We start from the raw sequence: 71,474 nt of genomic DNA, 5'->3' as shown, positions 1-71,474 counted from the left end.
CCTGAGCCCCCTCCTGCACCCTAACTCCCTCCCAGACCCCCACCTCAACCTCCTGCCCTGAGCCCCCTCCTGCACCCTAACTCCCTCCCAGACCCCCACCCCCACCCCAACCTCCTGCCCTGAGCCCCCTCCCACATTCCAAACCTCTCATGCCCAGCCCTGCCCCAGAGCCCGCACCCCCAGTCGGCCCCCTCACCACCTTCCGCACCCACCCCCCTGTCTCAACCTGCAGCCCCTCCTGCGCTCTGAACGCTGCATTTTTCACCACAGCCTGGAGCCTGGGGCCCACAATATCGAATAGCCCTGGGCCCAAAGAGGCTGCGCGGGGGCTTGGGCCAGAGGACTCCCCCAAGCCCTCTCCCCACCAGCAGCACGGTGCTCTGGGGGGAAGGGGCCTCTCTCCCCTGCTGGGCGCTGGCAAGAGGGAGCTCTGGGGCCAGGAGAGAGGCCTGTGGCAGCCCTTCATCCCCAGCTGGCTCCCCTCCCATCTACCCCTCTCCTCTCCAGGCCCCTGCTGCGTGGCCCTTCATCGCTGGTGTGCGAGCGCGCGGCTGAGAGGGAACTTAGACTCCAACCCCCTGCTCGAAGCAGGGCCAAGCCCAACTAAATCATCCCAGCCAGGGCTTGGTCAAGCCGGGCCTGAAACACCTCGAAGGAGGGAGATTCCACCACCTCCCGAGGGAACCCATCCCAGTGCTTCACCACCCTCCTAGTGAAATAGTGTTTCCTAACATCCAACCTCGACCTCCCCCGCTGCAACTGGAGACCATTGCTCCTTGTTCTGTCATCTGCCACCACTGAGAACAGGCGAGCTCCATCCTCTTCAGGTCGTTGAAGGCTGCTCTCAAATCCCCCCTCACTCTTCTCTTCTGCAAACTAAATAAGCCCAGTTCCCTCAGCATCTCCTCATAAGTCATGTGCTCCAGCCCCCTAATCATTTTCATTGCCCTCTGTTGGACTCTCTCCAATTTGTCCACATCCTTTCTGTAGTGGGGGGCCCAAAACTGGACACAGTACTCCAGGTGTGGCCTCACCAGGGCCGAAGAGAGGGGACGAATCATTTCCCTCGATCTGCTGGCAATGCTCCTACTAATGCAGCCCAATAGGCCGTTAGCCTTCTTGCTGTCAGCCTTCATGTCCAGCTTCTCGTCCACTGTAATCCCCAGGTCCCTTTCAGCAGAACTGCTGCTTAGCCAGTCGGTCCCCAGCCCGCAGCGATGCATGGGATTCTTCTGTCCTAAGTGCAGGACTCTGCACTTCTCCTTGCTGAACCTCATCAGATTTCTTTTGGCCCAGTCCTCCAGTTTGTCTATCCAGCATAGGGTTAGGGTCCCACTTTTCATTTCTACTTGATAGCACGTTATTTAATAAAATGGATACATTCAGGCGCAGTAATGGTCTCGATGAGGTTTGAAATGCAATGTCCTGAGCTTGGCCTTGGGGTGACGGTTTATTTGTGACTTTCCTGCTGTGAAGGAGGAGGAATAACATGGGTCTGGATTTCTCAGATTCATTCATCTGCAGAGGGGAAGAATGTGAGAATGGGCCTTCATGGGGTGAGATGGGACCTTCAGGGAAGTCTTTTGACGTGTTTCTTTTAAATTACAGAGTCTAGCAGGGCTCTGCTGTTTATTCCCTGCAGGTATCATGCATTCCTAGATCTGGAAGGTTTAGCTCAGTGGTTCTGAACCCGTGGCCTGTGGGCCACTTGCAGCCCAATCAGCACACAGCTGTGGCTCATGTGACATCCTGAGGGGCATTCAGGTAGTATCTGTGTTGTGTGGATGCAGCCCACATAAGGAGGGGGCTCAGGACTGGGGCAGAGGGTTGGAGTCCTGGGGGAGAGGACTCCAGCTGGGGGGTGGGCTCTGGGGTGGGGTTGGGGTTGAGGGGTTTCGGGTGCAGGAGGGGTCTCAGGACTGGGGTAGAGGGTTGGGGTATGGGGAGTGAGGGCTCCTGGTGGGGGTGCAGGCTCTGGGGTGGATCCAGGGGTGAGGGGTACAGGCTGCAGCAGGGTGTGAGGAGTCCCCCCATACCTCTCTCTGTGCAGCAGCCCAGGGCCAAGGGAAAGGCACCTCTCCCCGCCTGCACGGCCTTGATAGCCTGCTGCACAGCCGGGCGGCTTAGAGGGAACTTAGGTAGCTGCCAGGCAGCATGAAGGAAACACTACTGAGTGGTGCGATCCCCACAATCATTGATACAAACAGGCTGCGCCAGGTGTCATGGCAGTCACACAGCCAGACAGCTTTGGACGGGTTGGGAGACACCCCCAGTGATGCCCTGGATGTATGGCTGGAGGAGGAGGAGGAAATTGGGCAGTTACCTCTGCATGACATTTTCCTGGAGTGGCTTCCCTGGGTGGAGTGCCACGTCTGGGCTTGGCCGACTAGCATGGGCTGGTGGGGCAGGATCGTGCTGCAGAGCTGGGAGGAATGGCTGTGGGAACCGGCCGTGGGGAGGTTGAAGTGTAGGTTCCTGGAGACCTGTGCAGCGCTCAGCCCAGAGCTGCAGGGGTGGAGTCCTGACACGAGAGCTCCCCTCGGCCCCAAGAAGCATGTGGCCAGGGCCAGTCTTAGGGCAGGGCAGTGTGGGCCCCTGCCTAGAGTGCTGTAGCCAGGGGGCACCGTGGTGCAGAGGCTGCCTGCAGGGTGCAGTCTGGCGTGGCAAGAGTATCTGCTTCCCTGCCCCTGTGCAGAGCCCCCCTGCTCCCCACTCCCAGGGTGTCCCTCCCAGCCTGGCTCCAAGTTCTGCCCCTGCCCTCTGCCCCTGCGAGCCGGGTCTCCCTGTGACGCTGCACTCCGTATTCTTTACGGAAATGTGCTCACGAGTATGAATATGACGTAACTGGAATATGCTTTATGCAAACTGCCTCTTGTGACAGATCATTGAAAAAGTTCTCATCAACTGAATGAGTTCATCCTATTTGTATGCACGTGTCATTTCCATGTCTGAAGTTAGAAATATGAGGTATAAACATGGATTACTAATGTAGTCAGGCGAAGGGAGGGCCATTAATGGTATTTCAGGAACTGGATGGCTCCAGTTAACTAGAACTAGTTGTGAATGGTTTTGTTTTCCTGTAAGTCTTCCTGAGGATGTGTGGGCTAGCCCATAAGGTGTGGAGACTGGGGTCTCACAGGGACATGTGACCATGTCACCTGATACTGGAATCCACCTTAAACCAGGTACTTTTCCATAAGGAACTGGGAGGGTCAAGCTGAAATAAGGACTCCCGCCTTTTGCCAAATCTATATAAGGGGGTGAAACAGGAGGGAAGCTGCGGCCAGTCAGCAGAAAGCCCCTGCTCACCATCCAGGATGTCTGCTGGAACTAACATAAACTAAACGGGGAAGGATTGCGACCGGACTAGAAATGCGTCCAGTCTGTGAAAAAAAGCTTATTGGAACATCTTTGAGGGTGAGATATTGCATGGAGCCAGTTTCTTAGTGTATTAGGTTTAGCCTTGTGTTTGTTTTATTTTACTTAGTAACTTACTTTGTTCTGTCTGTTATCTCGTAGAAACACTGAAATCCTACCTTTTATACTTAATAAAATCACTTTTGTTCATTAATAATCCCAGTGTAAGTCATTGGTCCCTGGGGGGAGAGCAGTGTGTGCAGATCTCTCTTTACAAGGAGAAAGAGGGCGAATAATATGAACTCACACTGCGTACAACTTGTACAGGGTGAGAGGAGTTTATCTGGGGTTCAGGCTCCCAGGAAGGCGTTGCACTGGGTGCTGGGGCAAGACCCTGTTAACTGAGCCGCCCCAGGGCTGAGGGATTCTCCGTGTGTGTATTTGGCAGAGGGTGTGGCCCTATCTCTGGGTCTGTGCTGGAGGGGGCCTGCAGGGTCTGGCTCAGCAAGGCAGAGTCAAGGGGTACCCAGGCTGGCAGAAGGGTTAGGCTCCGTGGTAGCTCAGGACATCAAGTGACAGTCCCAAGGGGGGCTCTACAAGTGAACCCGCCACACTCCCCTTCCCCTCCCCCCACCACCCCAGATGGTCCCAGCCCTGCCGTTCCTCTTTCCATGGGCCCAAAGGAAGGTGAATGGGGCCAGCCAACGGGAGCGGGAAGTTGCCAGACTCTTCCAGGTTGGGAAGCGAGGGGAGGGGAAGGGAAGGGACTGGGAACTAAAACTGCAGGGCAGAGAGACAGTAAGTCTTAGGGGGTCCCGATCCAGTCCCCCAGCTTCTAGCCCACCCCCGCTCCCAGGGGACCTCTCCCTGTGCCCCAGCTCACACCCACCCAGCTTCCAGGGGCCCCCCCGTGCCTCTAGGTCCCAGCCCACCCAACTACCAGGAGGCCTCTCTCTGTGCCCCCGGAGCCAGGGGGACTCCTCCCTATACCCAGAGCTCCCAGCCCCCGGCCATGTCCACACAGCTCCCAGGAGGCCCCTTCCCTCTGCTCCACAGGTCCAAGCCTCCCAGTTCTCAGCCTCCTGCTGCAATTCTCCCCAGTTTTCAGGGTCCCCTGCTGCAGGCCACACTCTGACCCAACAGGTCCCCATGCTCCCCAGCTCTCAGGGGCTCCCCCTTTTTCTTACTCAGCCCAAAGGGACAGGCTAGTGCAGGGGGTTGGGGAGATTTCGGGAGTCAACCTTCCACCATCACCACCCACCCTAGCTCCCTCCATTGCGCTGGAGCATGTTAACCGCCCCCTCCCCCAATCACCCCCTGCTCTGGGCTGGGGGAGGGGCACTTGAACATTGGTGATGCTCAGCATTGGGGTGGGAGAAATCTGCCCTTCTGGAGCCCGCATGTCACTGCCCCCTCCCGGTATCCCCACACCAGTGTGAGTCTATCCAGCCACGTCCGGTTCCTTCCCCCCCTTTCTGGGGCTCTCAGGTCACCGTGCGCCCCGGCCACCACAGCCCTCCGGTGCCCTCCTGTCACAGCGCCCCCCCTTGGGCTGCGACCCTCTGGGCTCTGGCAGAGGAGCTGGATGCGGGGCTGAGTGGGAGAGGTTGGGAGGTGCAGGAGAGGGACGCCTGCCCCAGAGCCCGCTCGCCCTGTCGGAGCGCGGCCAAATGCCTGCTCCATCGTCTTGGCTGTCCTGCTCAGCGACCAGACGAGGGGTCCCTGTGGCACTGGCTGGGGGAGTCAACGTGACCGCTGTGGGGTTTCCCATGGGGCCCGTCACCGTGGCATCCAGACGTGAGTCACTGCGGGGCAAGACCGGCCCTCCGGGTGGGTGCCGTGGTCAGGGAGGTGCTGTGGTTAAGAGGCAAGAAGCAGGGTGGGCCTGGAGTGCGAGGTCACGGAAGGGAGTTGGGGGCAATGGGGGGGTAGAGGCAGGGTGGGCTGGGGGGAGAAGGGGAGCCTTGGAAGGCATCTATGGATGGGGTGCCAAAATACAAGTTTACCCAGGGTGCTGTTTTCCCTAAGGATGGCCCTGCACGTGGCCAGCGCCAGGCGGGAGCTCCCCACATGCGAGAGGCTCAGGCGTGTAGCTAACCAGTGCAGTGCAGCTGGATCGACGGCTGGGGACGCGTGTGCTGCTCCAGAGGGGTGCTGCTCGGCGGGGGCGTGAAGCTTGGCCATGCACAGGAAGTTCCTGATGGCTTTGCCTGTCTGAGGTTCCTGAGTGGCATTGTGGGACTCATGTGCCTAATCCTTGCCCCCCACACCAGCTCTTACAGCTTATCAAAGGCCTGGGCTATTTCTTCATGGTGCTGCAAGGCCTGGTTGGTCGCCCTGGCAAGGTCACCGGTATTCACGTGGGGTGGCCTGGACAGGTCGGTGGTGACAGGAGCTTCTGCTTTGTTTTCTGCCATGAAGGTGGGAACCTTTGCTCCCCAGGCGAGTGTGGACACTCAGGTGTTTGTGGTTCCCCCTGTGGTTCTGAGAGACCCACCTCAGCCTCTGCTTCCCTGGCGCAGGAACCTTTCCCCGGAGAGGAGCCAGCAGCTCTGGACGATACGCTGGGGAGCTGCAGATGGACAGCTCTGTGCCAGGTGCTTCGGGGAGATCCACGCTGGTGGGGGGGTGGCGGACGGGGAGAGATTTTCTGGAACAGGCAGAGAAGATGCCACTGTGTAACACCCGAAACAGGAAAGGAAATAGGGGCGTGAAGGTGCCGTGAATCCACCAAGGTGGAAGGGTGGGAAATGAATGTGCTGTAAGCAAAGAAAGGACTGAAATATGTTGCAGTTTCGATTTTATTAGGAATTGATGCTCTGGGGAATGTTACATATTGATGGAAATATTCCAGACTGACTTTTTTTAGTAGAGTTGGACACTTAAAAAATAAATAACACCAATTGATTAAAAAAGTTAACAAATAACATAGTGCAGAAAGAGCCAGATTAACTCTCCCGTGGGCTATTAGATGTTGTGGGGCTCCTGGAGGCTTGGAGTAGAAGAGTGGGCTCAGGGCCAGGGCAGGGGATTGGAGTGTGGGAGGGGGGCAGCTCCAGCGGGTGGGGTGGGCTCCGGGGTGGGGCCAGGGACGGGACGGGGGTTGAGGTGCAGCAGGAGGTATCTGGGAGGGAGTTTGAGTGTTCTCGTATTGGAGGATTTTACCTTGAGGCGTGTTCCAGAGAGGCAGGGAAGGGTCTTGTTCAGAAAGGCAATGGGTAAACCAGGAAGATTGGTAGCGTTGCTATTTAGGAAGATGGTGCCCCCAGAGCTGGTGCAGGAGTGGAGGGGAAACACCCCCTGTCCTGCCAGCTGTTGCTGTGTGTGTCATGCCAAAATACAGCGCTGTCCACCCCTTAGAGAAGAGAATTGAACACCCGAAGCACAAACAACACTGCAAAATTAATGGACTTTTGCAATATTTGGTCTGAACCCAAGAGGTTAAGGATGTCGCCACAAATGCCTTGTCTCTATGCATCATGAAATGTCTCTGTAGCCTCCTCTGGGCTAGTTGCCTCCCATGAGAGTGATTGCTTGAAGCTGTAAAGGGAGCTAAAGGCTCAGGGCACAGATCACCCTGTGAGCCAAAGGACTTTCTCTGTTGCTTTTCCTCTTTCCCTTGCTGCTGTTACGATAAACATGCCGGCTCTGCCCTGTGTTGGAGGTTTAACCCGCAAGGTGCTGCCCCCTTGCCCAGCGGAAGGAGGTCTGTTGTTCATGGGAGATGGCAGATCCGTTTCCAACTCCCTTCTTTGCCAAGCTGATCCAGCTCATTCCTCCATTCAGTCCAGCGACACTGAACACAGTTAATGGCAGCTGGGGGCCCTGCAGGTGCATGTGGACTTGAAATCTCCGGCACCCACCACACGAACAACGGCCCTGTCCCTTAGTCCCGCCGTGTGTCTGCGTATTATGGCACCCAGCGGCTATTGCCAGCCCCCGGCACCACATCATGAGTGCCAGGAGATGGACACAGGTGACGGGCAGCAACTTGGGAGAGGCAGACCCCGCTCTGTGAGGATTTGCTGTCTGAAGTCCAGGAGACGGGGACGGGTGGGTGGGATGTAGCAAATGCTGACAGCAGAGCAAAAGGGAGGATCTCGTGCCAGTATCTGCTACTGGTAGCAAATGGTGCCAGGGAGCAGTCTTGGGACGAGCCTCGTAGGAGCCCATCCCTCGTGCTGCTCAGCAGATCAGAGATTGAACTTCCTGGGACAGAGGCCACCCCTGCTGCCTTTATTGCCCTGGTTTTCAACCCATTTCCCATTGTGGGCTGTATACAGTATTACCTGTATGGCCCGGGGATGTCACATGGGTCGCCGTCGCGTGTAGACTGGGCCACAAGCAGCCCGTTGGCTGCGGGTTGAGAACTTCTGCTTTAATGGGATCCAGGAACCGGGCTGAGCCGCTGCTGCTCCCCCGTGGGGTGTGAGCAGGGAGCGCCCTTCCCTAGCGCCCCTCTGTGCCCTGCCGGAGGGAGGTTCTCCGGGCGGGGGCTGGAACCAGCCCCCTGGGCAGCCCCAGGCTCTGCCAACACCAGCTCCTGAGCTGCAGACTCCAGGTGAGGGGAGAGACGTTTGGGAAAGAGCTGGGGCTGGGCAGGAAAGTGACTCTGCACCAATGGCCCCTCCTCACCTCAGCTCTGCTCCCCGGCAGGGGTCTGCGAGTCCCAAAGCTGCTGCCCTCCCTGACACCCCCAGGCTCTTACCCAACCCCTCCTTCCTGGACAGGAGAGTCTGCTGCGCCAGATTTTTAATCAGGGATGTGGGGAACCCAGGATATCTGCAGCGTGACAAGGTGAAGGAGAGAGGATGTGGGAGGGATGGCCCTGAGTTGGGGAGCTGTGGGGTTATGGGAGAGCCAGGAAGTAACAAAGGAGGTGATGTCGTCATCATGAACAGATTGGATTATGAACAGGAGGCCACTAGACAACAAACACATTTTACAGGCCACTATCCTCTGATCCCACTGAGGAGTACCAAAAGAGACTACACCATCTGCTCAAGAAACTCCCTAAAGATACACAGGAACAAATCCACACAGACACACCCCTAGAGCCCCGACCAGGGGTATTCTATCTGCTTCCCAAGATCCATAAACCTGGAAATCCTGGACGCCCCCATCATCTCAGGCATTGGCACCCTGACAGCAGGATTGTCTGGCTATGTTGACTCCCTCCTCAGGCCCTACGCTACCAGCACTCCCAGCTACCTTCGAGACACCACTGACTTCCTGAGGAAACTACAGTCCTTCGGTGATCTTCCTGAAAACACCATCCTGGCCACTATGGATGTAGAAGACTCCACACCATCATTCCACACAAAGATGGACGAGAAGCCGTCAGGAACAGTATCTCCGATAATGTCACGGCAAGCCTGGTGGCTGAACTTTGTGACTTTGTCGTCACCCATAATTATTTCACATTTGGGGACGATTTGTCCCTTCAAATCAGCGGCACTGCTATGGGTACCCGCATGGCCCCACAGGATGCTAACATTTTTATGGTTGACTTAGAACAATGCTTCCTCAGCTCTCGTCCCCTAACGCCCCTAATCTACTTGTGCTACGTTGATGATGTCATCATATGGACCCACAGGAAGGAGGCCCTTGAAAAATTCCCCTGGGACTTCAAAAATTTCCATCCCACCATCAACCTCAGCCTGGACCAGTCCACACAAGAGATCCACTTCCTGGACACTACCATGCAAATAAGTGATGGACACATAAACACCACCCTTGTTACTAGAAACTTACTGACCGCTATGCTTACCTACATGCCTCCGGCTTTCATCCAGAACACAGAGCACGATCCATCATCTACAACCAAACCCTAAGATACAACCACATTTGCTCCAATCCCTCAGACAGGGACAGACACCTTCAGGATCTCTTTCAAGCATACTTAAAACTACAATACCTACCTGGGGAAGTGAGGAACCAGATTGACAGAGCCAGACAGGTACCCAGAAATCACCTACTACAGGACAGGCCCAACAAGGAAAATAACAGAGCCACCAGCCATCACCTTCAGCCTCCAGCTAAAACCTCTCCCAGTGCGTCATCAAGGATCTACAACCTATCCTGGAACACGATCCTTCACTCTCAAAAACCTTGGCCAGTCCTCGCTTACAGACAGCCCCACAACTTGAGGCAAATACTCACCAGCAACTAAACACCACACCACAGAAACAGTAATCCAAGAACCATCCCCTGAAACAAACCCCGTTGCCAACTCTGTCCTTATATCTACTCAAGTGACATCATCACAGGACCTAACCACATCAGCCACACCATCAGGGGCTCATTCACCTGATGTCATATATGCCATCATGTGCCAGCAATGCCCCTCTGCCACGTACATTGGCCAAACCGGACAGTCTCCATGCAAAAGAATAAATGGAGACAAATCTGACATCAAGAATGGGAAAAAGAAAAGGAGTACTTGTGGCACCTTAGAGACTAACCAATTTATTTAAGCATGAGCTTTCGTGAGCTACAGCTCACTTCATCGGATGCATACCGTGGAAACTGCAGCAGACTTTATATACACACAGAGAATATGAAACAATACCTCCTCCCACCCCACTGTCCTGCTGGTAATAGCTTATCTAAAGTGATCATCAAGTTGGGCCATTTCCAGCACAAATCCAGGTTTTCTCACCCTCCACCCCCCCACACAAATTCACTCTCCTGCTGGTGATAGCCCATCCAAAGTGACAACTCTCTACACAATGTAGCTCACGAAAGCTCATGCTCAAAGAAATTGGTCAGTCTCTAAGGTGCCACAAGTACTCCTTTTCTTTTTGCGAATACAGACTAACACGGCTGTTACTCTGAAACCTGTCAAGAATGGGAACTTTCACAAATTTCAGTCTCCCTGGAGAGCATTTCAATCTCCCTGGACACTCAGTGACAAACTTGAAAGTTGCCATTCTTAAAAAAACCCTTCAAAACCAGACTTCTGTGTGAAACTGCTGAGCTGGAATACATTGGAAGTTTGATTGTATCGCACTCAGCCTGAATAAAGACTGGGAATGGCTGGCTCAACCTAAACCTCCCTTGCTGCAATTTAAGCCCATTCCTTCTTGTCTTATCATCAGAGGTTAAGGAGAATAATTTTTTCCCTCCTCCTTGTAACAACCTTTTAGGTACTTGAAAACTGTTCTCATGTCCCCTCTCAGGCTTCTCTTTTTCAGACTAAACAAACCCAATTCTTTCAATCTTCCCTCACAGCTCATGTTTTCTAGACCTTTAATCATTTTTGTCACTGTTCTCTGGACCATTTCCAATTTGTCCACATCTTTCCTGCAATGTGGTGCCCAGAACTGGACACGATGCTCCAGTTGAGGCCTAAGCCACACAGAGTAGAGTGGAAGAATTACTTCTCGGGTCTTGCTTACGACACTCCTACTAATACAGCCCAGAATGACGTTCCCTTTTTTGTAACAGTGTCACGCTGCTGACTCATATTTAGCTTGTGGTCCACTATGACCCCTAGATCCCTTTCCGCAGCATTCCTTCCTAGGCAGTCATTTCCCATTCTGTATGTGTATGGCTGATTGTTCCTTCCTAAGAGGAGTCCTTTGCATTTGTCCGAATTGGATTTCATCCTGTTTACTGCTGACCATTTCTCCAATTTGTCCAGATCATTTTAAATTTTCATCCTACCCTCGAAATCATAGAAATGATTAATATCACGGAATAAATGCCAACAGCCAGTGTTCCATATTGGGGATATGTGCAAATGTAAACCAGATTGATTGTGTAATGTTACACTCCATATTCTTTATGGAAATATGCTTATGATATGGATATGGCATAACTGAGATGTAGTTTATGCAGAATGGCTCATGGAAGATATCATTGAAAAGGTTACGATTTGTTGAATGTGATTATCCAGTTTGTGTGACTGTATCATTTCTGTATCTGAAGTTAGAAATATTGACCACGTATCTGTATTTCCAATGGGTTACTTTGGGTGTCACCCACAACTAGACCTGCAGGTACAACAGTGACAAGCCAGACAGGCTGATGGCCCATTAGCAAAGACAATGGACTGTGAAAGGCTTAGTCTTCCTGTGGATGCTCCAGACAGCTTGAGAGTAATGGCTGCCACAGCCCTGCAGAGACCTGGGTCCGAGTCACCTGGTACTGGACCCTCCCCCCGCTTTTGAATGCCAGTGTTTTTCCACTGGAAGACAAAAGGTTCCCACCATACACAAGAGCTATATAAGGCAGGGGAGTGACCTCGTGGTTTTCCTCTGCCTCCCCACCCAAAGAGACACTGAAAAGCACCTGGAAGCAAGAACTGAACTGGGGGGAGAAGGGTTGAGCCCAGGCTGGAAGGGCATCTAGCTTGTGAGCAATAATGCCTGAAATCTCAGGCTGCACACAGATGCTGCTGGCTTTCAAGACTTTCTGTAATCTGCCTGTGACAATATTTAGGTTGATCAGGTATTTTGAGATACTAGGGAATTAGATTCAATATCTTTTCTCTGTCATGATTCTGAAGTGAACATTTTGATATTTTTTTCTGATCAGTGCCTGTATGAAAAAAGGAAGTAGAAAGCTAATCAGAAAAGAAATATATTGTAGTTAATGCATCTGGATTCTGAATGTCTGCGGATTAATCCCCCAACCCTTTGGAGTAGGTACAAGAAATGGGGTCATGGATTTCACATTCTTAGTCCAGGGCTTTGTAGAGGAGACATGTATCATAATGGAGACTACAGACCCATGATAGTGGCAGTGTGTAACTCTACGGGGAACAGTCAGCACTTCAGTCATCTAGATAACCCGTCTAGATCTAGGAATGCATGGTACCTGTAGGGAATAAACAGCAGAGCCCCCTTAGACTCTGTAATTTAAAAGAAACACATCAAGAGACTTTCCTGAAGGTCCCGTCTCACCCCAGGAAGGCCCATTTTTGCATTCTTCTCCTCTGCAGATGAATGATTCTGAGAAACTCAGACCCATGTTATTCCTCCTCGTGCAAAGCAAGAAAGTCACAAGTAAACCATCATCCCCATTCAGCCTAGGTCAGGACATTGTATTTCAAACCTAGTGGAGACCATTTTTGCTCCTGAATGTATCCATTTTATTAAATAATTTATTGTCAAGTCTAAATGAAAAGTCACAGAGAATAAGATAATAAGGTTGTAGCTGCATGGCAGCAGAAATCTCTTTTCTTCTCTATCGGTGCTCATACCATGTTCCTCCCTACAGTATCTGATCACCTTTCAGTAGTGTGATAAGCAACCTTCTGTCCCATGTTTTTTGTTCTTTCATCCTTTCTGGGGGAGAAGTGTGTGCAGGGGAAGAGTTCTGCTATGTTTGTTGCGATAAGTGAACGTGTTGATAGGTATTTATACTAGAGAAAGCAAAGTCCAAGCACTAGGAGTAAATGATGGTCAGGTTGGTGACGATCCTTAGTTCCTTGGGGAGTTCATTGCACCACCTGAGCCCGGCCACAAAGACAGTTCTCTCTCCTGCACAAATAAACATTACAGTCATTGTGGCCTGTTTCATGGTGCTTGAGTTGCAATGCAAGTTGCTGTCTGTGGTCTTCATCACAGAGCTTTAGGGAGTTTTTATATAACCTCGGCTGAGGCCATGGAGCACCCAGGAGACAAGGACCAAGATCTTGAACATAATCTGACATTCGGTGGGCAGGCCATGCAGGGAGTGAAGGACAGGCGTGATATGCTCACAGGAGCTTGTGTTGCAGAGGAGATGCACTGCAGCGTTCTGTACTAGCTGAAGGTCCCACGGCATTGATGGTTTCATGGCCAGGCAGATCACATTGCTGTAGCCCTGCTGAGGGGTGACAAAGCTGTAAGTAACTGAGGCCAGATGTTTGTCTGCCAGGAAGGAACAGCATCTCCAAGCCAAGGGGAGATGATAGAGACCATTACTTGTGGATGCTGCTATGTCGGAGCTTAGTGTTAGCAAGTGCTCCTCGACTATGGCCTGAACTGACAAATTGTGTTGATGGAGGAGTTGATCAGAGGACAGTCAGAGGTTCTTGCAAAATAATAAACAAATCCCATCACAATGTGGGAATCTTATCTCAGCCTCTTGCCCTACACGACTCTGTTCCAGGAATGTGATTTATTCTCTACTTTATAACCATTGCATATCCTCATTAAACAGCCACTCCAGCCTGGCCTGATGCTCTGAGGTTCATGGTAAATGGCAAAGATGATATTCACTTGGCAAATCGCTAGTCAGGGCACTTTTAGGATTTCTTGCCTGTGTGCAGAAAGAATAGCAAATATGTCAGGCGACCAGATTGACTTAACAGGAAGGCCAAAGCACAATTGGAGTTGCAACTAGCGAGGGATGTGAAGGGTAACAAGAAGGGCTTCTACAGGTATGTTAGCAAGCAGAAGAAGGTCAGGGAAAGCGTGGGACCCTTACTGAATGGGGAGGCAACCTAGTGAGAAATGATGTGGAAAAAGCTGAAGTACTCAATGCTTTTTTTGCCTCGGTCTTCACAGACAAGATCAGTTCCCTTGGGGAGGAGGTGAGCAGCCCACAGTGGTGAAAGAACAGGTTAAGGACTATTTAGAAAAGCTGGACATGTACAAGTCCATGGGGCCGGATGCATTGCATCCGAGAGTGCTAAAGGAGTTGGCGGATGTGATTGCAGAGCCATTGGCCATTATCTTTGAAAACTCCTGGCGATCGGGGAAAGTACCGGATGACTGGAAAAAGGCAAATATAGTGCCCATCTTTTCAAAGGGAAGAAGGAGAATACGGGGAACTACAGACTGGTCAGCCTCACCTCAGTCCCTGGAAAAATCATGGATTCACCAAGAGCAAATCATGCCTGACCAACCTGATTGCTTTCTAGGATGAGATAACTGGCTCTGTGGATATGGGGAAAGCAGTGAACGTGATATACCTTGACTTTCGCAAAGCTTTTGATACGGTCTCCCACTGTATTCTTGCCAACAATATAAGAAGTATGGGTAGGATGAATGGACTATAAGGTGGACAGAAAGCTGGCTAGATTATCAGGCTCAATTGGTAGTGATCAATGGCTCGATGTCTAGTTGGCAGCCGGTATCAAGCGGAGTGCCCCAAGGGTTGGTCCTGGGGCTGGTTTTGTTCAACATTTTCATTAATGATCTGTCTGGATGCTGGGTTGCATTGCACCCTCAGCAAGTTTGTGGATGACACTGAACTGGGGGGAGAGGTAGATATGCTGGAGGGTAGGGATAGGGTCCACAGTGACCTAGGCACATTGGAGGTTTGGGCTGAAAGAAATCTGATGAGCTTCAACAAGGAAAAGTGCAGAGTCCTGCACTTAGGATGGAAGAATCCCATGCACTGCTACAGGCTGGGGACCAACTGGCTAGGCAGCAGTTCTGCAGAAAAGGACCTGGGGATTACAGTGGACGAGAAGCTGGAGATGAGTCCGCAGTGTGCCCTTGTTGCCAAGAAGGCCAACAGCATATTGGGCTGAATTAGTAGGAGCATTGCCAGCAGATGGAGGGAAATTATTATTCTCCTCTATTCAGCACTGGTGAGGCCACATCTGAAGTATTGTGCCCAGTTTTTGGGGACCCCACTACAGAAAGGATGTGGGTAAATTGGAGAGAGTCCAGCGGATGCCAACGAAAATGACTAGGGGGCTGGGGCACATGACTTATGAAGAGAGGCTGAGGGAACTGGGGTTATTTAGTCTGCAGAAGAGAAGAGTGAAGGTGGATTTGAGAGCAGCCTTCAACTACCTGAAGGGGGGATCCAAAGAGGATGGAGCTCGGCTCTTCTCAGTGGTGGCAGAAGATAGAACAAGGAGCAATGGTCTCAAGTTGCAGTGCGGGAGATCTAGGTTCACTAGGAGGGTGGTGAAGCACTGGAATGGGTTACCTAGGGAGGTGGTGGAATCTCCCTTCTTAGAGGTTTTTAAGGCGCGGCTTGACAAAACCCTATTTGGGATGATTTAGTTGGTGTTGGTCCTGCTTTGAGCAGGGGGTCGGACTAGATGACCTCCAGAGGTCTCTTCCAACCCTGATATTCTATGATTCTAATGTTTAATCAGGTCTGAGCTATAATGAAATTTTTTACCACAGTTCAGGGAGGCATTTATAGGGTTTCTCTCCGGTGTGTATTCTCTGATGTGCAATAAGGTCTGAGCTCTTCCTGAAGCTTTTCCAAATATCACATTTGAAGGGCTTCTCTCCAGTGTCACCCTCCAATGCCTATTAAAGCTGTCACTGTAGCTTTCCCCACACTCAGGGCATTTATAAGGTTTCTCTCCCGTGTGTTTTCTCTTATGTGTGAGAAGGTTTGAACTGTCCTGGAAGCTTTCTCCACAGGGTTGTTCTCCCGTGTGGATTCTCTGATGTACAACAAGCTGTGAGTGCCGAGCAAAGCTCGTCCCATACTGGGGGCATTTGTTGGGCTTCAATTCTATGTGGATTCTCTGATGATTAATGAGGGCAGTGCTGCGAGAGAAGCGTTTCCCACAGGCAGGGCATCCACAGGGTCTCCCTCTGGTGTGCTGTCTCTGATGTGAAAGAAGCTGGGAGCTCTGACTGAAGCTTTCCCTGTGCTCGGCACATCAATAGCGTTTTTCTCCCGTGTGGATTGTCTGCTGTGCGGAGTATTACGGGCTGAAGTCCCAGCAAAGCTTTTCCCACAGTCACCAAGCATACTGGATCTGTCTCCAGTGGGGATTCTTTGGTTTTTCCAACTCCTCTGCTCCGGGAATGGATTCACCCTGTCTCTGCCCCAGCTGTTTCCCTGTTGCCCTGTGTTGTGGGCTGAGTCTTCCAAGTTCTTCCCATCCCTGGTCTCCAGCAAATGTTCCCTTTGGCTCTTCCCAAACTGTCCTGTGTGGTTCCACTTCCTCAGGACTCCCAGTATCAGAGTGATTTCATATAGCTGCCTTCACTTCCCCTATAGGTCATGGGTTTGCTTTCTGCTTTGTGGTTTGTTTGTTTGGTTGGTTGGTTACCAATGTAACCCCCAAAGAGATGACCTGAGGCTCTGCCTGCTGGCAGCTCCGGGAGGGACACTGTCCCTGGCAGGGAGTGGGAGCCAAGGCAGACTCAGAGAGGCCCTTCCCAGGGAGCTCAGGAAAGGGGAGAAGCCATTTTTGGAGTCAGTGTGGAGCCAGGCAGGGCAAGGGCAGGCCTGGCTGTGTGGGGTGCTGGGGAGTCCCAGGCCCGCATGCAGGATTCCCCCAAGAACTGGCCTCTAGGGACCTGACAGCAAGATCCCTCTGCTGGGCTTTTCCCTCTCCACTGATGACTCCCAGTTTGTAGAGTTTTGCTGGGAAACTTCCCCAGCCAGGCTGAGTTTGCCCCCAGCTCCCTAGGGGAGACCAGTCACCACATGGCCAGCTCTGCTCTGGCTGCTAGTCCAGGGCTGGCCTGCTGGGAGTGTGCCTGGACGCTGGGCTAGGAGACGACAGTTTGCAGTTTAGTCCAGTTCTGTAATCTGCATCTTGAGCCCTGCACCCCTGTGTGGCGAGGGGAAATCCTGGGACAAAGCCGCCTGATCCGGGCCTGAAGAGGCTCCCTGCCAGCAGAGATCAGCCCCTCTGCCGTAACCGAGGGGTCCAGAGTCATCTCTGAACCTGAGGATCATTCATGGAGTTTGTGCGTGCACCATCTTTTAGTTCGTCAGTCCGGGAATTTGTTTTGGGGACCCCCTACTCCCTGAACTGTGTCCTCAAGCCAGGGAGTACGGGTTTGGGGATTTTATCACCGGCTGCATAGTACACCTGTGGAGGGACTGACCACCTCCTCCCACTTGTGAGTCCTTTGGGCTGCACTGAGCCCAGTCAGCCACCCTGCTAAACCACTGCAGGGAAGATATCGTGGGCATAGGTCATCAAGGGCCCCAACAAAGCACACGTACCAACGGGACACTGATCTTACATTGGCTACATCAGGTCACGTGACTGGGGAAAGTCACGGGTATTGTCAGCATGGGCACGAAGAATAGCATTTCACCCTGTTATATTTGTCTCCTGTTTAATATAATTACTGTGTTGAGTATATTCTGTGTATTTGTGTGATTTCTTGGGAGTCTCCGACTTTCTGGCAGGTAAGTGGGGGTTACCCTGGGGTTGGCATTTTCCTCCCAAGCCGCCCTGGGGACCCTGCCAGGAAGGAGTGAGGGTGGTGGAGACACCGCCAAATACATTCACAGGGAAACACAAAGAAGATACACCCTGCTGGGTGGGTGGCGGGACCCAGAAGAACCCAGACCTCTCCATCAAAACCTGTAAGCAGACTGGCATTAAAGAAGGTAACCAGGTGGAGAGGGGGCGTGACGCGAATACAAGAAACACTAGATGGAGACAGACAGAGGAGCCCAAGGAAGCAATGGGACAACACTGGTCAGCACGATCAGCTGTGATGACAGGACACCAGCAACCTCACCATGGTCAGGTTTTTTGCAGACACCTTGGAGGGATTTGAAGGAGGCTAATAAGCACTCTGGAGTTCCACTCCCTACGGCTAAAGTATGCTACTTGTCACCCTGCAAGGCCCTGCATTTAGCCGCATGGAGTGGAAATCCATCAGCCTCATGAAGAGACTTGCGCAAGTGCAGCCTTGTTATCCCTAGCCTGATTCTTGCTTCATATTTACACCCGCCTCTGGAAATTTCCACTCCCTGCCTCCGACGACAGGGGTATTCGGCCACGAAAGCTCATGCTCCAGGACGTCTGTTAGTCTACGAGGTGCCACAGGACTTTTTGCCACTTTTAAGTGGTTACTAACATTTCAACTTTGCACCTTTCCCCAAATTCAAAGCTGTTAAGGACAGAAGGCCCCATTCTGATCAGCTCACCTGCCCTTTGAGACAGGCTAGATTAGGAAAGTGAGACACGAGGGGACATTTTAAGAAATGATTGGTTGTGAACCCTATATTTAGCCAATTTTCCCCCAGAAAATTCAGCTGCCCTGTGAGTGCTGTTGGGCCGGAGCTGGAGTCTCTGTGTGAGGATCACACTGCGGGAGAGGCAGGTCAGTCCTGCTCTTTGTGCATTTTCCAGCACAGGCTGGGGACAGAACCAGGACTCAGGACCCCGGAGACAGGAGCTGGAGTACAGGTCTGCCAGGAGGTCGCTGCTGCCCTCTGCTGGCTCCAGGAGGCCTCACACCTCCCTCCCCGCACTCCAGATCCCTCTGCCCACAGAACTGTCCTTTATCCTGTGTTTACCATCGGGGCCATGGGCATGAACCAGGGTCCCGCTGCGCTCGGCGCTGTACAAACACAGAACCGACTATCCCTGGTTTCTTCGTCAGGCGCTATTAAACTGTCTTAGTTGCATTACAGTTTGACCAGCATTGGCTGTGATAATGAAGGCAAAAGCCATGTTATAATGGGGGCTGGGAGGCAGGAATTATGGGGGGAGCTGGTCAGATCCTGGAATTTCTATTTTAGGGGGAATTTTAACATATTGAAGTTTGCTTTTGATACAATTCAGAATGAAAACAATTTTTTTTTGAAACTGCCAATGAGAGAGAATTAAAAAAAAAAGAAAAAAAATAATTTTAGAAAATATAATTTTGAAGTTTCATTTACTTATTTTAGAAGATTATTTTTACATGGTTTCTTGTATTTCACGGCTACTGGCATATCAGAATAGACTATGTAAAACATTCTCTTTTATAAAATCATTAAGGGCAGCTGCTACTTAGGTACCAGTAGAAACATTTTAACTTTCTAGATCAGCAGGTCTCAAACTGTGGTTTGGGACCCCAAAGTGGGCCGTGAACCCATTTTAGTGGGGTCACCAGGCTGGCTTAGACGTGCCTGAGGGCTGCGGTGATGGGGATCAGGTTACAGGACCCCTGCCTGGGGCTGAAGCCTTGGGGCTTCGACTCCCGGACCCAGAGCAGTGGGGCTCAGGCAGGCTTGGACTTCAGCTCCCCCTCCTGGGGACATGTCGTAGTTTTTGTTGTCAGAAAGGGGTCATGGTGCAGTGAAGTTGGAGAACTCCTGTTCTAGATCAAACATCCCGTCAGCCGCTCCCTCACCCAGAGCCCCTGGGCTGCCTGAAACCGGCACAATCATCCTCACAGCCACAACAGAGTGAAACTACACCGGATCACAGCAGCTGCAAGAGCCCTCCATCAAGAAGGGAACTCATCACGCAGAGAGGAGGCAGCCCCAGCTCCTGGGAGACCGCAGGGGGCTATGGATGAGCCTGGAGTGGGCTCTGGGGTGGGGGATATGGACAGGGAGCTCCCCAACCAACACCAGCCCCCCCCCATCCCCACACCAACTAGTGCAAATCGCTGTCCACGCAGCTCAGACGCTATTCATCTCTTAAAGGAAGATTTGAGGGGGATTTCTGACCTTTCAACTCTGGAGAAATAGGGGTAGTAAGGGTACAAGGCCCTGCCCAGAGTGAGCTGTTTGATGCCAGCTCACGCCCTGCGATGGGCCAGGAATCAGCTCCCTTTTGGGTGAAGGTGCCTGGCTCAGAGGCATCTTTAAGCCCAGCCACCCATGAGCAGAGGGGAAGGCTATACAGTTTGCACTGGCTGCTCCTGTGCTCTCTGCCACCAGGAGAGATGAACCCTGGGCACCAAGCACCCAAATTCCCCAGGGAGGAGCCACCAGCACGTCCCCGTTACACTGTGGTACGATCCAGTCTCACCCCGGAGGTGAGAGTTAAACCCAGCAAGCCCTGCAGGCTGCATGGGACAGGCAGAGGGGCTTGGCCCCGTCTGTGGAGGCTGGTCAGGGAGGGGTCTCCAGGCCATCTGTGCCTCTCACCTGCCGCCCTCCCCAGCCTGCGGTGGGTCCAGGCAGCCCCACGACGGGGGAAGGAACAAGGCAGCTCCCCTGCTGTGCTCCTGAGCGCAGGGACAAGGAATGACAGGGGCAGCTGCAGCATCACTCCCCGGGACAGACCCAGGAACGTCACAGAGCGACTGGACCGGGAGGGAGGACGGACCCGCTGCCCTGGCGTGTCTGCAAGGCTCTGACTGGGCGCGCGTGGGAGTTTGAGTTAAAAGTTGCTTCTGCTGATAAGCAGAAATTATAAGGTTTTGCTGTTGCTAGAGAAATTGCTTTAGCCCGTGAGGGGTTATGATTGGTGAGACGTCTAGTCATGCTTTGAGTAAAACACTTGGCGAAGAAGGTATTGTAAGAAGAACTCTCATTTTAACTCTATCCGGAGGGTGAGAAAACAAGCTCATTGGAACGTAACTCCGGGATACGGCTCAAGGCCAGAACGGCTCGGATTTTTAACCCTTGCATGACCAGACCGTGGAGAAGCCAGAGCCCCAGATGACACAACGCTGACTGGCCATTAGGAGAGGTCTGTCTGCTTTATTGGGAGTGGTGAGCATTAGATGCTCGGTGAGTGTATTCTGCTGATCAGCTGCTGATTGCTAACAAATACATGTACATGTTTAAGAATATTCACAGTGTGATAAAGGCTCTTTCACTGGAAAAAGTCCTGTTAACCCGTAGAGGGTCATTGCACCCCGAGGGGGAGGAGAGAGCTGTAAATTGTGAGGGCAAAAGAGGTGGTCTTAAGTGGGGTTCTCCAGGGATCTGTTCTGGGTCCAGTGTTTAACATTGTTATAAATGACCTGGATGTAGGTTCAGAGAGCAGACTGATCAATGATGCAGATGACACAAAGCTGCGGGGTGGGGGGAAGGAGGTTGCCAGCACTTTGGAGGATAGAGCTAAAATTCAGAGGGACTTGGATAAATTGGAGAACTGGGCAACAGACGACAAAATGAAATTCAGCAAAGACCAATGTGAGGTGCGCCATGTAGGGAAGGAAAACCAGATGCACAAATACAGAATGAGGCAAACTGGCTCGGCGCTGAGAAGGATCTGGGAGTGGTGGTGGGTGGGTGTTTGTTCATGGAAAGGCTTGAATCATAAAAGATGAAGAGTTCAGGTGTACTAAGTGTTTCTTTCAAACTCTGATACTGATGGTAAATAAACCACAAACGGCTGAAAAAGTTTTGAATCTGTTTCTCTCTCTCTGTGCGGATACGCCTACAATAACTGTATTTGACAAAACTCACACAAAACTTAAACCTGTTGCCTGAAAGTATTTTTAATGCTAATAGTTGCATCTATTTGACATTTTTCTAAACACTTTCTCAATGTTTCAGATAAATTACATCTTTCTTGGAGACAAGTATCAGGGGGGAGCTGTGTTAGTCTGTATCCCCAAAAACAACGAGGAGTCCGGTGGCACCTTAAAGACTGTTGCCGGCACCCAGTGCCCAGAGGCAAACAACAGCAGGGGTTCGTTACCCGGTGTGCTTCACTCAATAATCACAACGGGGTGGAGAAGCAGAGAAGTTTATGTGCAGCTGCAAACAAGGTCCAGGGAGAACAGAATCTCAAATCCTGCACCCAGAGCAGGTCATTACACACACTTTTATATCCCTTAATGCTACTGCATTACACATCAGCCAATTAAAACTTTACACAAATACTCTGCCTTCCTTATATGGGTTACAACAATGTTTATTTCCTGCAACCGCTAACAAGCATTCCTAGCAACTTAAACAACCAGCACGTCCTGTCTGGCCTTGTAGTTCTCTCTCCTATTATCTTTAACTTGGCGTCAGCAAACCTTACACTCTGAGGCATTATCTGCGGCTGCAACATTGTTTTAAGAGCAAAAGAGCTTACTCAAACCAGCCAGGCCTGAATTCTATTAAGGGGGTTTGAGAAGAAGCCCTTCGGCCTTCAGCAGGGAGACTTCCTCGACCCTTATGGCCTTCCATCCCCTCGACTTAACTAGTGGCCATGTCCTGGGGTCTCCAACAAGACTAACCGATTTATTTGGGCATAAGCTTTTGTGGGCCCATGAAAGCTTATGCCCAAACAAATCGGTTAGTCTTTAAGGTGCCACCAGACTCCTCGTTATCTTTCTTGGAGGTTATTTTCAGGTTATACCATGGCTTGATTTTATTTTTCATTTAAGGCACTAAGAATATAAACAATATAGGCCCTGGGCACATTTCACAGCATTGCAGGCGTTCATTGAACAGGGCACTTGTGGTGTGAAAAATACTTCTCTTGAGTCTGGACCGTGGCTACATCTTGACCAAGAAATTTGGACCTTGACAAAAAATAATGATCTACCCCGGCATTAAGGGCTGCTCTGAAGAGGACGGTGATCAAGTGTTCTCCAGGTGCACTGACAGTAGGAGACGGGGGGATTTAGGTTAGACATTAGGAAAACTCTCTAGCTCTAAGGACAGTTCACTGTGGGACAGGTTGTCACAGACTCACAGGCCAGTGCCCTCTTGGCCCCGTATGGCCCCTGCGGGGAACCGGCCTTTCAGAGTATTGAGCCTACATGAGGTCACACTCTTTGCTCAGGGTTTAAGCTGTAGGCTTCTCCTCCGCCTCCCAGTACCGCCCGTCTGAGCCTCCAGCATGCCTGCCTCTCTCAAGCCTGCACCGATTCTCAGCCAGTGCAGCACAGAAGGGTTTATTGTACGTCTGGAGCAGATTACAAGACCTTCTCAGGGGCGTTCATCAGGGTCTGTCCCCATCCAGGTGGGCTCAGGCCACTCTTTGTTCCCAGACCAGAAGTGAATCCTCCTTTCTGCGGCCCACCCCATATCACCTCCAAGGCCCCATCTCCATCTGTCTTCTTTCCCGGGCAAACAGGTCTCCAGGTGACTCTCTCTTCAGCTCTTTGTTCTCTCTGCTGCCCATAACTGGCTGGCTCCAAGTTGGGATGGGCCTTCAGGTCATCAGTCGCTACGTTACAAAGTGCCCAGGCCATGGTCTGGGGTCCAGGCTGCTAGACCGGGTCACACCTGGTCCTCTACAACAGACACCCCCCCTCCCACCTGGGTTAGACATGCAGCACACGGGGGAAACTGAGGCACACAGTATACATACACAATGTTAGGAAAATATCCCACTTCGTCACACAGGTTGCCTAGAGAGGATGTGGAATCAACATCCTCGGAGTTTTTTTAGGACAGGTTGGACAAACACCTGTCAGGGATGGTCTAGGTTAACTTGGTGCTGCCTGAGATCAGGGCTGGACTTGATGACCTCTTGAGGGCCCTTCTAGCCCAGCATTTCTGTGGCTCTATGAATGGTGAAAAGGACGTTAGAGGCACTTACAAACTAAATGCAGACACTTATTCCTGTCCAACAGACGTCCTCAGCTGATGATGGCAACAGCGCGACCAGCTGCGAGTAGACCCGGCCATTTACCGTGTTATAATCATGAAATTCGGCAGGAAAAAAAGCCGTCCCCACCACAGACACAGGAGCAGTTACTGCTGACAGACCTAGCGCCCCGTCCAGGGTGTGCAGACAGCACCGTGCAGCCAGAGCACGGCGTGCCCACACTGAATGGGGCAAATACTAAACTCTGACTAACAGAGTTTTTATCCATTAAAATGTTGGAAATTATTTTGTGCAAATAAAACATTATTACAGAAAACTATGACATCTGAAAAGCAAAACGTGGTTCAGTGAGCAGAGAGACGAGGCCGGAAATCCCACACGGGACGCTCCAAGTGCCAGAGGAAAGCTAGGGAGGGGTTGACTGGTTCTTGTAGGGAGACAGAGCAGAGCTCATCCGTCTTCCTCTCGGGGGTCCCCTCAGGCTGTGGCACGGACTCCACCAGGCTCAGTTAAGCTGCAGAAGTTAAACACAGGCAACGTCTGTCAAAGGGAACCTGCCATCATGTTTTGCAATGACAGTGCACGCTGCGGTCGGGGCGGTCGCCCTAGTGGCTGCAGGGTTCAGTGGACAAAATCTCTAACCCCGCTGACAAAGCTTGTAGCTCCAGGGTCAGAGACCTGGGTTCCTGGAGCCCCAAGTGCTGGGCTCTGTCCCTGCTGCTTCCTCCCTGCAGTTCACTGGAGACTGTTCTCTGACGCAGCTGGAGTTATCATTGCAAAAGCTGAGCTCAGCCCACGCTGTACCAGCAGCCACAGAGAAATCCCTCTCACTAGAGTCTTTCACACCTAAAGTCATCGCAGAGAAAACAAGGGGGATTTGGCTGCAAACCTGTTCCTGCACCCCCAGTGTGAATAAAAGGGAAATAAGAGATCCCAAACTCCCCTGTTCTGCTCCTTGGGGCTGGTTTGCTAGAGGGGACGGGCCAGGGAGACTCAGGGTCCAATGACTTGGACTGGGTCTCTCTCTCCAGAGGCCTCAGTGAGAGCAGTGAACCCCTAGGCTAGAGGCCCGCTCACTTACCCTTGGCAGATAGGTCAGAGCCACTAGATCCTTGGTCGTTTGCTGTGCAGGGGAGGAGGAGAAGAGAGAGTATATTAGCGTCTCTCACAGGGCAGGGTTTCAGCGTAGTTAGTAGATACGGGGACTCCTATCCAAAGGGAACAGTCATCACCTGACTCTTCCCGAGCAGTGAGCTGGTTGGTGCAGAGACCAGTCTACAGGGCAGCTGCCCAGGATTTCCATTATTCACGTGGAAAAAACGTCACCATTGCAGGGGGACAGCACTGCTCTGTGCTCTTCATGCCTCGTCAGAACGGGAGCCCAGACTACTCAACATTCAACGGCTGGCAAAGCAGGAGATGCTGGGCTAAGGATACTCCTGCCAAACAACCTCAACTCTGCCTCCTTTGGTCTGTGCCCAGAGGGGTCCCTCACGCAGACCACAGACGTCACCCTCCCCCCGCCAATGAACAGCAGTTCCCGTCTTAATCAATGGCGCTGCACCGAACAGTGTGGACGGTATGAAGAGGAATGCGGATTTGGGGCGGTGCTGGGCACACAGACAAGGGCAAGTTTGGTTTGGCATGGTGCTGGTCTACTTCCTGTTCCTATTCCCAGACCCACTGGGGCAGAGTTTGAGTTGCGTGGGAAGCATCATAATTAAGACCTTACCAAATTCACGGTCGGTTTTGGTCAATTTCAGTCACAGGATGTAAAAAATTGTCATTTTCATTATTTCAGCTATTTAAATCTGAAATTTCACAGTGTTGCACCTGTAGGGTCCTGACCCGAAAAGGGGCTGGGGGGAGGGGGGGCAGCAAGGTTATTGTCGATGGGTCACGGCATTGCCACCCTTACGTTTAGGGTGCTGCTGGGGGGGCACTGCCTTCAGGGCTGGGTGCCTGGCCAGCAGCCACCGTTCTCTGGCTCCCCAGCTCTGAAGGCAGCACGGAAGTAAGGGTGGCAATACTGTGATCCCCTCCAATAACCTTGCAAACCCCCTCCTCCCCCCACAACCCTCTTCTGGGTCAGGACCCCCAGTTTGAGAAATGCTGGTCTCCCCTGGGAAATCTGTATAGATTTCATGGTCCGTGATGCATTTTTTATGGCTGTGAATTTGGCCATAATACCTCTGCATATCCAGGTTTGCCAACCTTTGACTTCTGGGAATTAAACACTCCCATTCTGAAAGGACACAGGGAGCCCAGGGCAGGGCTGAGCACCTGCCACCTTAACTCCCATTAACAAAGTTCTTGCATGTGAATTTCTGTTGTTCTGGAGTAACGAGGAGGAGGGAGGGAGGCACGACTGAGGGCCAGCTGTAGGAGGTAGGGTGGTGCTCTGCGGAGGTTTTGTTGGCACTTCTCAAACCCCCTCCGTTACCTGCTGGGGGACCCCTGAGAGCATAGAGAGAGAGCTGGATGACTCCACCCTAGCAGGGCCCGGCAGATCTGTGCACTTTATACTGGCTCTTCATACCAGACATTAGAGGGCCTCAGATGCAGTCGATAATGTATGTAAATATCTCCCATAATTTTAGTCTTGGTCCTGTTGGTAAAGCTAATTACAGGAGACAATTGAGGAGGGGATTTGAACTTGTCATCGAGGCGACAGAGTGGTGCTGATCTGAAGTCAATTGAAAGAATCCCATTGGCTTCAACAGGCTTTGGATCAGGCCCAGATTTCACAAGCACCAAACCAACTTTCAGGTAAATCAAAAGAAGTGTAACATTAAAAGCAGGTCAGACACCTTCAGGGTCACACTCAGCCACACACAGCACAGCTCTAGGGGGATAATAATTCGGCCCCAAACCACCGTATACATTCCTGACTATCGCCTTGTCTACACTACTAAAATTGGGACCCATGCCCGCAAGCCATGCAGTTCCACCAGAGAGAGCAGGGGTGGAGCAATCGAGGAGATGGGGTTCAGGTGTTTTTAACCCTTGTATCGTCTAGGACTTCCTCGGAGCAAGGTTAGAGAACACGTGTCTACAGCCACGCTACACTACTGAAGACGACCTCTGCTGGGAAAACAACACAGCAGGGCTCAGATTATCCAACAAGTTCTTGGAATGTGTTGGAGACAATTTTTCTTTCAGAATGTGGAGAAAGCTATTAGGGGAGAGGCTGTTCTAGATTTGGCTTTGACAAATAGGGAGGAACCGGTTGAGAATTTGAAAGTGGAAGGAAGCTTGGGTGAATGTGATCATGAAATGACAGAATTCATGATTCTAAAGAATGGTAGGAGGGAAAACAACACAATAAAATAATGGATTTCAAGAAGGCAGACTTCAGCAACTCCCTGAGTTTGCTAAGGTAAGATCCCATGGGAAGCAAGTCTAAGGGGAAAAACAGTTCAGGAGAGTTGAAAGGTTCTCAAGGAGACATTATCAAGAGCACAAGTGCAAATTATTCCACTGCACAGGAAAGAAATGAAGGATGGCAAGAGACCACGCTGGCTTTACCAGGAGATCTTCAATGATCTAAAAATCAAAAGAGAGTCCTACACAAAGTGGAAGCTAGATCAAACTACAAAGAAAAACTGTAAACAAATAACACAAGTATGTAGAGGCAAAATTAGAAAGGCCAAGGTGGATAATGAGATCAAACTAGCTAGAGACATAAAAGGTAACAAGAAAACATTCTACAAATACATTAGAAGCAAGAGGAAGACTAAGGACAGGGTAGGCCCATTAGTCAATGAGGAAGGAAAGACAATAACAGAACATGTGAAAATGGGAAAAGGGCTAAATGATTTTTTTGTTTCAGTTTTCACCCAAACGTGTCATAGCGATTGGATGTCTGACATAGTGAACACCAGTGAAATTGAGGTAGAATCTGAGGCTAAAATAGGGAAAGAACAAGTTAAAAATTATTTAGACAAGTTAGAGGTCTTCAAGTCACCAAGGCCTGATGAAGAGCATCCTAGAATAGTCAAGGAACTGAGAGAGGAGATATCTGAATCAATAGCTCTGAAAAGTTATGAAAGATGGGAGAGAGGACTGGAAGAGGTGGTTAAGCACTGGAATAAATTGCCTAGAGAGGTTGTGGAATCTCCCTCATTGGAGGGTTTTAAGAGCAGGTTACTCAGGGATGGTCTAGATAATACCTAGTCCTGCCATGAGTGCAGGGAACAGGACGAGGTGTCCTCTCGAGGTCCCTTCCAGTCCTATGATTCTATGGTACTAGAGCAATAGTTGGACATTTCCCTAAAATCCTCAGTGTAGACAAGGCCTATGAGTGGGAGCGAGGATCTCCTGTCAGTGGCTCCAGGCTAAAATCCACAAGCAAATACTGATGGCCGTTCAGAGATAGCCACTTGAAAAGAGGTGATGGGTCTCTTGTCACTTACCCTGAGCTACAGCATAGCCATCTCCCTTCTTCCCTGCAGAGAGAAGGCAAATTTCAGTGAACGCAGCTCCCAAGGCAGGAATCGACTCTGATCTGTGTCCACAGCTCAGAAACCGGGCCCCTGGCCCAGCACAGACCCCTGGCGCTCAGTTATGGACTCAAGGTCCCAGGCGCTCACAATTGGCAGGAGAGAAAGACACAATGAGACAGTTTCCACAGACCTCGGTGCACTGGGTGCTGAGCTCTATGGAAAACCTAGCCCCATATAAACTGTAACCCACACCCAGTATCTGGGTCTGGCCCTCCAGCAGCTCCCTTTGGGGGTCATTAGCTCAGTCCCGCAATGGGGCAGTTACACCGGACTGACACAGGCTCCTGAACTGCTGTTGCCCTTAGGCGGGTGTGCAGGGCCCGGCAAGTCCAGAGAATCCTCCCATCCCAGGCTCTTTACCTGGGCGTTTCTTTTTCCAGACAACTACTCCGATTATAACACCAATCAGGACAACTGCAGTGATAACTCCAGCCACAGTGGGAATCAGATTGTTATTTGGTTCTGAAATGGAATGGAAAGAATGATCAATGGGGAAAAATCTCCTTCCCCCCACCACTAAAATCCCCCTTTCATCCCAGTGCAGGGATCTGTCAGTCAGCTCCCCAAGTTAGGGCTGAGTCCTGCAACCCTCCACCCCTTCCAGTGCAGCCACCATGCATTGCACCCCACCATAGGAAGTCCTGGACACAGTCTCTACCACTTCCAGTCATAATAAATATTTAGCACTTAAACTCGAAGACTTTTATAACATTAACCAATCCTCAGAACTGTGGGAGAGCATGGATGTCAGTATCATCCCTACATGGGAAAGGGGGGAGACTTGCTGAAGATCACACAGTGAGGCAGTGCAAGGCCAGGAATAGACCCCAGGAATCCTGGCTCTCAGCCCCTCCTGCTCTAACCCCCTAACCCCAACTCCCCTTCCAGAGACAGAACCCAGGAGTCCTGACTCCCAGCCCCTAACCCCCCTTGACCATGCTGACTTTCATGACTAATGGAACAGTCCCACTGTGGGAATCTGGTGCCAAACTGGAAACTGACTTCAAAGCTCTGGATTTCTCTGCCATGAATGGAGTTACAGACACAATGCGTGTTTTTTGAGGGGGCAGGAAGTAAAGAGGGGAGGACAGAAATATTAATACTGTTTTTGGTTTATATAAACCTGTTAAACCCCGAGTTCTGTACACACTTTCAGTTTCATTAATCAGCTTCTCCTGTTGTCTGAAAGAGCCACATGATAATACAGCAAAAAGAAAAATATTTCGAAGAGAATAAGGAAATGTGGATTATGACACAAAAATTGGCAGGGGACGTGGTAGCAGGATTTTGATGTGAAACCATCTGCTGACGAGAGTCCCGGTGCAGGCTGCCCTCTCAGAAATTGTTTGCACTTCCAAATGCTGCATTTTTCCACATCCCATTTAACCAAGCAAAAAGATGGCTGGAAGGCAGCTCCATCTGTAATAAATTATTTTTAGACTTTCTTGTGCTAGGGGCATAGGAGACTCTCCCCCGTGATGCAGGGCTCTAATCTGCCTCCTCGCTCCATTCCAAGGCCACACCTCCCTTCCAGCATCACTGCACACAGAAACAAGTTGCTCCCAACATTAAACCTCTCTCTCTGGCCACATGGGCAAGAATGAAGGGCCCGTAGAGCCGTGTTTCTGAGAACCTGCTGAATCAGAGGACCGGAAGGGACCTCGAGAGGTCATCTAGTCCCGTCCCCTGCACTCATGGCAGGACCACAAGTGCATGAAGTTGAGACCGATGTGGAAGTATATAAAAGGAATTTGGATGCAGGCCTCTGAAATGAACAGAAGTCAGGCTAACTCTAGCTTTAATAACGCAAGATTTGTAGAAGCGGGGATAGTGCAAAGCGAGTGGAAAAGAACTGTGAAAGAGGCTGTTGTGACCTTGTATTAGATAAGAATAGAACATAGACTATAAGAGAAATTGAGCAAAATGAGATATCATGAAGGAATATGTATAAACAATATGCAGCTGTTGCTTATTATTGTCTGTAATAAAGGTATAAATACTTGCTCTAATTGTTTATCTGTAGAGAGACCTGCCTAGGTGTGGGAAACCCTGTGTCCTAGGGCACTCTCTCCCTCTGTGCAATTGCTTGAGATAATAAAGTGTACCTGACTTGCTGCACCCAACCTGAGAGTGAGAACTGTGTTTTTCTCTGACACCGGGCTGCAAGCTGAAGCAAGACCAATTCTGTCTGGAAATAAGGGGCAGATTTGAGCTTCCCCTGGGATGTGGTAAATTCTCCATCCCTTGGAGACTTTACATCTGGAATGGGCATCTCTTTCTGAAGGATGAGCTCTAGTTTGCTCACAGATGACCAGACTGGATGCTGGGGTCCCTGGTGTGATTCCCCCCTGCCCTGGGCTATGCAGGAGCTCAGATCAGATGATTAGAATGGTCCCTTCAGGCCTTAATGTCCCACTGTTAATCTTCTCCCTTCAGAGACAGTGTATTGCTGAGATGTATCGAACAGCCCCAGAGGCAGCAAACTGGAGAGCAAGGCATGAGCCCCAGGCACTGTGGGTCCCAACTCTAGCACAAGAACTTGATGCAGAGGGACAGGGCCAAAGGGGACAGGGCCTCACAGACCCTGAGGAAATTCCAGCTTCAGCCTATAAATCCAAATGAGAATTTTTCAGGGGTTGAGTTTAATGGATTCCCCCTCTCCCACAAGGAAAAAAGACACACACACACAAATGCCTTACCCCAGGAGACGGAGAGTGGCTCTAAAAGGCTTTCATGCTCCACGTGACATGAATAATGGCCTTTGATCTTGGGATCAATCTCCATTGTCACCCAGGTCTGGTAGGTCCCGTCCCCACTGGGTAGGATGCCTTCAGAGTAGGTCTCCTGCTGTCTGCTCTCCCCATTTCTCAGCCAGGTCACGGTGATGTCCCGGGGGTAGAACCCACTGACCTTACAGGAGAGGGTGGCGAGGCCGTCATGAGATGACCTGTCGCTCACTCTAGCTGTTGGGCGCACTGGGAAAAAGAAGAAACTGAAGTTAGTTATTTTCAAGCTCTAATCCAGGCAGCCTTTGCTGGAGCTTTGCAGCATGAAATTCTGAGACCCCAGGAGTGGGAGAGGACAAAAGTCCATGAGACGGAATCCCTCTGATGAGAGAGAGCCACCATGTTAGAGAATTCCTGTGCCCAATTCACAGCATCAGCAACGGTGAACCACAAATCCAGGTCCCTGACCTGGCCTCTGCTCCCAACCACAGTGACACAAGTACCTTGAAAGGCTTCACTAAGCTCCACATACAGGTGTCAATCATGTGCTAGGTTTGTGCCCATCTCCTCTCAGTCCCTGGATATGAAAGAGAGAAGAATCTTGCCCTGGCCAGGGAGCAAAAAAATGAACTAGATAAAATGACCAATTAAAGATGGAAAGGGCCCATTAAACAAAAAGTGACAGTGCTAAATTGCCCCTCAAATTAACTAATATTAATTGGCTAATTTCTTGTAGGTTGTTACCAAATCTATTTACCCCAATATTATGGATTTCAAATGCATTTACTCTTATGTTGAAAAATCAGTTTCCCAGCCCGTTGGCACTGAAATATACATTAGACTGCTGTGTATGGCTTTTACTTCTTGGCATTTGTAGAGATGGCAATTGACAAGATAATGTTCTGCTGAGGTTCCTGAGAGAAATAAGTAACTAGTATGTTGCAAAAAACTGGGTACAAATTTCAAGTAACTTTGAACAGCAAGTACAAACTGTTTGGGAAGGGAAAGATTAGGGTGTGTAATGATGCTAACTAATCTGGGAAATGTGTGTACATGGTAACACACAAGGTACATATGTGGGTAATAGCGAGTTAACATTTTGAAGCAGACTACGCTGCAACTGTCCTCCTGAGTCGGAGTGGTAAAGCATTTAACCTCTTCCCTTCTATGTTTGTGCTGATTAATCTTTACTGAAAAAGCTTTGATAAATTTGAGTGTGATTATCAGATGTCTTATTGGTAAAAGAATCAAGGAATAAGTAAGAGGGTGTTGCAGCAAAGGTAGGTCTTGAGGGGGAAAACTTTAAGGACAAGGGGTGCCTTCTTCCAGATTAGTATGGGGAGGGCAATTCCACATGTAGGGGATGGCATGGAAGAAAGCACATAAATGACTGTGGGAGAAGTTTGGACAAAGGCAACAAGAACAAAGCTACCGTCATTGGTGGAACACAGGGGCTGGGGGTAACACAAGAAAATATGATGGTGCAGACAGTGAATGAGGAAGAATTACATGGTGAATGAAGCTGGTGTCCAGAGAAGTGGTGGCTCTTCCATAATTAAGTAAAGTGCTCTAACATGCACACGCATTGGCAGATTGCCTTGATAACTACTGTGTCACACCAGGGGAAGAGCTAGAATGTGTGCTGCAAATTTGGGCTCATTTGATCAGCTTCTCTACAGTGAGCTGCTTTTAACATTTTCAATTTCTTATCTTTTTTTCCAGCAGCGCTGGCGGGGAAGGGGTTCTTTCCCCACCCATCCCTGGTGCAAGGTTCGCTGAATTGCCCCTTACTCCCCTGCTCCATTTTGGAACTGGGGCTGGGGAATGGAGATGTAACTTGTAGTGACCTCTTGGGTGGGGCTTGTCCCCCATCTTACCTTTCCTCTGCAGAGTCTCCTTCCCGTACTCTAGAGAACTCCTTAGCCAGGGAAGACATTTCTCCTCCAGGTAGCGTTTCCACCGCTGGTTGTCAAGTACTTCAGCATCCCATCTCCTCTTGGAGATCTGAGCCCCAATATCTGCTGCTACCCAAGTCATGGTCTCCTTATCGAAGGTAAGAAAGTCGCGTCCGTCATATGAATCCTGGTAAAACCCCCAAGTGGTGTTGTCTTCCCGGAGATCACAGCCGTATATCGTCTGGATAATGTGAAACCCTGAAACACAGCTGAGGGTCAGCAGCAGCCTCTCTCTGAAATCTCACCAAGACCCCATTGCAGGTAGACCACTGGGTCCTCCCCTTGCTACTGGGCCCTCCCTCCCCTGAGAAATGGGGTTCCCACTTATGCTGCTGGGTCCTACACCCTCCCAGCTCCTTTCAGGAGGGAAGCCAAACCCGCAGGGGGCCCACGCTCCATCTGTTGGGTCTTTGTACACTAAAGACCCCCCACTATAGAGAGCTCACAACCTTCAAGGATCACCTCACTGCTGCTTGTTCTTGTATGTTCCCTGTAGGGGGTGCAGGGTGGCACAACCCCAAAGGGAGTACTCTGGATATTAATAGAATCATAGAATATCAGGGTTGGAAGCGACCTCAGGAGGTCATCTAGTCCAACTCCCTGCTCAAAGCAGGACCAATCCCCAACTAAATCATCCTAGCCAGGGCTTTGTCAAGCCTGACCTTAAAAACTTCTAGGGAAGGAGATTCCACCAACTCCCTAGGGAACGCATTCCAGTGTTTCACCATCCTCCTAGTGAAAAAGTTTTTCCTAATATCCAATCTGAACCTCCTCCACTGCAATTTGAGACCATTACTCCTTCTTCTGTCATCTGCTACTACTGAGAATAGTCTAGAACCATCCTCTTTGGAACCCCCTTTCAAGTAGTTGAAAGCAGCTATCAAATCCCCCCTCATTCTTCTCTTCCGCAGACTAAACAATCCCAGTCTCCATGTCTAGTTGGCAGCCGGTATCAAGTGGAGTGCCCCAAGGGTCGGTCTTGGGGCCGGTTTTGTTCAATATCTTCATAAATGATCTGGAGGATGGTGTGGATTGCACTCTCAGCAAATTTGCGGATGATACTAAACTGGGAGGAGTGGTAGATACACTGGAGGGGAGGGATAGGATACAGAAGGACCTAGACAAATTGGAGGATTGGGCCAAAAGAAATCTGATGAGGTTCAATAAGGATAAGTGCAGGGTCCTGCACTTAGGATGGAAGAATCCTATGCACCGCTACAGACTAGGGACCGAATGGCTCGGCAGCAGTTCTGCGGAAAAGGACCTAGGGGTGACAGTGGACGAGAAGCTGGATATGAGTTAGCAGTGTGCCCTTGTTGCCAAGAAGGCCAATGGCATTTTGGGATGTATAAATAGGGGCATAGCGAACAGATCGAGGGACATGATCGTTCCCCTCTATTCGACATTGGTGAGGCCTCATCTGGAGTACTGTGTCCAGTTTTGGGCCCCACACTACAAGAAGGATGTGGATAAATTGGAGAGAGTCCAGCGAAGGGCAACAAAAATGATTAGGGGTCTAGAACACATGACTTATGAGGAGAGGCTGAGGGAGCTGGGATTGTTTAGCCTGCAGAAGAGAAGAATGAGGGGGGATTTGATAGCTGCTTTCAACTACCTGAAAGGGGGTTCCAAAGAGGATGGCTCTAGACTGTTCTCAATGGTAGCAGATGACAGAACGAGGAGTAATGGTCTCAAGTTGCAGTGGGGGAGGTTTAGATTGGATATTAGGAAAAACTTTTTCACTAAGAGGGTGGTGAAACACTGGAATGCGTTCCCTAGGGAGGTGGTAGAATCTCCTTCCTTAGAGGTTTTTAAGGTCAGGCTTGACAAAGCCTTGGCTGGGATGATTTAACTGGGAACTGGTCCTGCTTCAAGCAGGGGGTTGGACTAGATGACCTTCAGGGGTCCCTTCCAACCCTGATATTCTATGATTCTATGATTCAGTTCCCTCAGCCTCTCCTCATAAGTCATGTGTTCCAGTCCCCTAATCATTTTTGTTGCCCTCCGCTGGATGCTTTCCAATTTGTCCACATCCTTCTTCTAGTGTGTGGCCCAAAATTGGACAGAGGACTCCAGATGAGGCCTCACCAGTGTCAAATAGAGGGGAACGATCACGTCCCTCGATCTGCTGGCAATGCCCCTACATATACATCCCAAAATGCCATTGGCCTTCTTGGCAACAAGGGCACACTGTTGACTCATATCCAGCTTCTCGTCCACTGTAACCCCTAGGTCCTTTTCTGCAGAACTGCTGCCGAGCCATTCGGTCCCTAGTCTGTAGCGATGCATGGGATTCTTCCGTCCTAAGTGCAGGACTCTGCACTTGTCCTTGTTGAGCCTCATTAGATTTCTTTTGGCCCAATCCTCCAATTTGTCTAGGTCCCTCTGTATCGTATCCCTACCCTTCAGCGTATCTACCTCTCCTCCCAGTTTAGTGTCATCTGCAAACTTGCTGAGGGTGCAATCCACACCATCCTCCAGATCATTTATGAAGATATTGAACAAAACCGGCCCGAGGACCAATTTTCTATCCACCATATAGTCCATATTGCAGAGGTCTATCCCCTCCAGCTCTCTTCTGCTCTCTGAGGAGTCCCCCAGTTCTGGTAATCAGGGTCATTCTGGAGAAGAGAGAGAGTTCGGGGTGTCTATACCCCACTCTCTCCTGCTCTGGTTGTATTAATTTTGCAGGATCCTCAGGGTGACTTGGTCCCCCACCTCCTCCATTCACATTACCCGCATGTCCCTGTAGGGAAGGGGTACAGGAGATCTGTCCCCCACACTAACTTCTGCTCTGGTTTAATGACCTCACAGAATCCCCAGGGTCCCTCTGTTTCCCTGCCCCATCTTCCCCATGCCTCCAGCTCAATCTAGGAACGGCAAAGCACCAACTTCGGATGCTTGGCCTCTTTTTCACACGGCCACTGTCTCAAGGTGATTCCCTGTAAGGATCAGGCCATTGAAGGCCTTTAGTTCAACTGGCCTCCATTTTCCCACAGCCAGGCTAATCTTCACAACAACGGCCACCATCTCGCACACAACCAAGAGCAGACTCAGTTAATACAGCCACCCCCGGCCTGACAGGAGGCAGGGAGGGAGACTAGGGGGGAGGGAAGGGAGATGGGGACAGGAAGGAGAATTTAGGAGAGAGGGAGGGAGGCTGTGGTGAACAGAGAACACTGTGAGGATCACGAGGAAGACTGAAACGCGCGGGGAACGGATCAGACCCCTCGCTTGGCAAACAGGGCAGAATGTGGGGGCACAAAAATACCCCACACAGGGTCCCAAGTATTTACACCCCTCCCCCATCATGCATTAGATACACCGAGGTAAATGCCTAGATTTTCAGCAATCACTAGTGATTTTGGGTGCCCAACTGAGACCTTTTAAAGGGGCCTGATCAGAACATGGGGGCACCCGGCCGCTGAATCTCAGACACCCAAAAAATCACGAATCACGTTTGGAAAAACGTCGGCCAAGGGATTAAAATACCACTTGGGGTCACAGCCACAGGTGAGAGCCGAGCCCACTGAGCTGTGTCCCTGAACCATGCCCCAGGCTTGGGCAAAAACCGGTTACTAACCTTCCTGTGACGGCTGTTCTCAGAGCTGTGCTGCACACGTCCATTCCACGCTAGGTGTGCGGGCCCTGCACACAGTCGCCAGAAATTTCTCTCTCAGTGGTACCCGTCAGGTCGCCTCTCGTGCCCTCTGGTACCATGCGCTCATGGCGCAGTATAAGAGGACCAGTCGACCCCGCACCTTCTCAGTTCCTTGTTGCCAGCAACTCCAACAGAGGAGGAGGATGGTGGCTCGTGGAATGGACGTTTGCAACACGTCTCTAAGACCAAGAGTTACAGAATGGTTTGTCACCATTTTTTCTTCTTCAGCTGCTTGCACACGTTCATGCCACGTTTGGTGACTCCCTTCCAGTACCGTAAGAGGTGGGCCAACCAAAGCCAGTGTCATCTCTAGCTTGCTGGGTGATGGCGTAGTTGGAAGAAAAAGTATGTCCTGACGCCCAGGTCGCTGCTTTACAAATGTCCTGGATCAAGCCTGGGCCATGAACACCACTGAGGAAGCTTGTGCTCTCATAGACTGGGCCGCCAGGAAGGCGGGTGGTGGGACACCTGCCTGCTCGTACCACATGTGAATACACAGTGTGATCCACAATGAAATTCTCTGAGCTGAAATGGGTGGGGCTTTTATCCTATCAGCTACTGCCACAAAGAGCTGTGTGGATTTATGGATCGACTTTCTATATAGTCCTTTCTATACAGAACACTAGGATGCCCTGCCTAACTTCCAAGAGCATGGAGATGTCTTTCCTCCCTATTCTTGTGCAGCTTCGAGAAGAAAATGGGCAGGAAAATAGCCTGATTACTATGAAACTCCAAGACTACCTTCAGGAGGAACAAGGGTGGGGACAACCCTTGTCATTAAAGAACACTGTATACGGAGATTTTGACATAAGAGCTCCGATCTCTGAGACCCTCCTGACTGAGGTAATTGCTACCAGAAAGGCGACCTTCCAGGAACGATACAACAGAGGGCACAATGCCAGTGCTCAAAGGGAGGCCCTGTGAGCTCTGACAGGACCATGTTTAAGTCCCCCAGGGGGATGGTGTCAGGGCTGATTCCCCACTCTGGCACTTCGAGTGCAGAAGGTGGGGGCCTGCAAGGACTCTAAAAATTAATACTGGCCACTCCAGGCTGGTAATGCTGCCACCACCCAAGTGAAAATCTGCCTTTTGCCAATCCAGAAAAACTCACTTGGGAAGATTTTCTGGGGCCCCTCGGCTTTTCCACCCCTTCCTCGGGGAAGCCGAGAAAGGAAACAAAAGAAAAGGGGAACCCAGCTGTTGTATTGGCAGATTAAGATATGCACAACCTCCTCACCTCAAAAGACATAGAAATCCAATCATGTTCTTAAAAAAAGGAAATTTTATTAAAAAAGAAAAAAGAAAGAAAACACGTTTGGAAAACTTAAGTTATTGCTAGATCTTAAAAGAGCAACCGCAAGGATTAATCACCGAGAGTAGCTTTCTTGGGGTCCAGCTTAAAGGTTACAACAAAACAAAAGCACCTGGGGTCAGCACAGAGGAGTCCACAAGCCATAAAAAGAGACAAGCCTAATTGCGTCTACCTGACCATTTCCTGTTCTACTTCCATATCTGTGGTTCCAAATGAGTAGTTTCTAGGCATGATCCAGATGACTTTTCATACCTGACCCAGAGCTTTTTACAGCATGACTGCTGCCCTGTCCCTCTGCAGCCGAGAGAACAAAAGACCCACACACCCAGCAGTCTTTCCCAATTTGAGAGGATACAGCTTCCTTATTGGTTCCCCTGGTCAGGTGCCAACTCATTTAACGTTTACCTCTTAACCCTTCACAGGTAAGGCAATTAGGGTGCAGCGGCTAAGGAGGATTCTAAGGCTAACTGAATGGTTGGGGAGTTACATAAGGGTGCTACCCAGCCTCATTTATCACAGACGGGTTCCCAGATTTGCGGGTAAAGCCTTTCAAAGCCTTTCAGGAAGTGAAGGGACATTTCATGTGAAAAAACTGACCACCCACCCACCCACCTGGGGGTCGAATGCGGAGATGGCGGCTAGGTGCACCTCAACAGATGGAATCGCTAGACCTGGCTGTTCCCAGACTGTTCTGGAGAATCTGCTTCATCTGAGAGATGACTCAGCCGGTGAGAGGCAGGGGTGCCGGCACAGGGGGACCGAGGGGCCAGGGCCCTGCCACTTCAGCAGCAGGGGGAAGGGGGCAGAGCCTCAGGAGAAGAGCTGGAGCGGGGGGGAGGGTGTCAGGGGAAGAGACGGAGTCACAGTTTCAGCCCTGGGGGCCCCCCACTCATAGGGAGGTTCTGGCACCCCCGTGAGAGGCCTTGCTGGGTCGACCAAATGGAGAAACGCTTCCACTCGGGGAGGTAAGTAGCTCTGCTAGAAGGTTTCCTACTGCCTAGCAAGACCTAGCAGACCTGCTCCGAACAGGCCAGTTCTGCAGGCTTCACCATGGAGCTGTCAGGCAGATGGAGCATCTGGCCGTGATCTTGCGAGATCAGGTCCAGAAGGGGAGGGAGCAGCATTGGAGTAGCTACTGACAGGTCTAGAAATAAGCCAGACTAGTGCTGACGTGGCCAGGCTGAGGCTATGAAAATAACCTTCGCCCCTGACCTCAGCAAGACCTTGTGCACTAAAGGAATGGGGGGGAAGGCGCATAACAGGTGCTTTCTCCAAGGGAGTAAGAAGACATCTGGGAGTGAGCCCAGGTTGCAGTCATGCAGACAGCAGAACTGCTGACATTTCCCCTTCCTGTTTGGTTGTGAACGAGGGGAGCACCCCGCCACTGGAAAATGGCCCGTGCTATGTCAGGGCATAGGGACCATTCGCGGTGAGAAGAGCTGATCTGCCAGCTCACTCTGGGCTCCCGAAAGGTGAGAAGCTTCGAGGTGGCTCGAGTGCTTTATGCAGAACTCCCACAAGCAAATGGCCTCCTGACACGGGGGGAGAAGAGCGGGCCGCTCTCTGCCTGTCAATGTAAAACATGACTGCCATATTCTCTGTAAGAACTCGCACCACCTTGTTTGCGATGGGCGGGAAGAACACCTGACGTGCTAGGCGGACCGCCCTGAGCTCTCTGATGTTCATCTGTAGCAAGAGTTACTGCTGGGACCACTGACCTTGTGTCCTGAGGTGTCCGAGATGGGCAGGCACCATGAGCACCGAGTCCAAATGATGGCTGTTTGGCCAGTACACCAAGGCCAGCCAAGCCTGAAGGGGTCTGAGGTGCAACCTCGCATATTGCACCACGTATATGTAGAAGGCCTTGTGACCCAACAGCCTGCCGAGGGCCTTGACCTGTGACGACACTGACTGGAAGTGGGCTTCTGGGAGGAAGGCCCTGGCCTGGGTATAATAGAGCACTGCTTCAATAATCTTCTGCTCGTTTATCAGCAGGCCCTGTGCTCGAAAGGTTGCTTGGACGAGGTGGATACTGGCTTTTACCTGGCACTTGGACTGGCCCTTGACCAGCCAGTCACTGAGATACGGATACACCTGCACCCCTCACCTTCTCAGGAAGGCTGCCACTATTACCATGCATTTCATAAAGACCCATTTGGCTGCTGACAGGATGAACAGGAGGATGGTAAACTGGTAATGAGCCTGGTTCACAACAGTCCTGAGAAACCTTCTGTGGTCTCAGAAAATAGAGATGTAGAAATAGGCATCTTTCAAATCGAGGGCAGCGTACCCGTCCCCTGGATCCAGGGAAGGAATGATGAAGGCCAGGGAGACAATGCACAACTTCAGCCTTTGAGGTGTTGCAGGACTAGAATGGGTCAGAGACGCCCTTTGACACTCAGGATTAATGTATTGCAATTTTGCACTCCATATGCTTTATAGAAATATGCTTACGAATGTGAATATGATGTAACTGGAATATGCTTTACGCAAAAGTGCTCTTGTATGATGTCATTAGAAAGCTTGTAATCTACTGAGTGTGTTCATCCTATTTGTTTGCATGTATTATTTCTATGTCTGGAGTTGGGGAAATAAGATATAAACTTGTATCACTGTTGTAGTCACACCAGGTGAGGGCCGTCAATGGGGCATTAGGAACTTGATGGCTCCCATTAGTTAGAACAATTGATGGTAAATGGTTTATTTACCTGAAAGCCTTCCTGTGTATGTGGGGGACAACCCAGGAGGAATGGAGACTAGACAGGTAACCATGTTACCCGGTCGTGAAATCCATCTTAAATCTGGTACTTTTCCATTTAGCAGGAGGGGCGGGGACCCAGAGACACACAAGATTCCCGCCTTGTGCCAAAGTTATAAAATGGGGTGCCAGTCATGAGAAAACCCCTGCTTATCACCTGAGATGTCTGCTGGATCTAACAAAGACTGTACCAGGGGAAAAGGACTGGGCCCAGACAAGGAAAAAGTCTAGTCTGTGAAGTAAACTTATTGGAACATCTTTGAGGGCGAGATATTTCCTGTAATCAGTTTCTTAATGTATTAGGCTTAGACTTGCGTGTTTTGTTTCATTTTGCTCTATGACCTACTTTGTTCTGTCTGTTATTATTTGAAATCACTTAAATCCTACCTTTTATACTTAATAAAATCACTGTTGTTTTTTAATAAACCCAGAGTAGGTGATTAATACCTGGAGGAGCAAACAGCTGTGCATATCTCGCTATCAGTGTTATAGGGTTCGGACAATTTATGAATTTACCCTGTATAAGCATTATACAGAGTAAAACAGATTTATCTGGGGTTTGGATCCCATTGGGAACTGGGTGTCTGGGCACTGGAGACAAGTAACCTGCAGAACAGCTTTCAGCTAAAGCCTGCAGCTTTGGGAGCGTGGCCCAGACCCTGGGTCTGTGTAAACAGACTAGCATGTCTAGCTCAACAAGACAGGGTTCTGGAATTCCCAAGCTGGCAGGGAAAACTGGCTCAGAGATGATTTCAGTATATCAGTGACAGTCCCAAGGGGATCTCTGTGACAGAATCCATCACAGGAATAACAGGAGTGAAACCCTTTCCCTCTTAAGTTCCAAGGCACCTCCTTCATGGCTCCGAGCCACAGAAGGACTTGCACCTCCTGGGCTAAAAGTTGCTCATGAGAAGGGTCCCTGAAGAGGGACAGGGATGAGGGGTAGGAGGGAGGAATGGAAACAAACTGCTTTGTATAATCCCGCCTCCACCGTACCATGCCAAACTGAAGCAGGAGAGATGGTCCAAAAACAAACGGGGGGCAGGATCTGGTATGTGGACTGGTGTAATGCCCTTGGGTGCCCCATCAAAAGTTTTGCTTGGAGCCCCCTGAGTATCCATGAGGGCCAAACAGCGAGGCTGAGGCAGATGGGGGCGCCTGTCTGCATCTACAACTGCTGTTCTGCTTTTTGAACAGGTCTTGACAAGGCGGCGGGCCTGGGAAGTGGGCAGGTTGTTGGGGTTTGAATTGTTTCCTCAAAGGCACCCGGGACATGGATATTCAAGGACTTGAGGATGGCTCTGGAGTCCTTCAGGCAGTGGAGTCTGGCATCCGTTTGCTCTGAGAACAGCAAAGTCCCTTCAAACAGAAGGTCTTGAAGAGACTGCTGGACCTTTGTCTGTAGGCCAGAGGACTGAAGCCAGGAGCCCCTTTGCATGGCCACTGGTGACGGCATAGCCCCGGCTGCCGCATTCACTCTGTCAAGGGTGGCTTATGGGGAAGCCCTGGCCACTGCCTTCCCTTCTTCCACCACAGCAACAATCCTCTGCCTGGACTCTTGGGGAAACGAGTCTTTAAATTTCAACATGGAATGAAAGTCATATCTGCCCAGCAGTGCCTGTTGGCTGGCGCTGTGGAGCTATAGACCATTGGTAGAATACATTTTCCTACCAAAATAGTCCTGCTTTTTTTAGTCTTTTGACTTGGGGGTGGCCCCTCATAACCCTTTCCTTTCCCTCTCATTGGCTGCCGAGACGACCAAGGATCCGGCAGGGGGATGGGAACATATGTACTCCTACCCTTTGGTGGAGACATAGTACTTCCTATCTGCCTTCTTTGACGTGGGGGGCAGTGAGGAAGGGGTCTGCCATAGGGTTTTAACTGGACCCACTATGGCCTCATTGAAAGGCAGAGCTACCTTCAACAGGACCACTGCAGCCCACATGTTGACAAAGCTGTTGGAGGATTTTTTTTAAACTACCTCCACTTTCAGCCCTAAATTTGAGGCCACCTTCTTCCATAACTCCTGGTGAGCCTTGAAGTGTCCTGGGGTGGCAAAACACCCATCCCTGCCTCTTCTGGGGAGGAGGAGGCAGCCTTCTCTCAGACACCACTGAGTAGGAGCACCTAGACGGGGGGCCATGCAGCGGAGAAAAACCCCAGGGGTTCTGAAAAGGCCACGGTATCTGCATGGGCCATTGCCCACTGGGCCAGGCGCTCGGAGGAACCCCCACCCCGGGATCCACCATTGCATAGGGCTGGTTGCTGGGGTACTGGTACCAATCCCTCGGTTGGGTGCAAGATTGAAACTCCAACTTGGATGATGAGTCATCTTGTGGGGACGAGGGGGGTGTGGTACCCGTCGGCTCCAAGGGACAGTGCTGTCGGGCCGAGATGGGGAAGCTGTTTCGACATAAGCAGAGAGCAAGGGGCCTGGTACCAGACGGGAGCTCGGGGCAACATGCTCCCTTCTGCTTCCCCTACTGCTGGCACCAACTCTTGTACTGCCAGCAAGGGTGGTAGCAACCATGCCAGCCAGTCCCTGGCCACCGCAAACCCCTCCGGGATGGACGGCACCGCGACCCTGCTGGTGCCTCTCTGCCCCTCTGGTGCCGGCGGCTGGTCGGGCACCGGACTCCACAGGGCCTGTGGACAGGGCGGAGTCGACGGTATCGCCGCGGAGCAGGGGCAGAGGAGTGGCCAGATACAGGTCGCACTCCCCGGCACTCCCCATGCTTGTCCATTCTGAGAGACGGGGAACCTCTCAGGCAGCTGCTGCTTATGCTTCTTTCCTGGCCCTGGGCATGGGGAACGGTGCCGAGAGTCCTGTACGGACTCTTTCTGCAGCAGCTCTTCGTACCAGCACTGAGGTACACGGTGCCAAGTTTGACTGGCTCGGCTCCGAAGAAGGTCTGAGTGCGGCTTCCCTCAGGAGGGACTTCAGCCTGGCCTCCCTGTCCTGTTTCACATGTGCACTGAACCGGTGGCAGAGCTGACCACGATCCGCAAGAGGAGTCTCATCCACGCACGTTAGACAGCTAGAGTGCAGGTCGCTCAAAGGCATGGGCTCGCCGCAGGACGCCCCGGGTTTGAAGCCCGGAGATAGAGACATGCCCAGTTCCAGGAGCAGAGGAAACTTCGCTACGAGAGTCCAACTAACTATTTAAACCAATCAACTAAAGTCAAAAGGTGAGAAAACAACAGGGAGGAAAAGGGATGGAGTAACAACAAGAGAAGCTCGAGAGGTGCAGGGCGGCTGGTCACAGACACGCAGAGATCCCAAGCCAGGCACCCGAGAGGAGTGGGGTGGGTCAGGCCTCCCCACCCACCCCTCTTCTCCTCTGTGCTGCACTCCACAGGGATGAGCAGGGTGGGGGCACCGATGGGGTCTCAGAGGGACCAGACCCCGAATTCCCCCATGTGCGTGTTGGGGGCAGACATAGCTAGAGAGGGCAACACTGTTGGTGGCCAAGATGCAGGACTCAGGACAGTCTCCGGCGAGCTGGCAGCCCCAGGACTGCGAGGAGGGGGTAAATGGGGGGAGGAGGGCAGGAGGGGACAGTCGGGACAGTGATTGGGGAGGGGGCGGCGGGGACAGAACAGCAGATCCCCAGGGCAGGCTTAGGGGCAGGCGAGCGGAGCCCCTCTCTCAGCACTGGGGAGGCCAGTGTCCATGTGAGCAGGTCAGGCTGGACAGGCTCAGCAGCAGGGGACCAATGGGCGAGACTAGTCAGGGGAGGGTTAAACTAGTTACAGAGGGGGCGCGCTGAGGGGCAGACACTTGGCAACCCTCCGCCCTGTCGCTTAGTCCCGGGGCAGGGCCACCGGGAACCCAGGTGTCCAGGATAGGATGGGAATTAGTTCTCATTGCTGCTGTCTCAGTGCTGGGAGCCAGGAGGGATTTGGGGAGGGGAGTGGGGGGGAAGGGTAACACGACAGGCTGGGGACACAGCACAATCCGGGGGCCTGGCCAGGCAGCTACAGCCCCACACATCAGGGACCGAGCAGGAAGAACGGCTCTTTACACATCTATCAATAGTGTGCAGGGGAACCTGCCTGACCCTGGGGGCTCCAACTGGGGGACACGGGCTGGGGTTTGTGCTGCCAGGAGTAAGGAAGCCGAGGAGTCTCTGCACGTTACAGGGGCTGATTCTCTCACTAACTCTCCAGCCCAAGTCAATGTCAGTCCCTCACTCTGCGGAGTGAAGAGGAATCTGACCTTAAACAAACTCACCTGGGAAATAAGACAAAGCGAACAATGAAGGAGGCTCACCGGTGAGCAGCTTCTCCCCAGGGCTGGGTGAATGCAGCACTGCCTGCTCTTGTGACTTTACCGTGCGTCTCATGATAGCGGGGGGGGTATTAAAACCCCAGTTCCTGCACTCATGGGATTAGGGGAGAGTCTCAGATCTCTTTTCTTACAGCACTAACTTCTAGTCCTTCTAGGAGCAGGGAAAACCCCGGAAATGTGTCCCCTAAAGGCTCAAACCAGAGGGCAAATAAAAATAAGCTCCACTATTATCCCCAAAATACTCACAACATTTAAGCCAAATTCAGGATTTTGGAGGCCTGACTCGTGATGTCTGAACACTTGGGACTGTCGATACTGGGATCCCCCATCACTCCGTGTCTGGGAATTGAGACAAGACGTCTCAGAGCCCTCCCTGCTCTAGATCTAGGGTCTTTGGGACCTTCTGGCCTATGCACCTCTGCTGCTCTGCCCGGGAAATGACCACACACGGGGGGCAGGGGGTCCCCTGAAGGGCAGCAGAGGCAGCTGCAAGTGGGACTGGTAGCAGAAATCTGGGGTGTTTGGGGAGGGAACAGCATGAGAGTCCCATTTTGGAGGGTGTCAAAAATCTCTTTCGCATGGATCTAAGTCCTGCGCCCCCCCCGCTCCCCGGTGTCCCTCTGTCCCCCACATTTACACTGACTTCTGTGAGAAAATGCCCCTGCGGGCCTCTCTGTCCCCTCCCCCCGCTCACACTGACACCACCATCCCCCACTTTGTCCCGCACTCACCCTCGGTCCGATTGTAGAGCTGAGCCAGGGTGTTCAGACTCGCGTTGAACCAGGCCTCCCAGCGCCGTGACCAAAAGAGCCGATAGTCCCAGAACTCCGGACCCTCGTTCTCCGCCATCCACGCTGGGCGAGGCTCCACCCTCTGCATCCCGCTGGTGTAGACGAAGGTGGCCTGATCGTCCACGTACCCCACACGGCTGAACCAGGGCAGCCCCGGGCCGGGCTCGGACACCACCGTGTTCAATATGCGCCTGGTGTGCAGGCCTGGGGGGAAAGATTGGGGGCAGGGAGGTCAGACCCAACCAGACCCTGCCAGGGAGCCCCTGGCAATACACGAGAGGCAGGAGTGCTCCTGTGGGAGGGAGACCTGCGGAATGGCCCTCAGAACAGCCTGACCGGGGAGAAACGGTGGCTGGAGTAGGAGGAAAAGTGGGGCAAGGATGGCTGGTGGGGGGAGGGTGGTGGTTGGAGTGTGTGAGGAGTAGGGGAGCAGATGGGGAGAGAGTACTGGGGACATGGGGGGGCTGAAGGGGAGTGTGAAGAAGGAAAGGGGTCCCAGGAGGAAGGGCAGAGCTGGAGGGGGATGTGAGGAGCAGGAGGGGGATGTTATGGGGGAGGGTGGGGCAGGAGAAGGGCTAGGGCTGCAGCACATGCAGGAGCTGAAGCTGGGGGTACAAAGGGGGGTGGCAGGGCGAATGTGTCCAAGGTGTAGGTGGAAGACAGGGCCCCAGCTGTCCACACAATTTACCATAAATTTATTCAGAACATAAGAACAGCCATAGTGGGTCAGTCCAAAGGTGCATCTAGCCCAGTATCCTGTCTGCCGACAGCGGGCAGTGCCCGGTGCCCCAGCGGGAGTGAACCTAACAGGTAATGATCAAGTGATCTCTCTCCTGCCATCCATCTCCACCCTCTGACAAACAGAGGCCAGGGACACCTTTCCTTACCCATCTTGGCTAATAGCCATTAATGGACCTGTCCTCCATGAACTTATCTAGTTCTTTTTTGAACCCTGTTATACTCTTGGCCTTCACATCATCCTCCAGAAAGGAGTTCCACAGGTTGACTGTGCGTTGTGTGAAGAAATACTTCCTTTTGTTTGTATTACACCTGCTGCCTATTAATTTCATCTGGTGATCCCTAATTCTTGTGTTATGTGAAGGGGGTAAATAACACTTCCTGATTCACTTTCTCCTCACCAGTCATGACTTTATGGACCTCGATCATAGCCACCTTAGTCATCTCTTTTCCAAGCTGAAAAGTTCCAGTCTTATTTATCTCTCCTCCAATGGAAGCTGTTCTATACCCCATATCACGTTTGTCGCTTTTTCTGATGGGGTGACCACAGCTCTCTCCATGGCACTCAATGAGGTCTGGAGATTCCCCTTTCCCTGGGGGCTTATTTGTGACTTCTGCATTAGTGTAACTTTGGGGAAGGAACCAACTGAAACAGCAGCAATTGGCTCCCTACTCACCAGAGACTTTGCATAGGAGGAAGTGGCCCTTTGGTAAAGACGACTGTCCAGGGAACAGACCCCACAATAAGACCTCTGCTCCTCAACCTGATCTTCATTTGGCTCTTGCCAGTTTCTCCAGAGTCCTTCCATTGACACCATCCTGACAAGATCAGCCCTCCAGGCACAGCTCATGGAATGGACCAAAGATGCAAATTCCATTATACGGAGACTCAGTCTGCGAGGCCTTGGCAGTATTGTGTTCCAGCCAGAAAAGGTGAGAGCCGGGGATTGCCCAGGGGACCCAGGAAGCCAATGTCCATCAAATAGCTCAGAAATGAGAGGGAGAGCCACACACAAGCCTTCTTGTTTAAAACACAGCCCTCAAATGGTGGAGGTGCTTTTGGAGCAAATCAAAGCATGCCATGCTCCCTGCTCCCATGAGCTGAGCCCTGATTGCAGAAGGGATGCAATGGGGGAGGCGGGGTGAGCAAAGACAAAGGTGACAGTGAGCAACTGGCACAGAGTGACAGGAGAATGACTTTCTGCCCCGTTAGGGGGCTGTGCCCTCTGTGGTTTCTCGTCGGTGGCAGTGGTCCAGCATGTGGTCCAGGTTGTCACCTGGGATAGTAATGAGCTGCCTTCTTCATTCCGGCAGGTGCAATTCTTACGGGCCCAGCTGCCAGCAATCCCGGCCATGTTTTGTGACAGGGATGGAAGGCGTGTCATGGAGGCCATGCATAAAGCTGCAGACATCATCTACCTCCTCAACAGGGAAGGGCTTGGCTCCATCTCCCAGGACATTGCTGTCAGCCTTCGCCCCTTCATTGATGATGTAAGGCTTGGAACCCGCAGAAGAAGCCCATTCCCCCGCTCCAGCTGTCTGTGATGCCCTTGTCTCTCTCTCCCCACCCCCTTCCTCCCGCCCCTCAGGCCTGCCATGGAGCCTCCAAGGAGTGCCCACGCCATGGGTGGGGAATCTCCTGCTGAGCCACCTCCCTGTCAGAGCTCTTCTCTCCAAAACTCAGCCTCAGGGCCATGCTCCCAGCCCCTGCTGCAGCCTGGCCTGGGGGAGAGGGGGCCTGGCACGGGGCAGATGACCAGCTGTCTGGAGAACACAGGCCCCCAAAGAGGTGGAGATTCTCAGCAGGAAAAAGGTGGGTCGGGAATGGCCCGGCTCTCAGGGGCACCCAAGAGCAAAAGAAAGGCTGTCTTTTGGAGCAGCCGCTCCCTGCCAGGCTCCAGCAGCTGCTTCTCCCCTTCCCCACACCAGTCTCCAGCAGCCTTCCTGCCCTCTCCCCTCATCTTCTCGGGTTCTAGGATTCTGTGCTCTCCAGACAGAAACTGCCTCTGGGACAGCCTGGGCTGCACTGTCCTGCACAGGGTCCCAGGCCTTGCACAAGATGTCCATGGCGCTGGCCTGGTGGCCTCCCTGCTCCCGCCAGCCCAGGTAGTTCACACAGGGGGAACCGGAGCAGCGTGAGCATTACCACTCAGTGGCGTTCTGCTCTGATGCTGCCAGGCTTTAACCGGGGGTCCCCACCCCCTGTGTGTCATTGCCAGGAGAAGGGCAGTGTGCGCTCAGCTGCCATTGTACTGCTTGGCAACGTGGTGAGCAGGGTGCAGGACCCCGACAAACCCTTCGTGCAGCAGGAAATCATCCACTGCTTGCTCCCCCTGCTGCTGCATCTTGAAGACCAGGAGGAGAGTGTGAAACTGATAAGTGCCACGGTCATTATTGCCTGAAGAGCAAAGAGCCAGTATCTCCTGGGGCCCCCGCTTCATTCATCGCCAGAGCCCCTTGCCCAAGCAGAGTCTTCTCCTCCCTGCTTCACTCCATGCTGGAGCCAAGTGCCTCATCCATCCTCACAGCACACAGCACAATTGGGAAGAAAAGCCTTCTTCTGGGAAGGAGGTGGGGCATAGCGTAGCAGAGCCGGGAGTACTGCTGCTGGCCCCGGCACGGCCCAGGGCCTGCGTCCCCCTGAAGTGCAGGGCCCGCCAAAGCACGGGGCCCTGGGCAACCACCCCAAACCATCCAAAGGACAGGACGGCTCTGGCTTTCTCCAGCCAACTCTCCCTTTCCTCTCCTCAGCACACTCCTGTGGAGAACAAATGACAGGAATCTCCACTGGCAGGAAAAGCAGGAGAACAAGGGACGGGGAAGGTTCCATGTCCCCCAGACTATCCCTCTCTCAGGGAGAACCCTCTTGGTCTCCTCTTCTCTTGCAGTCATGTAAACTGACGCTCTTCCGCTGCGCAGTGTTCCTCAGGTGGGCTCATTTGAAGACCCTCTCCCGCAGCTTGGCCTGGGATGGCTCCTCACAGCTCTTGAAGTGTGTCTGGATCTGCTTGGTAGGTGAATTCCTTGTGCCTTGAGAGTGGTGAATGGGGACTTGAGGAAGACCTTTCTAACTCCACACCCTGAGTACCCATCCGCTTCGGTCGGGCTGCAGGACTCCGTTCCAGGCTCTCTGCTGGCTTATTTCGGCAGGAGTTACAATCCGTTCACATTGTAGACATTTTTCTCCACAATTCTCCGACCTTCAAACTTTTGTTTTTTCAAATGAAAGCTGAGGTTCTGGAGAACACAATAGGCACTTCAGAGGGGTGCTGCTCTGGTGTATGGGTTCATATTGGCGGTTTCCAGGGCCTGGCTATATGCTTTGGCTTTCCTGGACTATTCGCTGTGGGAAGAACATGTGAATTGTATATTGTGCATTTCTTCCTTCTTTCTTCCTAGATGCAGAACAATGAGAGCCACATCCCCAAATTCCTTTTCTAGGCCTTACAGTACCTGGAAAGCTCACAGACAACAATAAGACATTCAGCAGCCCGATTCATTGGTAAGCAGAGCAAATTCACTTGATCTTTTCTCAATGCTTCCTTCAGAGCCCTTTTCTGGACGGCTGATCTGTACCCTCCAACAGCACCAGAATCCTAAAACAGGGTGTGTGTGTGAGTGTGTGTGTGTGAATTAACATGTATTCCAAGATGAAGGGAGTAACTTAGCTGAATCGACTGCACCAACTTCCCCCGCCCACAACAATTCTTTGGCTGTGCCTAGGGGAAACCAGCAGGATGTGAATTCAATCTCCTTTGGAAATCAGCCTCTCAGTAACTTCTGGGCATCTGATGATTTCTCGAATATGCTTTGTGAACAGATGTAAGGAATGTCTGGAATTTCCCAAAGGTGTCTTGGGAGAATGACTGCATCATTAGCAGTTTTCAGGAAAGTATCTCAAAAGCCATGAGAGCCATTGTATTCATTGTTTGTCTAGGAAACACTATCCACCATTACTGTGATTTGTTGTCTGAAACAGTGAATGAAGATGGCATCTCCCGCCTGTATGAAGGTAAGGAAATACCTCTGTGTGTTTGGGGTGCGGCACAGGGCGTTGAAGGAAGAAGGATGTTCACGTGAGCTTTCATCGTGGTCCCACAATCTGTGCACGGGAGCAGGGGAATTCCATCCCGAGCTCCTAGTGTAGACGTAGCCTTAGAGCTGTGTGGGGAGACTGTCTTCATCAAGGTCAGAAAGTCTCTAAAGGAAGGCCTGACCGAATTGAAAAGGGCTGTTGGTATTAAGGATGATGATGATGATGACGATTCCCCTTTGTAGGGAAAGATTCATCACCTGGCCTCCCTGGAATGGAGTGATTGCAGGCCAGGGACCTTCACTCCGAGATTGGTTATCAGCTCCTAGGAAATCCCATGAGGGCACATGGGTAACCCTTTTCCCTGTGAGCTCTTCAGGAATGAAGGCACAGGGCCACAAAGGATTTCAGGAGACGTTAGGAGCCTAAATCCCTTTGTGGATCTCGGCCTAAATGTTGGATGGTTTAACGTGGCTGCCGCTGTCACTTTCCTGTTCCATCCAAAGAACAAGTGCCCCCAACCGTCTGTGTGTACGGGTGTGTGGAGGAGTGTCTGCCAGCAGAGGGGGAAGTTATGCAAGAATGGGGTCTCCTCTCTGTCCAGGGCTACTTTGGGAGGAGCGGAGTTGTTGTTCTTGTGCCCTTAGACTCTTAGGGAGCTAATAGCAGGGGGCAATGGCCATTGGAAGTGGAGGTTTCCTAGGTACCAGTCACATCAGCATCACGGGGTTTTCAACCCATTTCCTCTTGGTTTCAGCTTTTCACGAAGTGCCTTTGAAATCAGACAGGACCACGTGGTACATCCTCAACAGACATTAGAAATGGTTGCAGAAGCTTGGAAATCTCATGTCGGGTTCTGCATTTGACTAGGGAGCCGGGACCGACGCAGACGAGCTCTTTGTCCTGCTATGGTAAATACAAGAGACGCTTCTCAACTTTTTGGTGTCCCTGGCCTCTGTTTGCCAGAAGCTGGGAATGGGGGACAGGGGACTGATCACTAGATGATTGCCTGTCCCTTCATTCCCTGTGGGGCAACTGGCATGGGCCACTGTCGGAAGACAGGATACTGGGCTAGATGGACCTTTGCTGTGGCCTTTCTTATGTCCTTATGTTTGGAACCGGGGCTGAACAACGAGGTGGATATCAGCAGATGACCCAAAATTATGTCAATTATTCGGGCCTAGAGAAGACTTGGAAGAAGTTGAAAGGGATCGAAGAAAGCCATGTCACTGGGCAGCACCATGGCAGATGAAAACCAGCGCTGACCAAGGCAGGGCCATACACATGGAAAGCAGTGAGGTGAACGACTCCTCCATAGCGCTGGTATCAGAGGCGAAAGCACGGCTGGTTGGGCCCAGTGGTTGGAGCAGGGGCGCTGGGGCCTCATGCTCAGAGTGGTGGAGGCCGAGCCGAGGGGAGCCAAGGGTTGGAGCCGGAGTCAGGAGTCAAGAGCAGGATTGGAACAGGCTGGGGAATAGGGCAAGGGCCGGATTAACCATCCCCGGCCAATGGGAGCTGCGGGGGGGCAGAGCCTAAAGGCAAGATCAGCCCCCGGGACAGAGGTTCCCGGTGTGGTGCTCGTCATGGTGACGTGGCTGGCGGGGATGAGGACCGGCTGCGTGCGGAGCCTCCTCACCCCCACCCCAGCCAGGCAGAGCCGGCCCGGCCGCAACGTAGCACGCAGAGGTTTAGTGGCTGCAGCCTGGGCCCCCCTTAGCCCTACTCCTTTCCTGAGTGCACCATTGCCCCACTTCTGCCCCATTCCCACACACTGGTACAGGGCAGAACCCTGGAGCTGATCTCTGAAATCTCTCTCACTAGAAGGAAGTCACTGCAAAGGCAGGACAACCCCACCTTTGGGCACCATGGAGGACATCTCATCCCACTGCACAGAGCCCTACATTCACACAGCTTCTCGCATGTGGTTCCCTCACTTATCAGAGCCAGGTGGAGAGAGGAGAAATTCTCCCCGACTCCCTTTTACCATTGCCAGCCCACAGGGTAGCAGAGGTTGCAGGGGGTTGGGTGCTCTCTTTAAGAAATGCCAGCTCTCAGGGAAGTTGCCAATGAGCATCAGCAAAGTGGGGTGGGGTTGTGCTGTGGAAAACTACCCTGCTTGAAGGTTTCGTTCTTCTCATTTGGGTTCCTGCCCTTTCTCCCTCTTCCAGACATCGAGAGGCCAACAGGAGCCAATTGAGCCCACCACTGATCCCATCTCTTGTGAGATGGCAAAGCAGCTTTGCATGGGAAGGAGGAGACAGAAGAGGCCGAGCAGCATGTGCCGGGCTGTCCCAGCCACACAGAACCCCATAGTCTAGGTGGAGAAAGCCAAGCCCCGCCCCAGCCCTGCCGGACATGCTCCAACTGGAGCACCAGAGTGTAAGGGAGCAGCTCAGTTCACTCTAGGCAGATGCCTGAAAATGGAGGATGCACACTGTAGGCTCCAGTCCAGAAGCAGCTCAAGCCCCTGACTGCAGAGCTCGGAGGCGCCGAGACCCAGCCACGTCCCCGATGGCCTGCAGACATGCAAGGGAGATCGGAGACTCTGGGAGTTTCCCACGCCGGGAACCCAGAGACCCCCAGCCCATGGCCTAGAGACATCTCCAAGGAAGTAACCTGGGTGAACTAGCCATTGTCATCTGCAGTGCTGGATCCCCACTGACTCAATGGCAAACCCATTGGCCACGGACGAGGCCCTGGGCGAGGAGCCAGTGGAGTAACGAGGGCCTGGGTCCACCTGCCCTGGCTGCCATCCATCCTTTGGTGGCTGCCCACGTCCCCATTGACCCACTAGACTGCACAGCCCCAAGAGGAGGGGCAACCATCTTGCCTCTGAACTCTCAGCCAAACAGCCTTGCACTGAAGGGCAGCTATACTGACCCCGGCCATTGGGCCACACAGCATTGAGGGAGAGAGTAGCCATATTGTCCGTTGCCATCGGGCCACACGGGCGTAAGAGACAGGATAGACATATGGACTCTGAGCGTTGAGCCACACAGCCCCGACGGAGAGGGCAGCCACAGGGACCCTGGTAACTGGGCCACACAGCCCCGACGGAGAGGGCGGCCGCACGGACTCTGGGCCACACAGCCCCGACGGAGAGGGCGGCCGCACGGACTCTAGTCGCTGGGCCACGCAGCCCCGACGGAGAGGGCGGCCGCACGGACTCTGGTCGCTGGGCCACACAGCCCCGACGGAGAGTGCAGCCGCACGGACCCTGGTCGCTGGGCCACACAGCCCCGACAGAGAGGGCAGCTGCACGGACTCTGGTCGCTGGGCCACACAGCCCCGACAGAGAGGGCAGCTGCACGGACCCTGGTCGCTGGGCCAAGCAGCCCCGACGGAGAGGGCGGCCGCACGGACTCTGGTCGCTGGGCCACACAGCCCCAACGGAGAGGGCAGCCGCACGGACTCTGGTCGCTGGGCCACGCAGCCCCGACGGAGAGGGCGGCCGCACGGACTCTGGTCGCTGGGCCACACAGCCCCGACGGAGAGGGCGGCCGCACGGACTCTGGTCGCTGGGCCACACAGCCCCAACGGAGAGGGCGGCCGCACGGACTCTGGTCGCTGGGCCACGCAGCCCCGACGGAGAGGGCGGCTGCACGGACCCTGGTCGCTGGGACACACAGCCCCGACAGAGAGGGCGGCCGCACGGACTCTGGTCGCTGGGCCACGCAGCCCCGACGGAGAGGGCAGCCGCACGGACTCTGGTCGCTGGGCCACACAGCCCCGACGGAGAGGACGGCCGCACAGACTCTGGTCGCTGGGCCACGCAGCCCCGACGGAGAGGGCGGCCGCACGGACTCTGGTCCCTGGGCCACGCAGCCCCGATGGAGAGGAAGGCCGCACTGACTCTGGGTGTTGGGACACACACACTGCGTGGGAGGGCAGCCATTTTGACACTGGGCATTTGGCCAAACTACCCTGAGGCTTAGGGAAGTTATTTGATGTCAACCATGGGACCTCGCCCCTTCACTCCTCAGACATTGCTATCTGTCACCATGAGACTTACCTTATGACAGAAGACTTTTGGGGTCAAGATGCAAACAGGAGTAGAAGCAAGGAGTGGCATGTGACCCCTCTAAGAGATCCTCCCACTCCTTCACCAATCTGGGGGTGTTTTATCTCCATCCACCTGCCTCAGGAATGGATTTGAGCAATTGGGGAATGTTCTGGAGCAGAGTGACCCATCTGGAAGTGGGTCACGTGACCCATCCGGAAGTGGGTCACGTGACCCTGCAAGAGCTCCTCTGACTTGGGGTGGGCCTCAGCCCCTTAGGACCCACCAGAGAGGGGATTTCACCAAACAGGGTAAGTGCCGTGGTGGGGTGACCTGCCCGCAAGAGGGGTCCATCACCCCTCCATGAAATCCCCGCACCGTCCTCTGCTAATCAGTCAGGGTTTCGCACACACGCTTTAGGCCATCCCAGAAGGGAAACGTAATGATCAGAATAGGCAGTGCCCGAAGGTCTAGGCCAGAAGCCACCGATCTCTGGAGCTCCATGTTTGCGTGGCTGGCAGCATCGTCCGGGAAGTTGCAACACAACACTGCGGGGAAGAGCCCGTCTCGTTCCAAGGATGTCTTTTGAAGAAACCGTGGCCTCGACCTTCGGGCTATACCTGTTCTGGATTGGTACACATTTCCCTTCTGAGATGGCCTAAGGTGGGAGTGAAACCCTCGCCAACTGCTAGAGGGTGGCGTGGGGACGTTTTAGAGGGACCACGGGATCCTGTTGCGGGCAGGTCACTCCACTGCAGCACTTCCCTTCTTTGGTCAAATCCCCTCTCGGGGTGGTCCTACGGGGCTGACGCCAACTTCAATTGGTAGAGGACACAGGGAGGAGTTCTCAGAGGGGATATACAACCCCCTTCTGCGTGGGTCACCCTGCCCGCAACGTCCCCTGATTGGTCAAATCCAGTCTCCGGGTGTGTAAAATGCTGCTTGCCCCTGCCAAATTTTCCTAAAAGAAGGGAAGAAAGGCATGTACCTTTTGGGTTAACTGTCAGGTGGCCATCTTGGACTTGGGAAAAGAAGCTGGTGACCTTTAGCCATTTCCTATATTAGTTTGGGTTGGGAAGCACACTCCCACGCACGGATTGAATCCGCGTAGATAGGGTCTAATATCCAGGCAGAGACGACGCAAAGAGGGATAGGGAGGGTTTTTAGTTAGGTCTACTCACCCATTCCTGTGTCCATCATGGAGTCCCTCCCTGACGTCCATCGCTGTCCCTGCAAGAGAAGGGAGAGACAACATCAACATGACCTCCTGGGTGTAATTGTTTGCGAGACTGGAGCACTTCCGGAGTTCAAGTTTTGTTAATCCACCCCTTCTCTAGCCTAGCCTAGTCTTTTTCCCTCTCATAAATAAATCTTGTTTGTGTGCTTACCACTGCCTGGCGTTATTTTCTTGTGCTAAGGCAAGCTCTGACAGACTGGCTTTACAAAGGGGACCATGTGGGAAGAATTTACTGTAAGATTCCCTGCATCTTCTGAATGGGGTTTGGGTTCTGCCCTTTTGAAAGGAAGGAAAAATCCTTCCAGGTGATCCTACGAGGCTGAAACCCACTGGGATTACTTAGTAATCTGTCCTCTTCACTACCATGTTTGTGACCCTCTGTGTCATAGGGAAGTAGCCCATGGCTCATTATGCATCTTTTGATTTAAAATGGACATGTGTGGTGTACAGACGAAGAAGGACAACTTTTCAAGTCCAGTGTGCACAGAAATGGGATGGACACTTCAAGGATTGAATACAATGCTTTGATCTTCCATCTGTTCATTAAAGAAAGACAAAGGTGCAGATTTGGGAGGCTCGGCACTGACTTCCCCAGGATCATTCCTCTCCGCGTAATTCCCATGATAAATCTCCTCTCAAGGAAGAGCCTGAGGAAGTGTGATCAGGGGAACTACCCAGAGCACCAGATAAATCAGGGCCCTGAGCTGAGAAAAACCAAGCCTCAGCCAGTTCATATTAATTCAGCTGTCCTCAGCACAGACACCCCTGAAGCACCCAAGGATTCCTTGAAAGGCTTTGAGAGGCTTGGCTCTGCAGAGTGAGAGATGAAGCCTATTACTGCAGGGAAATCAATGACAGAGCACTGTCCACGCCAGCACTTAGGTTGGTGTAACTTGTCTCACTCGGGGGGTGGCTTCTTCACACCCCTGAGCGACATACGTTCTACCGACACAAGGGGGCGTGTAGACGCAGCCTTAGCAGAGAAGCGATTTAGAAAACAGGTTTTGTTTTGGAGGAAATGCAGGAACTCCGGGTTTGTAATAACTCAGAGGAGAGTCCGACCCCATCAGTCACCTTCCCCACTTTGCACTTGTCCCTGGGATAGTTGTTTTCTCTCAGCCTGTGCCCACTATCATGCCATGTGAAGGGGAAGGAGCCATGCACCTGTCTAGGGTGCTTCTGACATCCTAGAGGGGAGACAGGAAAAAAGAGGCTCAGTCCCACATGCTACTCACACAGGGGGTGGGAACTTTTGTGGTCATTTCAGTCGAGTCAAGGGGCTCCAAAAGAGTCAAAGCTGCTAACGTGACCCTGTCCCTGTTGTTGGGGTCACTGGGCCATGGCCACTAGGTAACTCGAGGGGATGGAAGACCACGAGTGTCGATGAAGCCCCCTCGCACTAGGCCCAAGTGTCCTTGGCCCCCCCACCTGGAGGCACTCGCAGCAGTTATGCTGAGGATCTGCAACAATATGTTGCAGAGTCAGACTGCCTGAAACTAAACAAGGCCGAACAGGGCAGATATGGAAGAACAATGCTGAATAAAGCAGCTTTATGTCTAGGTTAGCCAATGATACAAAAAACAAGGGAACTAGCTGGGAAGTGGATTGGCTGGCTAGATGGATACTTAGGGCAGCTTGCTATTGGATAAGTATGCTGAAGAAAGGATGTATAAAAGCCTGTGTAACTTCCTGCTCTGGGTGCAGGATTTGAGATTCTATTCTCCCTGGACCTTTCTGAAGCTTCAAATAAACTTTTCTGCTTCTCCACCCCGTTGTGATTATTGGGTGACGCACACCGGGTAATGAACCCCTCCCCCCGCTGTAGTTTTGCCTCTCGGCACTGGGTGCCGGCAACACTGTCCAACATTAAAGAGGTGAAACAAGGCTGGCAGTTTGGACTGCTGGACAGAACAAGCCTTCAGGCTGAAAAGCCAACAACCTTTCTCTCCATTTCAGCAAAAAACAACATTCAGGAAACCCCCACAAAAACAGGCACCTGAAAAGTCCTGCCCCCGACTTCACCTTTCCAAGGTCTTCTCCGCACTCTCTCCCGCCCCGAGTGGGAATCCGACCCCTTGACCAACACACCACAGTGAGACCCGAATGCAGCTCTCCCTCTGCAGGCAGGATGGTGGAGTAAAACACAGGTGAAAAACCCTCCCGGCTCAGCTGCGCACGGAGCCTTGGCAAGGACGTGGTGGAAAGGCGACGCCGGGATCTCTCGCACGGGAAAGGAGACTCGTGCCCGACCCCAACCAACCCTTTGGGAACTCGAAGGAAGCCGCATCCCACAGGCGTTTCCACAGCCCAGCCCCCAGCCACACACCCAGGCCGGAGGGGCCGGGACACGGGAAGGGGCAGCAGCAAACGCCCCCGGGGGGAGGGCTGGGGCGGGAGCTGCAGCCAGGCCCCTGGACCCGCAGGGAGACGCAGACCCTGACAGCAACCAGCCACGTTTGCCCACGTGTGTGTGTGAGACACGTTTGTGTGTGTGTGATGTCTTGTGTGTGTGCTGTGTGTCGGCCAGAGTCTTGTGTTCAGTGCGTGTGTGATGTGTTGTGTTTTGTGGTGTCTCATGTGTGGTGTTGTGTGTCATGTTGTGTGTCATCTAGAGTGTTGTGTGACGTGTTGAGTGTCGTGTTCTGTCTGTGTCTGTGTGGGGAGTGGTGCGTTGTGCATGTGTGTGATGTGTTGTGTGCATGTGTTGAGTTTTGTGCCGTTTTGTGTGTCATGTTGAATGTGTTGTGTGTGTTTGTGGTGTCAGGAGACGTGTTGTGTGTGACATGGTGTGTGTCGCACGCACAGACACAACCCATCACATGGCGCACACAGAACATGGCGCATGGCACACACATGTCGCACGCACACACACAGCACATCGCATGTCACACGCACAACACATCGTGTGTAGCACGCACACACAACACGTGGCACATCACATAGACAACACGTAGCACGTTGTACATCGCACACACAAAACATCGCACATCGCATGCACACAGATAACACATCTCCTGTCGCACGATGCACATCGCACATAGCACGGACACACACAAGACTTCGCACGTCGCACTCACAACACATCGCATGTCAAACGTCATACACACAGCACATCACACTTCACACACACAACACGTTGCGCGTCGCACGCACAGCATGTTGCACTTCACACTCACAAATACGTCTCACACACGCACAACACAACACACACCACGTCACACAGACAGAAAATGCTACATGTCACACACACACAAAGACACACAACACATCACACACACTCAACACAACACTCTGGACAACACACAACACGCACAGAATGCAACACACAACATGACACACACACACTACACACACCACGTCACGCAAAACATGTAACATGACACCACACACACACACCACATACACACTGAACACGACACACAAAATGGCCCACAACACAACACACACACACAACATTACACACAACACATCACACACACCACACCACAAACACACACACACACAACAGGCCGCACATCACACACACAGCACACCGCACGTCGAACAGACACGAAACACTACACACGTCACACACACAATACCACACACAACGTCACACAGACACAAACACACACAACATGACACACACCACATCTCACACACACACACACCACGTCACCCACAACACATCACATGACACCCAAAACACAACACCACACACACACTCAATACGGCACACAACATGACACACAACACGTCACACAGAGAGACACAAAGAAACATGACACACAACACGTCACACACACATACACCACGTCACATGTCACCACAAACACACCACCACACACACAATCCACACAACACTCTAGATGACACACAACACACACATAACACGACACACAACATGTAACACACAGACACAACCCGTCATACACACACACATCACAATACACACAACATGATACACAAAATGACTCACACAGACAGACAGAAAGAAACATGACACACAACACATCACACACACACAACACTACACAAAACACGTCTCACACACACACACACACCATGTCACATTTCACCACAAACACACCACCACACACACAATCCACACAACACTCTAGATGACACACAACACACACATAACACAACAGACAACCCATCACATACAGACACAACCCGTCACACACACACATATCACAATGCACACAACACGACACACAAAACGACTCACACACACAACACGACACACACAGAAACACATTGCACGTCCACACAACACGTCACAGTTTGCATGTTGCACGGATACACAGAACATGTTGCACACATGCATGTCGCACGTTGCACGTCGCACGACACACACACAAAAACACATCTCTCACACACACACAGCGCAACACACAACACATCACAAACACAAAAACATCTCATGCACACACATACACAAGACACACAACCTGTCTCACACACACACACATAACACGACACACACAATATGACACACAACACGTCACACAAACACTACACGACACACATGTCAGACACACGCAAACACACACAACATGACACAGAACATGTCACACAGATAGATACAAACACACACAACATGACAAAGAACACTACACAAAACACGTCACACACATGCCACATCATATGACACTACAAACACAGCACCACACACACAATGCACACAACTCTAGATGACACAAAACACGACACACAACACATCACACACACACACAACACAGCACACACACACACACAAGTCTCACACACAACATGACACACAACCCGTCTCACACACACAACACAACACACACACAACATGACACATACAGAAACAAATCGCATGTCCCGCACAACACGTCGCACGTTGCATGGATACACACAACACATCGCAAGCACACATGCACGCAAGTCGCACAACACACACAGAGAAATATGTCACACACACAAACACAAACAATGCGACACACAACACAACACACAACATGTCACAAACACAAACATGTATCTCACACACAAACAACACGACACAGAACCCATCTTACACAGACACTCAGACATACACTACACGAAAAACAACGCGTAACACACACAACATGACACACAACACCTCACATATACAACACATCGCATGTCGCATGTCGCACGTCGCACTGACACACACAACTCATCGCACGTCGCACAAATACTTCGCACATCACACGTAGCATGTCACACATCACACCTACACACATAAACCATCACACAACGCACGTCACACACAAACATGTCGAAAGTCAGACACACAACACGTCGCAAGCACACTCGGCACACTGGACGTCGAAGACACAATACGTCGCGTGTCGCACGTCACACACAAAAATGTTGCACGTTCCACACATGTTGCACGTCGCGCATCGCACATACATGTTGCACGTGGCATGTCGCACAAACACACACACACAACGCAAGCAGGTCTCTCGTAAACAAACACCATGAAACACAACACGTCACACACACACAACATGACACAACACATCACACAGACAGACACAAACACACACAACATGACACACATGTCACACACAAACCCCCACACACCACGTCACACACAACATGTCACATGACACCACAAACACAACACCACACACACACACTCAACACATCACACAACACGTCACACACACAACACGACACACAACATGTCACACAGATAGACACAAACACAAGACGTCACACACACAACACTACACAAAACACATCTCAAAAACACACACACACACACACCATGTCACATGACACCACAAACACAACATCACACACACACTCAACACGGCAAACAAGAAGACGCACATGTGAAGTGCGACGTGCGACGTCTTCTGTTTGCGTGTGCGACGTGCAACATCCAACGTGCAACTTTTTTGCGTCTGAAGTGTGATGTGCAACGTGTTGTCTGTCCGACGTGCCATGTTTTGTGTGTGTGATGTGCGACGCAGGGCGCGTTGTGTGTGTGACGTGCGATGTGCTCCGGGTGGGGTCTGTGTGTGTTTCTGCACAAGCTGATTGCGATGTCCCGGAGGCCAACAGCAAAGAGGGTTCGGCGTCAGCTTTCTTGCCCTGCCGTCAGTCTGCCACCGGGCTGGGGGGACAGCGGCTGGGGACCCCAGGAGCTGCTGAGAGACGCGGAGGATCCCTCGGAAGGAGAAGACGACGGGAGAATCAGACTCTTCCAGCAACGAGCCACATTTGCCCAGTGCTGACGCTCTCAGGCCTCCGCATTTTGGGCCAGAAACCAACAGCCAAATCGAGCTGGAAAATTGAACCACTTGCAAATGGCCCTTCTAGCGTCTCACCAGACCGTCGGCGACCGTCTGGGGGTGAGCTGTGGGCTCCCGAGAGGTAGAATCCAGGGCCTGCCTCTTCGCTTCCCACGGCCAGGTATTTTCAGCCCAAACAATGAGGGGAAGAACAGGGAGATGAAAAGCCAAAGAAAGTTTCAAGAGTTCTCCTTCCTGGCTGAGCTGGGGGCGCTGTCCAGGTCACGGATGGTCATTCTGGGGAGGGATGTGGCTCTGGTCCACTTTGCAGGCGGTTGCTCTGGGGAAGGATGTGGGTCTCAGATATCTGGAGGATTGGCCCAGAGCCCCGTCTTGTGGGGGCACAGCTGGTGGTCCTCATCCGCGTCTGTCTGCCTCTCTTCTGCCAGAGAAGGCAAGCCAGGCCAGTACGAATAATGATGCTGTCAATAAAATGGAATCAAGTTGTGGATGTTTTTTCTCTGAAAAAATATTTTCACACTTTTCAATCGGCCCCTGGTAGTTCCCAGGAGAAATGTGAAGGATGAGATATTGGAACAGTTCCCTCTTCGTGGGAGCAACAGCTGGCTGGGGTTTTGGCAGCTTAGGCTTTTCTTCCCTGGTTTTACCCACTGTGGTTCCTTTTGCATGGATTTCATGTACCTGTGTGTAAGTTTTTGCCCAAAGGCACACAGCTGTACAGGTTTTATCTACAATCTTTACAATTTGAAGTTGCAGATGGAGGGGGCTCCCAGCAATGGCAGCCTTAAGGGGGTGGGCGGCTAGAAGCTGGGGGACTGGATCGGGACCCCCCAACACTGACTGCTCTCTCTGCCCTGCAGTTTTAGTCCCCCCAGATTAGCCTGATTATCACAACAAAATTTTGTTTCTCCTGCTGCTAAGAGCCCACCTTCATCGATTGGTCTCGTTAAGAGTTGCTATGGCAACCCCCATTTTCTCGTCTTCTCTGTATCGATATATCTATATCTTCCTGCTGTATTTTCCCCTGCATGCATCTGATGAAGTGGGCTTTAGCCCATGAAAGCTTATGCTCAGATAAATTGGTTCGTCTCTAAGGTGCCACAAGTCCTCCTCATTCGCTTTTCCTGACTGACTGTGCTGGGGGCTCTGCCTGGCTCCAGCGCTCCGGTCCCTCAGCTACCAAGGCCACCTGGGAACCCTGATCGATTCCAGCTTCAAGGAGTGCTGAGATCCATCTGTCTCTTTCTGTGCCTCTGTCTCTCTCTAGGAATAGCCTCCTGACCCTGCCTCCTGTGATCAGTTATAGTTTGCTAGCCCCCCACCCCATCTCCATGGGTGTTTTTGGCTTCTCCATTCACTCGGCAGCAACGCTTCTTGTACCCAAGCGAAAGATCCCTGCAGCCCCAAAAATCCTCAGGGGTTTGCTCAGCAAGTGGGTTACGAGCAGAATGGTTGTGGGGTGAAGATGGGGATAGGGAGCTGCTGAACCTGGGGCCAGAGGAGGGTGGCAGATTAAGGTATTGCTCAGCCCAGCCAGCTGAGTCCAAGGACATAAGAGGGGACCAGCATTAAATTGCTGTTCAATCCAGGCAGCTGAGTCCCGGGACACACCAGGGGTCAGCTTGCGAGTGCTGATGACCCAGTCCTCTCTGACATGCTATGTTCATGTGTGTGTGCCTGTGTGTCTGTTCATGTTCATCACATTTGGGGGCTGGAAGACCCCAGCCCTGGGGAACCGAGGTCCTGCAGGGTAGCTCCATTGGGAGGGAACTTGCAGAAGGAAGGAGTAGCGATCCATAGGGAAACACAAGTGACAAACGCAGCACATTGACAGAATTGCAGAATCTCCCCCCACCAGAAGAGTAATCCTAACAAATGGGCGTACCCCAAGGGGAAGGGCAATTCTGGTAACAGCTCATTTGAGGCTTGTTTGGAAGGGGGATGGACGTCATTCTTGCGACAAGGCACCTGCTATGGCCAAAAACACTTTAGCCCTGTGCGCCCTTCCAGACAAGTCTTATGTCCCAAATACTTTGGGTCTTCTGGGATAAGTCCCAGAATAATCAAGGATCTTGACCAAAAAGGTCGTCACGTCTAAAAAGGAAGAAAGATTGTCGTTGTGGAGACCATGAAACAAGCCCTGCAACTTCTGGACACGTATCCCGACAGTCCACAGGGGGCACATCAAGGAACGTTCAAAGCGAGACGGGCGTTCTTTTTGGGGAGACTAACCCCCATTGCGCTGACCAGGAGAAGGGGGAAGTGGGAGCCTGCAGCGCCATCTAGCGGCCAAAGGAGAAATCGCCGGCTTCTGGACCTGTGTGCACCCTTGGTTCGGTTCACATGCAAAGCTGTGTCACGCCAGGTTGGGAAAACGGGCTTCTGCTGCACGACATCATCCTCTGGAATGACTCAACCCGATAGGACACCTCCTACGATACACTGCTCCGAGTGACACTCTCAAAAAGCTCCCCACAGCTCCCCAGCCTCCCCCCACCGGGAGGCAGGTGTGAGAGGATTGTTCTCCCCACTGACAGAGGGAGAAACGAAGGCTGAGAAAGGCGAAGAGCCTTGTCTTCCATCACACAACCTGTCGGGATAGAGTTGGGAACAGGACCCGGGTGTCCTGACTTTCAGACGAACCATCAGTCTGGAGTTTCACACACTGAATGACCAGAATAAAGGGACCTGCAATAAGCTACAGACCAACAACCATTCACACTGATTCTTCAGCAAGTGTTTTAGAAGCACGAGAACACCAGCGAGAACCAGGAACGGCTCAGAGACAATCAGCAGCGAGAAGGAGAACGATTCACCAAGCAGATGATTGGTTCTGGCTTATTTGCTGGGCCTTAAAGGAGAACAACAAAGTCCTGAGTCTCCTCCCTGCCACGAGACCCCCTGCTCAGCCAAGCAGCGTGGAGACTCTGGCGGTGGGCTGAGGGTTCCCCAGATGGCCCAGGGATGGCTCAGGTCACCGGTGCGGATCACTCTCAGAGCACGCTTCCTGTCCCAACTCTTTGGGAGGCCTCCACCATGAGGGCGACAGAGCAGCCCCCTCCTCGCCAGTGGAGGGAGGGCAGAAGGAAAAGGGAAACCAAAAAAGACAAACCCCAAGGACTCGAAGGGACAAAGGCCTAGCTGGGGGAAAATTATCCCACCTTAACCTCCTGTTTTCCATGCCGAGAATTTGGCCAGCACCGGCCGGATCAGGCTGCCTCGGTACCAAACCTCTCTGGGGCTCTTCCCTTCTCCACAGGGACGTCTGTCTTCTCGCTCAATGAGCAGTGGGAAAGGAGAAAACTCCAGAGAGGCTCCACCTCGCGCTCACATACGAGACCCTGAATTCTCTCTCAGTCCTCAAGGAGACACCTCAAGAAGGAGACTCCCTGCAGCAAAACTTGCTGAGGGTGCAATCCATCCCATCCTCCAGATCATGCACGATCATGGTGAAGATGGTGAAGAAAACCGGCCCCCAGAGTGACCCGTGGGGAAGCGGAGGACGGGGTGGAGGAAAGGAGGCAGACGGTGAGTGGCAGGGACCCCACACCGGGGGGTGCAGTGGAGGAGAGGGGGAAATCATCCAGGCAGCGGTGGGCAGTGTGGGCTGGGAGAAGGGGCAAGGCAGATACAGGAAGAGATGGAGCACAGGCGGGGAACTGGGGCTCAGGCACCTGGGGCCTGGTCATCCTTGGCACCAGGAGAGGAGAGGAGAGAGAGAGAGAGAGTTGGCGAACACACGAGAGAAGGCAGAGAAACATGAGAGCAAGGCAAGCCACTCACCACCTGGAGTCATCCTCTTGGATCCAACCTTCTGCTGCGGAGGAGACACTGTTCTTGACCAGAGAAATGAGCAGCTTCTGAAAATGGGGATGTTTTCTCCCTCGTAACCAGAGCTGATCAGGAACCTTTTCTTACAAACTGAACCCTAATTTACAGGGCTTTTCTACCTGGACTCAGGTGGGGCGTGAAGAGAGCCCTCACCAAACCAGACACTTATCTCACCGAGACTGGCGGCTGCTCAGCTCCCAGATGAAGGGCTTTTGCCTGGCATCAACAATGGTCACAGGCTCGCTGCTCTCACTCACGTTCCATCGCATGAGGGCAGTAGACTCTGAGGCTTGACTTCTTTTTCCTTCGTACTAAACCCAGCAGAAGGGGGGGGAAACAAAAAATATTAGCATCTCCGTCTGCAGTGTCGCGTTGTCTCTTCATTTCACATCTCCCGTATCCCATGGCTCCGCCCTCAACCCATCTCCCGTTCCTACTTTACAACTGCAAGTAGAAGGGGTCCATTGTAATGGCACCCAAAATCGTCACTTTGCTCAGGAGACTCTGGTCCCTTCCTCAGCCTTAATCCCAGAGCCTCGTACTCAACAAGGAAGCCCACGGCCTGTGAAGAGTACGACAGGGAGTAGAGATGAGGAATTGAAAGCACTGACCACTTACTCACAGCCAGTTATGCGGGAGGCAGAAAGCTGACGACTCTTCATGTCTGCTTAGAAGGATGTCCAAGCTGCTCAGGTCCACTCCTGCCATATTCTCATTCTAGGGCTCCTGGACAATTCCTCTGGGAAACCATCTGCAAAAGCGAAGCATGAGCCATCACTACACAAAGCTCGATTGGTGCTGGAAATCTTGCCCTCAGCCCTGCCTCACTCTTTCATCCCATCCACATCGGCCCCACTCGAGGAACAGAGACGGAGTTAACACCGACAGTCACCGCTCCACTCTCGCACCCACTGCCCTGCATGATTTTCGTCCCCTCCTATTGCTTCTTGGCTTCCAAGACATAGACTGCGGGGATGCACAGCTAGCGTGCCTGCCCGTGTCCTGTGAAGGGAGACAGCACAGGGAAAGGCAAGGACAGAGAGAGAGAGACAGAGACAGAGACAGAGTGTGTGTGATGGCCAACATACTAGAGGAAAGACAGAGAAACACATGGTAGGATAGCAAGCAACTCACCTCCTGGAGTCATCTGTGATGAAGCGGGACTTCATGTTTCCTCTGAATTGTGTGGGGGTGCCTCAGTTTCCCCTATGCAGTTCTTAAGGATCTAGGTGGTGGGGTAAGGGTGTATGATCATTGCAGAGCTCTGGAGGGCAGGTGTGTGCAGGGGCCTGGACACAGAGAATGGCCGACACCCTCTTTCCTGGCACCTGATGCCCTGGGCCCTTCCCCCCTGCAAGGTGAGAGCTAAAGGGTTGGAGAACAAAGGAATCGGGTGACCTCCTGGCCGGGGACAGGGACAAAGCCCAGAGGAGGAGGGGCTGGGGGGACTTTCAGTTGGGGGCTGGCTGGAGACATGGAGTGAAGGGCAGACGGGGTTGTCTGGCTCACTGCCTCCCAAAATGGACCTGGCTGAGGGAGGGGTCCTGTTCTCTGCACCTACAAGCTCTGTGTTAGACCATGTCCCTGTGGTCTAATAAACCTCTGTTTTCCTGGCTGGCTGAGAGTCCCGTCTGACTGCAGAGTTGGGGGGCAGGACCCTCTGGCTTCCCCAGGACCCCACCTGGGCGGACTGGCTGTGGGAAGCGCAGGGAGGGGCAGAGGAGGCTGAAGGCTCCGAGGTCAGACCCAGGAAGGTGGAGCTGGGGGAGCTGTGTGTCCTGCAGTCAGGCTGCTCCCCGAGAGGAGACTTCCCCAGAGTCCTGCCTGGCTTCCTGGGGAGCAGTCCCAGAGCATCGCCTGCATGCAGGTTATACAGAGATTATAGACCTTTTAGCAAGGCACGTTGCCCTCGTGCACCGGAAACCTTAGCCAATAGACAAACCCTTCCCTTAGCTACCACCTATCCTGGCTAGGTACATTCCCCGTGCTAGACCATGACTTCAGCTACATTACATGGTCCTTCAGCAATGCACCAGTAACTTTTCTTATCAGGATGGGAGGCCCACAGCAAGGCCAGGAGGCAGGGAGTTAGGAACAGACAAAGAACAGAAACCGGGAGATAAAACAGGCTGGAGACAAGGGCGGGGGGCGGAGGATTTTCACAGGAATGCAGTATCTAAGAAACACTCCTCCTGGTGCATGATGTGCTTGCTTTTAGACAATGGTGGGCCCCAAACCAAAATGGAGTCACCCATGCTAACTTTTCCTTCACACCACTCAGGGTAATGCACCAACAATTTCCCTCGTGGAGCAACAGTGACACCGGGTGGCTAATCTAGGTATTGCACAAAGCATTTCCCTCCTGGACCAACAGTGACAGTGGGTGGCTAATCCAGGTCTTGCACAAAGCATTTCCCTTATGGAGCAACAGTGACACTGGGCGGCCCCTTGGAGTAACACACAAATCATTTCCTCACGGAGCACCCCTTGCACAAACTGAGTTTAATAATAATACTAATAAACAAGAAATAGTTTCACGAGAAAAGGCAGATTTTCAGTGATTATAAGGGATAGCAAACAGAAGAAGGCAGATTACTAAGCAAATACAAATACACACACGTACTAAGCCTAAGATCTTAAAGAGACTGGATTCAAGAAGTAATTTCCCATCCTAAATGTCTTTTGGCAACTTGAAGAGTTTCTGTAGCTTAGACTTCCCGTGCTTTCTCTTTACAGACTAGACTCCTGTCTTACTCTGGACTTCCCCCTTCTCATTTCCTTTGTCTCTTCAGGTACTTTCAGCAGCCTTTCTACTGCCCTGCATGATTTTCGTCCGCTCCGACTTCTCCATGGCTCCCGAGACCTCACCTGTGGGAGTGCACACCTACCCGTGTCCTGCAAAGGGAGACGGCACCAGGCGAGCAGAGGAGAGAGAGCGAGTTGGCGAACACACGAGAAGACGGCGAGTGCGGACGAGGAACTGGAAGCGCCGACCTGGCAGCCGGGTCTGCAGCGGGCAGAGAGCGGAGGCCTGGTTCCGCCTCCTTGGAAAGAGGCCCAAGCGGCTCAGGCCCCTCCTGCCACGTTCCCCTCCGGCGAGAGCTCCGGCACCATTCCTCGCCAGAGCCGCTGCGAGAGCTGAGCCGGAGCCCTCGCTCCCCAGCGCTCGACGGGGGCTGGGAATCTCGCCCTCGGCCCTGCCGCCCTCTTCCCTCCCGCCCACACCGGCCCCACGCGCCACCCAGAGCCCGAGTTCCCCCGACCGTCCCCGCTCCGCTCTCGCCCCCGCGGGGGGTCGTCTCCGGGGCTGGGATTTCGGTGTCGTGTCCTCTGCCCTCTTGTGTGTGTGTCGCGTCTCGGTGTCATGTCGTGGGCTTGTGAGATGTCGTGTGTGTGAGTCGGTGTCGTGTGTGTGTGACATTGTGTGTGAGAGACGTCGTGTGTCAGCGTGCTGTGTGTCTCGGCGTGCAACGTGTCAGTGTAATGTGTGCCATTTTGTGTCATGTGTCGTGTTGTGTGCGTCGTGTGTGTGTGACATGTACTCTGTGCGTGCACGCGATGTGTTGTGCATGTGCACGTGCGTAGTGTGATATGTGTGTGACGTGATACGTGGGACATGCAACAAAATGTGTGTGCGACGCATGTGCAATGTGCTGTGTGTCGTTGAGTGTCTGTGAGATGTGTTGTGGGTCGTGTTGAGTGTGAGACATGTTGTGGGTCATGTTGAGTGTGAGTGTGACGTGTTGTGGGTTGTGTGTGTGATGCTTTCCGTGTCGTGTTGTGTGTGTGTCTGTGTCGTGTGTATTTTTGTGTGTCGTGTTGTGTGCCGTTTTGTGTCATCGTGTGTGTGTGACGTGTGTGCGTCCGTGCGTTGGACATATTGTGCGTGTCCGTGTGGGAAGTGCAAGTGGGATGGGTCAACTTGCCGCCCCCTTCCCCAACACTTTAGCCCCCTGTCGTAAACATGACCCTCCCCCCTCCCCAGGGTGCTACTGACACTAAACGACCTAAAAGACCCCCGACTTATCACTATTGGCTGCACCCCATTGCCACCCGCACTTCTATGCTGCTACTGGCCAAACCCTCCCCCCAAAATCTAAACCCCACCCCCTACCCGGAACCCAACTGGAACCCTGACCCCATAACTTGCCTCCCAACTCGAAACCCCTGAACCAAAACTGTAGCCCAACCCTCACCCCAACCCGAACCTCCAGCTCTGAACCCAGCCCCTCGAAGCCTGACACCGCTTTAAGCCAGAGCCCAGTTCCCCATTCCCACCCTGGGCAACAACAGTGCAAACCACCCTCCTGCCCCCCGCCCAGGGATCCTGCTTCTTACCACCCCTTCTTTGGAAATGAACCTTTTCTTCACTTGCATCCCACACACCTTCATTCTCCTTTGAGGGGTTATTTAGTGACAGGGGTCTACACAAGGCAACTCTTTGCTATCACAGCGTAACAGGACACAGAGACGTGAAAACAGAGCAAACAACATTCCACGAGTTTTCAGGAGGTTAAAACACCCAATACAGCTGCACATTTAACAGTCGTTTTGATCTCTACTAACACACACATCCGTTGGCCTGAATACACTCTGACACAAGCTGCTCTTTCAGCGTCACACCTTGTACAAACATTACTGCAACAGCGTGTAGGGCAGCGTGACCCCCGGGGGTCTGTGAGCTGGTTTCAGGGCGTCCGCAGGACCCCGCAGCTTCGCCTCCCCGCCTGTTCCACCCACTGCCTGTGCTTCCCCGGAGGGATCTCCAGACTGTCAATGCTGCCCGGAGCTTCCCTTCCCTGCCAGGCCTGAGCAACCAGCACTTGTAACCAGACCACGCACAGCCTCCCCGCGGGGAGCGTATGGACACAAACCGGCTGGAGAGCAGTTAGGGCAGGAATCCCTGGAGACTCGGGGAGCATCTTCAGCGGATGAGGGTGACACACCCCACAGGAGCTGAATTTCCCACTCCGGTCTAAGTCGTGCCGTGTGGATGGGGCAGCACGGTTGGGAGGCTCTGTTTGCTGCGGTGGATCCACTGGGGGTTGATGTCGTGGGGGTCGAGTGAAGACCCACTAAATTGACAGCAGTGCGCTCTCCGGTCGCCTTTGGGACTGCGCCGGGAACGGCAGGAGGAAGGGAAGTCGACCGAAGAGCGTCTCCCATTGACCCAGCCCAGTGTAGACACAGCAGTAAGTCGACCGAAGCGACGTCAAATCCAGCTCTGTTATTCACGCAGCAGGAGCAGCGTAACTTAGGACGACTTACTGCGGTAGGAGAGAGTCATAAATAGAAAGGGAAGGCTAACCACCTTTAACTCCCTCCTGGCCAGAGGAAAAACCCTCTCACCTGTAAAGGGTTAAGAAGCTAGGAGAACCTCGCTGGCACCTGACCAAAATGACCAATGAGGAAACAAGATACTTCAAAAGCTGGCGGGAGGGAGAAACAAAGGGTCTGGGTCTGTCTGTGTGATGCTTTTGCCGGGGACAGAAGAGGAATGGCGTCAGAACTTAGAACTTAGTAAGTAATCTAGCTAGATATGCGTTAGATTCTGATTCCTTTAAATGTGTGAGAAAATAAGCTGTGCTGAATGGAATGGATATTCCTGTTTTTGTATCTTTTTGTAACTTAAGGTTTTACCTAGAGGGATTCTCGATGTTCTGAATCTAATTACCCTGTAAGGTATTTACCATCCTGATTTTACAGAGGTGATTCTTTTTACTTTTTCTTCTATTAAAATTCTTCTATTAAGAAAGTGAATGTTTTTTTATTGTTCTTAAGATCCAAGGGTCTGGGTCTGTGGTCATCTATGCAAATTGGTGAGGATTTTTACCAAACCTTCCCCAGGAAGGGGGGTGCGATGTTTTGGTGAGGATTTTTGGGGGACAGATGTTTCTAAACGGCTCTTTCCTAATAAAATACCCGGTTAG

The 71,474-nt window shown here is 52.2% G+C and overlaps 1 protein-coding gene across 2 annotated transcripts; it reads right to left on the bottom strand.

Annotated features, from left to right (window-relative positions):
- Positions 1-21,393: 21,393 nt before the first annotated feature.
- Positions 21,394-45,621, bottom strand: LOC144263815 (class I histocompatibility antigen, F10 alpha chain-like). Of its 2 annotated transcripts, none has more exons than XM_077814804.1 (7): positions 45,407-45,621; positions 32,576-32,851; positions 30,672-30,947; positions 28,333-28,434; positions 27,883-27,915; positions 24,549-24,590; positions 21,394-23,981 (listed from the first exon to the last, which is right to left on the bottom strand). In XM_077814804.1, the coding sequence occupies exons 1-7, from the start codon at positions 45,552-45,554 to the stop codon at positions 23,977-23,979; spliced, it is 882 nt and encodes a 293-aa protein (XP_077670930.1). In that variant the 5' UTR covers positions 45,555-45,621; the 3' UTR covers positions 21,394-23,976. The 2 variants fall into 2 exon arrangements, with proteins under 2 accessions (XP_077670930.1, XP_077670929.1); XM_077814803.1 differs by lacking the exon at positions 45,407-45,621 and adding an exon at positions 35,056-35,374.
- Between the last annotated feature and the right edge of the window lie 25,853 nt (positions 45,622-71,474).

The sequence above is a fragment of the Eretmochelys imbricata genome, chromosome 4 (assembly GCF_965152235.1).
Source record: "Eretmochelys imbricata isolate rEreImb1 chromosome 4, rEreImb1.hap1, whole genome shotgun sequence".
Classification (NCBI taxonomy): domain Eukaryota; kingdom Metazoa; phylum Chordata; order Testudines; family Cheloniidae; genus Eretmochelys; species Eretmochelys imbricata.
The sequence above is the reverse complement of the archived record's forward strand: the minus strand, read 5'-3'. Positions and strand labels throughout refer to the sequence as shown.

What these genes read in the sequence shown, in the direction of transcription:
- LOC144263815 (XM_077814804.1), bottom strand. Translation starts at nt 45,554, where the DNA reads ATGCAGAGGGTGGAGCCTCGCCCAGCGTGGATGGCGGAGAACGAGGGT. An exon ending in GGAGACTCTGCAGAGGAAAG is followed by an intron (nt 30,948 to 32,575) that starts GTAAGATGGGGG and finishes TCTTTTTCCCAG; the next exon opens with TGCGCCCAACAGCTAGAGTG. An exon ending in CTGGAAAAAGAAACGCCCAG is followed by an intron (nt 27,916 to 28,332) that starts GTAAAGAGCCTG and finishes TTCTCTCTGCAG; the next exon opens with GGAAGAAGGGAGATGGCTAT.